Source organism: Syzygium oleosum, unplaced genomic scaffold (assembly GCF_021117445.2).
Source record: "Syzygium oleosum isolate NSW1041296 unplaced genomic scaffold, Sole_v2.1 Sole_v2.33, whole genome shotgun sequence".
NCBI lineage: Eukaryota > Viridiplantae > Streptophyta > Magnoliopsida > Myrtales > Myrtaceae > Syzygium > Syzygium oleosum.
In genome coordinates, this window is record NW_026607517.1 from 2289097 (window position 1) to 2346047 (window position 56951).

At 41.7% G+C, this 56951-nt stretch overlaps 9 protein-coding genes across 22 annotated transcripts; 5 read left to right on the forward strand and 4 right to left on the reverse strand.

The window, feature by feature from the left end:
• Positions 1 to 389: 389 nt before the first annotated feature.
• LOC115672670 (bZIP transcription factor 11-like) lies at positions 390 to 1884 on the forward strand. The gene has a single exon (XM_030594550.2). The coding sequence runs from the start codon at positions 1139 to 1141 to the stop codon at positions 1658 to 1660; it is 522 nt and encodes a 173-aa protein (XP_030450410.1). The 5' UTR covers positions 390 to 1138; the 3' UTR covers positions 1661 to 1884.
• A 5189-nt stretch (positions 1885 to 7073) lies between these two features.
• LOC115672451 (pentatricopeptide repeat-containing protein At4g21065-like) lies at positions 7074 to 9279 on the reverse strand. The gene has a single exon (XM_030594259.2). It carries the CDS (start codon positions 9188 to 9190, stop codon positions 7460 to 7462), a length of 1731 nt encoding a protein of 576 aa, XP_030450119.1. The 5' UTR covers positions 9191 to 9279; the 3' UTR covers positions 7074 to 7459.
• A 1880-nt stretch (positions 9280 to 11159) lies between these two features.
• On the forward strand, positions 11160 to 12223 carry LOC115672857 (protein CASPARIAN STRIP INTEGRITY FACTOR 1-like). 2 transcript variants are annotated; one of them, XM_030594824.2, is made up of 3 exons: positions 11160 to 11266; positions 11534 to 11598; positions 11932 to 12223. In XM_030594824.2, exons 1-3 carry the CDS (start codon positions 11188 to 11190, stop codon positions 12061 to 12063), a joined length of 276 nt encoding a protein of 91 aa, XP_030450684.1. In that variant the 5' UTR covers positions 11160 to 11187; the 3' UTR covers positions 12064 to 12223. The 2 variants fall into 2 exon arrangements, with proteins under 2 accessions (XP_030450684.1, XP_030450685.1); XM_030594825.2 differs by having other exon boundaries at positions 11944 to 12223.
• Positions 12224 to 15703: 3480 nt separating this feature from the next.
• On the forward strand, positions 15704 to 16722 carry LOC115672615 (late embryogenesis abundant protein). The gene is made up of 2 exons (XM_030594468.2): positions 15704 to 16019; positions 16361 to 16722. The coding sequence occupies exons 1-2, from the start codon at positions 15780 to 15782 to the stop codon at positions 16586 to 16588; spliced, it is 468 nt and encodes a 155-aa protein (XP_030450328.1). The 5' UTR covers positions 15704 to 15779; the 3' UTR covers positions 16589 to 16722.
• Positions 16723 to 16974: 252 nt separating this feature from the next.
• On the reverse strand, positions 16975 to 22573 carry LOC115672614 (BEL1-like homeodomain protein 6). 6 transcript variants are annotated; one of them, XM_030594465.2, is made up of 6 exons: positions 22122 to 22572; positions 21819 to 21962; positions 20091 to 21022; positions 18667 to 19046; positions 18497 to 18557; positions 16975 to 17934 (listed from the first exon to the last, which is right to left on the reverse strand). In XM_030594465.2, the coding sequence occupies exons 3-6, from the start codon at positions 20970 to 20972 to the stop codon at positions 17242 to 17244; spliced, it is 2016 nt and encodes a 671-aa protein (XP_030450325.1). In that variant the 5' UTR covers positions 20973 to 21022; positions 21819 to 21962; positions 22122 to 22572; the 3' UTR covers positions 16975 to 17241. The 6 variants fall into 6 exon arrangements, with proteins under 6 accessions (XP_030450325.1, XP_056160782.1, XP_056160784.1 ...); XM_056304807.1 differs by having other exon boundaries at positions 20091 to 21043; XM_056304809.1 differs by lacking the exon at positions 21819 to 21962 and having other exon boundaries at positions 22122 to 22573.
• A 9736-nt stretch (positions 22574 to 32309) lies between these two features.
• Positions 32310 to 34709, reverse strand: LOC115672443 (uncharacterized). Its single transcript, XM_030594252.2, has 4 exons — positions 34319 to 34709; positions 33610 to 33792; positions 33243 to 33484; positions 32310 to 32746 (listed from the first exon to the last, which is right to left on the reverse strand). Exons 1-4 carry the CDS (start codon positions 34598 to 34600, stop codon positions 32497 to 32499), a joined length of 957 nt encoding a protein of 318 aa, XP_030450112.1. The 5' UTR covers positions 34601 to 34709; the 3' UTR covers positions 32310 to 32496.
• A 2075-nt stretch (positions 34710 to 36784) lies between these two features.
• On the forward strand, positions 36785 to 45142 carry LOC115672693 (uncharacterized). 2 transcript variants are annotated; one of them, XM_030594591.2, is made up of 18 exons: positions 36785 to 36924; positions 37036 to 37096; positions 37222 to 37258; positions 38521 to 38651; positions 38730 to 38810; positions 38903 to 38981; positions 39717 to 39850; positions 40769 to 40908; positions 41133 to 41183; positions 41272 to 41354; positions 41429 to 41483; positions 41558 to 41672; positions 41938 to 42457; positions 42532 to 42745; positions 42879 to 42949; positions 43622 to 43790; positions 43930 to 44059; positions 44239 to 45142. In XM_030594591.2, the coding sequence occupies exons 1-18, from the start codon at positions 36826 to 36828 to the stop codon at positions 44955 to 44957; spliced, it is 2889 nt and encodes a 962-aa protein (XP_030450451.2). In that variant the 5' UTR covers positions 36785 to 36825; the 3' UTR covers positions 44958 to 45142. The 2 variants fall into 2 exon arrangements, with proteins under 2 accessions (XP_030450451.2, XP_056160834.1); XM_056304859.1 differs by lacking the exons at positions 36785 to 36924; positions 37036 to 37096; positions 37222 to 37258; positions 38521 to 38651; positions 38730 to 38810 and having other exon boundaries at positions 38904 to 38981; positions 39686 to 39850.
• A 2987-nt stretch (positions 45143 to 48129) lies between these two features.
• LOC115672696 (chromatin remodeling protein SHL-like) lies at positions 48130 to 52785 on the forward strand. Of its 3 annotated transcripts, XM_030594596.2 has the most exons (5): positions 48130 to 48271; positions 48387 to 48732; positions 49081 to 49149; positions 52027 to 52162; positions 52425 to 52785. In XM_030594596.2, the coding sequence occupies exons 1-5, from the start codon at positions 48199 to 48201 to the stop codon at positions 52449 to 52451; spliced, it is 651 nt and encodes a 216-aa protein (XP_030450456.1). In that variant the 5' UTR covers positions 48130 to 48198; the 3' UTR covers positions 52452 to 52785. The 3 variants fall into 3 exon arrangements, with proteins under 3 accessions (XP_030450456.1, XP_056160822.1, XP_056160821.1); XM_056304847.1 differs by lacking the exon at positions 52425 to 52785 and having other exon boundaries at positions 52047 to 52116; XM_056304846.1 differs by lacking the exons at positions 52027 to 52162; positions 52425 to 52785 and having other exon boundaries at positions 49081 to 49153.
• A 232-nt stretch (positions 52786 to 53017) lies between these two features.
• On the reverse strand, positions 53018 to 56331 carry LOC115672695 (purple acid phosphatase-like). 5 transcript variants are annotated; one of them, XM_056304845.1, is made up of 9 exons: positions 56097 to 56331; positions 55787 to 55990; positions 55546 to 55657; positions 55058 to 55287; positions 54784 to 54922; positions 54482 to 54702; positions 54275 to 54396; positions 53979 to 54177; positions 53018 to 53295 (listed from the first exon to the last, which is right to left on the reverse strand). In XM_056304845.1, the coding sequence occupies exons 1-8, from the start codon at positions 56292 to 56294 to the stop codon at positions 53991 to 53993; spliced, it is 1413 nt and encodes a 470-aa protein (XP_056160820.1). In that variant the 5' UTR covers positions 56295 to 56331; the 3' UTR covers positions 53018 to 53295; positions 53979 to 53990. The 5 variants fall into 5 exon arrangements, with proteins under 5 accessions (XP_056160820.1, XP_056160817.1, XP_056160818.1 ...); XM_056304842.1 differs by having other exon boundaries at positions 53018 to 53301; XM_056304843.1 differs by lacking the exon at positions 53018 to 53295 and adding an exon at positions 53360 to 53596.
• Between the last annotated feature and the right edge of the window lie 620 nt (positions 56332 to 56951).

Genomic DNA, 56951 nt, shown 5'->3' on the forward strand with positions numbered 1-56951 from the left:
GCGATGGAGCTCTCAGAACTTTTTTACGATGGCTCCAGGCTATTGACAGTTGACAGTTACTGTTGCGCGGAGGTTTATTCATGTTTTAACCCGGCTGCGAACGGGTGATCTGATAGAGAGGGCGTCGTTGTTGTTGGTGACCAGCTGGATCTGGACGGCCGTGGAGCCTTCTCGGCCCCCCAACCTCACATGTCCCATCAACTTTAGCCAGCAACTTTTCCTTACAAGAGATTCCAAACTTCTTTTTCTCCCATCATTTTCTCATTTTCACAAATTTTTTTTGGCCCTCCTCTCTCTCTCTCTCTCTCTTCTTTTTTCCTCCCTCAATAATTTCAACGGAATTGGCTTGTTGGACTTGACTTCCTATAAAATCCACACTCCAACCGTATGAGCCCTCCCCCTCTTTTCCCATTTCCCATAGTGATAGCCTGCCCTGCAGCATCGCCCTTCTGTTTCTCTCTGCTACTCCCACTCTGCCTAAAAGGGCCCATCTTCTCCTTCTTCTTCTTCTTCTTCATTGATCTCTCTGGTTCAGGGTCTCGATTCTGGTTTTCTTGAATCAGATATCGGACTACCCTTTTGCTCCGCTAAGCTATTTAGCCATTCTTGGTTTCTGGGCAGTTCCGAATTCCTGGCGAAATATCGTTCTCGACTCACAAAAGTTGAATCTTGAACTGATTCTCCAGGCTGGGTTGGAGATTCCGAGCCCAGTCCGTACGCCTACCCCGACCTTTCTATTCCTTGGAAAAGTTGCGGTTCTTCTTCTTCTTCCGTCTTCATGCTTAACCTCTTGTTCTTGATGTTTGAGATCCATGTCTCCAATTCTCTGTGAAATCCTCCTCTCAGAGTGTATGATAAGTTCCTCATTCAGGCGCAGGACCCACCTAGTTCAATCCTTCTCCGTCGTCTTCCTCTACTGGTTGTACTACGTTTCATAACCTCTGCTGCAAATCCCCGTTAATTAGCCGCTATATCTATCTCTCTATTATATCACCATATCTATTTCCCGAAATAATCCGAAACATTTGCAAAACTACTAGCTGGGTCCTGCTATAAGCCTTATAATTAATCTACTATTTGCTGTATATTGGGTCTCAAGCAATTTGCACGAAGCCACAAACTATTGGCAGTCAATCTCATGGGTTCCTCGAGCGGGACATCTTCAGGGTCAACCCTGATCCAGAACTCGGGATCGGAGGAGAATTTGCAAGCCTTGATGGATCAGAGGAAGAGGAAGAGGATGATCTCCAACCGCGAATCGGCGAGGCGGTCTCGGATGAGGAAGCAGAAGCTCCTGGACGATCTGATGATTCAGGCGGCTCAGCTCAGGAAAGACAACCACCAACTGGGGAACAACGTGAACATCGTGAGCCAGCATTGCATGAGCCTGGAGACCGAGAACTCCATCTTGAGAGTCCAGATGAACGAGCTCACCCACAGGTTGGAGTCTCTGAACGAGATCCTCGGTTTCCTGAATGCAGGAAGTGGCGGCGGATTCTACGGTGGCGGATCAGGACATGGTGGGTTCGGATCACCTGAAGAAGTTGGTGGTGGCGGCGGCGTGACGGATCAGCCTATCGAGTGCTTCTTCAACCCAATGAGTTGTGCTTATGTTGGGAACCAGCCTATCTTGGCATCTGCAGACATGTTCCAGTATTAATCTCAGACGAGAGAGAGAGAGAGAGAGAGAGAACTTGAGATCTGATCTATGTCATGAAGCAGCAGCAGCAGCTAGGCAGTGATTTTTAGTTTGTGTTTGGTAAGAGTGTGAGGGGATAAATGGGTTTTGGGCTGTAAATGGGGAAGGGTTGCTTGCCATTGATTGAAGAACTGTGTCTGTAATTGTCCAGTTTAGTAATGATACCTACTAGATGTTAATTCTAATCTCTCGTTTTCCTTCCTAATCCAACCCATTTTAGTCCTTTTTCTTCTTGACCATATTTCACTGTATTTTGATCACCTTCCATTGCACGAGCTATTGATCTGAGCTTTACCTTAATCCAAATCCTTTACCTAAGAAGAAGAAGAAGAAGAAGAAGAAGACCGATTTGTTTTCCTTATTGAATCTTAAAACAGTACCATGGTTTTTGAGTAGTCCTGAATCTTGCACTATAACCCTGGTTATCATGCTATTTTTAGTTAATGACAGAAAATATTTTCCTAATTACCGAAGGGTGTGATATGACGATTAGATCGATGATTTGGAAAAAAATTATGCAAGGTTAACTGCATCTTGAGAATCGTGATCTAAAGAAAATTCTAAGTGGATGCATCGCTCTCCTCAGTCTGCTCACCCTTCATCGGGGTCGGTGTTCAACCAAATCAATACTGAAGTAAAAGCCAAAAGTCAAAGGTCAATAATCAACTCCATCCCAACAGCTGAAATCATATGATAGTTATTTCTGAAATAAAATATAGGAGCAACTTAAAGTAATAACCCTAGCTATAAAAAGGAATAATTGCGTGCATCCAATGAATCTTTGTCCATATGAAACGTGTAACAATCGAGTTATTCTAGTGGTATTATCTGTCAAGTTGGAGCTATTCTCCTCCGATTTTGTAACAGGGAATTGATTTTGCCCTGCCGAACTTTGGTACTGAGCCAGTGAACTTAACTTACCGTGCTGTTAGGAACCGGAAGGGATGATCATCCATAGGAAGCGTGCATCTTAGCTTATGTTCTGGTTTTGTCCGATATTTCGCTAATTAAGGCGAAAAGCAACGATCCGATGGGGACAATCTTTTGTTATCGAGCTCATCTCAAGATAAACATTGCTTAATTAATGTCTAAACATGAAAGGAAAGCACACCAAATTCATGTCAATCTCTTCCTCTCCTTCTCTCCTTTCTCTTCCCCGCACTCAGTCTCTGTCAATTCAATTCAACTTTGCTATGAGCAAAGAAAGGCCTCATCGCCTATCCGGAAGGGGAAATAAAGCAAAAGGGTATCGTAAGATCGAAAGTTAATTTCTTCGATAATCTACAAATCCATGCACGAAAGCTCCACTTGGTACAAGATTAAAAAGTAAGAAAGGTGTATGAAACTGTAAATCGAGATAGATGAGATGTCACTTTCTTGATATAATGTTGTACAGATGGCCTTGCATGGTGGGACCCAGTTGTCAATTCAAGTGGCCCGTCCTATCATTGCAACTATTTACCCCAATGAAAACACCTATTTACCCCAACATTAGAACTTGATCATAATTACCTTTTGGATCGGACGTTCCGACAAAATCAAAGTTTCAGAGACTTCTCGTTTCTTCAAAGTAAAGAGAAATTAGTAAGATTAAGCTTATTCATGACAAGCCACGCTCAGATCACGCGATAAGCATTGGTATTTCAATGCATTAGCAGGTGAATTTTTCCCGTTCCATCACCGGTCGAAAGCCAACGACGATCTTAACGTTTCGAAACACATCGAGACGAGGCACGTTTTATAATTATCAAGTGAATGTTACGATGCATCCTCAGGAGAACGTTTCTTTCTCACATGTTGGGTCAATCGCGATGCAGACAAATTGCAAGATTATTCATACATAAACATGCGAACACAAGAAAGGCAGATCAATCATGGGATGGACCAAAGGAAGTCGCCGCAAACACACACACACACACATGCAACGCAAGTAGCAGACCAAGCACTGACCCCAGCCTAATCAGGCGACCAGATCCTTAAAGCAATAAAGGACAGAGACAGAGCGCAACGCTTTGGTGCGGGAGTGACGAAAAAAGCCAGAAAGAGGGACATCGCAAATGGGCTCCAACTAGATATTATACAGACATTGGTGGCTCTTGCCTTCCTAAGATTCCCTCTAGCTTTTCGTACTTCCCCCCACCTCATACGACCAAACGAAGGCAAAAATGACCACATGCTCCCGTTGTTTTCTCAACATATTAAATCAATATCGAACGTATTAAATTTATAATCAAAGTGGTTTCTGAGAATCAAAAACCTCACATGGGTCAAGACCCATCTTTTATTTTAGATTTCTTTTGGGATGAGAAATAAATGTTCCCGATAATTAAGAGGAAAATACCAAAAAAGTCATAAAATTACAAACAAACAAAAAAAATCAACGTTGGCGCTAATCGTGTCTATGTGAGCAATTTCCGACCTAAGTTGGCTAGATGGACTCGATTGGTATCAAAATGAAAATGTATATAATTAAATTGATCCAATAAAATGATTTAGTATTGAATTTATACCAATGTAGTAGGTAGAACGCTTTTTTGGTACTTTTCCCTAATTATTATAGACTTCTTTCTAAAGTTCAAATCACTCCATCTGTCCTTTATCGGCACCGTCTTTCTCGCGCTAAATGTCCTTTTTCTCATAAAAAGGCGATAGCAACCGTCGCCGGCGGATAGCGGGATGTCATGTTTAGTCGCCATCGAGGAAAACCACTTGAATCATAGTTTCATAAGCATTTAAAATATGCAACTGCTTCCTCACTTTCTTCCTCCCCCTTGTCTCGAGAGTCAAGAGTTCCGATCCAAACTCTATTAGTCAATCAAGTGGATGGATGGTGGCATAAAAGCAAAGTTGTGCCATCATTCAATGACAAATTTGCCCCTCATCGCTTTGATTTTTTCTCCACCGTATGAAATTACTGATATCATAGGAACTCTCGAAAATCCTCAAACATATGTATTCTTCTAGTACACGCGACCAATATTTTGAAAATTGAAATATTTAACGATCTAAACATTTATGGAGGAGACTCTAATACAAAGAAGAAACCTAATGTGATCCTCCCTCTCTCTTTCTCGTTCAATCAATATGGACAAATCTTCCAAACTAAAGTTCAATGAATGGACTAATGAGTCCCCACTTGAAGACAGATGAAGAAGTGGCGAGCCATGAATGGACCGAAAGGGACTTAATCAAAGCCATAAGCATCGTCACGAGAACAACATCCATCCCTAATCACACGCGTGCCCGCATTGTAAAATGGTGTAAACCCTAGGTGGCCCTAGGGTTTGACTTCATTGGCATTAACTTCCCTTTTTAATTTCAAGAAAAGACGACTCAGTTCCGATACAAATTAGGCCGGTGTCGAGGCTCAAGAACCAATCGAGAATGTGGGCATTTTGTTAATCATAATGTACATGTTAGTGAAACGTTGCTAGGTAGGTATGATGGCTTGATTTGCGCAGAACGATACGTATCGGAATCATTTCGAGATTTCGACATCATATCTCGATAGGGACTTGATTGGTGTACCGATGATTAGTCACGATCCAACTTGCTTGATACTTGTGATGTAAGATCGATGCTGACACGACCAGGAACTTACGGCGTTAAACAAGTTAGAAGGGAATTGCAACTTTGATGTCGTTCATTTCTTCCCCCCTTTGATGACTAATTAAACTTTTCTGCTCTATTTTGACGGGTCATTCATATATGTAGGGGCGACCCAACTATGCGAATAGAATTATAAGAATGGAAGGATCTCGTGAGTGCAACAAGGGAAATCAGTTTAGGCATGTAAATTTGGCCTATTGCACAAGATTACACAGGCTCAATCGCCCATGGTAAATTCGATGATTTAACTAGTTGTACTCGGTTGATGCAAGTGGACAGGAGTTCTGACAATAAAATGTTATTCAGTGTGGGATTTTTCATGATTCCAAAGGATCTCATAAAAAACAAAATAAATAATAAAAATGTGCCGCTATATGCTAAATGTGCCCCAGCACAAAAGCACAAAGAAGACAGGTACTAACACTCTTTGTAAAGTAAAAGGGGTCGGTGCAATTAGGCATATGGTGGCTTCAAATCCAATTATTTGAAAAGCATACAAAAGTAATTTTTATAATGTTTCTTAAAAATTAAAAAAATTAAAATTAAAAAGGCCATTCTACTCATTTAATAAAGGACGAATCGCACAAAAGAGTAACCTTGGTGACGAAATCACCCATCATACCTTTCTCTCTTTTTTCTTTCTGCTTTTTCTCTCTCTCTCTCTCTCTCTCTCTTTTGCCCTTTTTGGATCCGATTGCATGCTGGAAAAGAACTCCTTGTGTTTTTTTTTTTCAGAGAAAATATATATAATTCAAGAGATGGCGAGATCATGTGGCCAGACATGCTGGATTCTGTTCTGCGAAAATATACATAATTTAATTAATAAATAAGTTTTCTCCGAACTCTATAATACAAAATTGAAATCTAAATTATTCAGTGAAAGTATGCGCTGAAGGCATATGTCCTTATCACCGCCCACCACCTTTTGCCATTTATGGAGCGTTAATGGCGTAATGACTTGCAGCTCCTAAAGCACATTTGGGGGCTTCTTCGTGCTATGTCTAAAACTAAATTTAAAATTAAGGAAAACATAGAAAGCGAAAGAATTTCATTCGCTATTTTCCCACTTCCTCGAAACGATTAGATAAGGAAAAGAGCGGTATTATATTATATATAAGTAAACATCAACTCCATTCACTCCTTCAATAACTACGAATGTTTTTCTTGATACGATTCTAGGATGGACATAGCGCATGCCTTGATGGAACGAGTCTGTGACGTAAGGGGTGTCGTGGCCAGCTTGGACGAGGGCTCCCTCTAATTTAAAGGGAAAGGGGGAGGGGGGCTGGACAATTAGAAAATGAAAAGAGTGGCATCATTTTATATTTAACCATCAACTTCACCCACTTCCTTCAATAACTACAAATATTTTTCTCGATACGAATCGATGGCAGTTCGAGTATGGACACAGCACGTGCCTCAATCAAACGAGCTCGGGACATAAAAGAGCGTCGTGATCAGCTCGGACGAGGGCTCCCTCTCGTTTAGGAGGGTGGGAACAATGTGTCCTCATGAATCCCCACATGACAACGCTCCTACGTCACTTAGAAATGACTGGACTATATCAAAGGTTGGATGATAATTGTATCATTTGGTTTAGGAGCACTGTCGCGTTAAATGGGCTAGAAATTGGCCTACATCCTTCTGCTGTTAGGCAGTGAATAGTTCCACAGAGTTAGGGCTACCCCGGTCCGGCCGGACCCGGGAATTGATGTCAAGTTGTCAGCTTTTCTTGGGCCAAGTAAGGTGGCCCAGTTCAAGATCATTGAAATAACAAAGGGATGTTGCTCGCTTTTGACTTGCTTAAAACTTGAGAGAATGTCATCCAGCAATGAAAAGTTCATCCTAATTCCTATGTCGCTTATGAAGTGTTGGTGATTGTGTGTGCTCTGAGGCTGCGCTGCAATGCAGCACATCTCTTCAAAGCCAGAAATCAATGAAGAAATTGGTGAAGAGGGGACTTCATGAGCCGTCATCTATATGGGCAGCCCAACCTTTCTTTCCCCCAAGTTCTGGCGTAAAACCTGTCCACATTCTCAGCTGCAAAATATTTCCCAAGTCTCGTCCATCTCTCGTCAGTAGTCAAAAGGACTGCTAAGAAGGGTTCTTTGATCCCTTTCCACTTTCCTAAGAAACTGGAATGATCCGGCATTACCAGCAGTCGCCGCAAGAGCATTCCCCATGCCTGAAATAGTGGAAGCGTATGCGATCCCTCATTATTATCTCCGTCCGGTATATCTTGGACAGCAATTTCATCACCGCGTGGCAGTCCTCACAAGACCGCAAGTTCTTCACTATCCGTATTTCGGAGTCCGGATTGGTCTTAATCAACCCGAATGCAACGGCAAGCTTTTCGCTGTGATGGCGCAACTGAAATGCTTTATCCTCATCGTCTATCTCGAGCAGTACCCGCGAAAGTTTGGGACTATACCTTTCTTCGATCAATTTCTCTTCAATCTCATCCAATTTCTCGTATATCTTCTCCGCTTCAGGGTGACTTGAATCTCCCGCCACAAATTCATGAATTAACCCATCAATCTCAATCCTACTGGATCCTGGCGGTTTCCTGAGTCCCTTCTTATCCATCAATTCACTAACCCTCGCCTTATCACACCATTTTCCGGCTGACGCGTGGACGTTGCTGATTAGCACATAGCTCCCACAATCATCAGCATTCGTCTCCGAGAGTTGGAGATGCTTCATTAAGCGTTCGCCTCTTTCTATGTCTCCATGAACATCACAAGCCCAAATCAAAGTTCTCCACATGACCGCATCTGGTTCAATTGGCATCTTTCTTATGAACTCTTCAGCTTCTTCCAATTGCCCTGCTCTTGCGAGAATGTCCACTATACATCCATAGTGATGAATTGTTGGTCTTACCCCATATTTCCTTCTCATGTTCTTGAAGTACCGCAGACCTTCATTACCCAAGCCCTCATTTCGACACGCCGATAAAACTGCGGTCATCGTCCTCTCATCTGGTTTTATGCCCATTTTCCTCATCTCGAGGAATAAATCGATGGCATCCGTGCACTTCCCATGACTGGCCAGGCCGGATATCATCGCTGTCCAAGCAAAAGCATCCTTTTCTGCAATGTCATCAAACACTCGCCTCGCGCTGTTTAAATCCCCGCACTTTGCGTACATATCGATGAGTCCGGTGCTGACATTAGCCTTCGAATCAATCTCTATCTCCTTAGCAATCTCATGTACCTTCTTCCCCATTTCCAACGCCCCGGTGTCGGCACATGCCCTCAAAACCGAGACAACAGTCGCACCATTAACCCCGACTCCTTCCTTCCTCATCCTCTCAAACAACCTGATCGCCTCCACAGGACTGTCATCGTCAACCATCCCATCGATCATGCAAGTCCACGAGACCACATCTCTCCGCGACATTCTATCGAACACCTTACACGCACAAGCCGACCGGCCGCAAGCAGAGTACATATGGATCAGGGCATGCTCTATATACTGATCCGAAGCGAGACCCGACTTGACGACCAACCCGTGCGCCTGCTTTCCCAGGCGGGTCGACCTCGAGCGAGCGCAGCACTTGAATACGAAAGGGTAGGTGAACTTGTCGGGTCCGGGGGCGAGGCGGGCCGGGTCGTGGAGCATGGAGAGGAAGAGGGAGAGAGCACGGGGAGGGTGGTCGGGGTCGGGGCTCTGGGAGTAGGCGCGGATCATGGTGTTGAAGTAGTAGGAGTTCGGGGCGGCGAGCGAGTCGAGGATGAGGCGAGCGTAGCTGAGGTCGCCGTGGGGGGAGAGAGCCGAGAAGGTGAAGAGCTTGGAGAGGTTGAGGTCGGGGCCGGTGGTAGTGGGCGATTTGACGATCTGCGCATGGAGCTGCATGGCCTGCGGCATCGTGGTGATCTCCATCGCGCATCTGTGGACGAATTCACTTCGCCGCCGTCTGCTTCTCCTCCTCCTTCTTCCCTGTCTTCTTCTTGCGGGATCCGCTGAAACATGTTCAGACAAGGAAAGCATGGATGTCTGCTAGCGGTAGCCCAGCCCATTAGTGTTGGTACTGTCGGGCTGGGCCATGGCCATGGTGGTCTGAAATTCTGAATTGCACTTGAACAGTGATTATAGGGGGAATTTTGTTCAATCTAGAACCAAGTCTAGATTTTTACAAAGAGAGATGAACATCTTCGTCCACAAAAATCAGACGACCCAAGGTCGTGGTGTGCATGTGTGAATGAATCTATTTCAAACTTCTCATTTCCCTCTCCATTTCTGATATTTGATGTGATTTTTTATGCCAAGTTTGAACAGGTGCATCGAGACATAACATAAGAGTTAGTAAATTCGAAACTTTAGTAAGTCAATTCAAATGCAAGTTAGCAAGTTAGTGCAAAAGTTGATAATTTGCAAGCTTTCTAGAAAAAGTTGATAATTTTGTAAAAACATTGATAAGTACCATCAAGTTATCTCGAAAAGAAGTCACGGTGTCATTTTTTTATCAATAGTTTTTGTACGCTTATCAACGTTTTCTTAAACTTACCGACTTGAACAAAAAAAAATTTTATATTTTTCGAACACGAGAACAGTAGAATGCTGCTACGAAGAATGGTGGGAGTGCCAGTTCTCTTTCGCGTTTCAAGAGCAAATCTCAAAGAATGTCCCCATATGCAATTTTTGTGCTTCAGCCTATGTATGCAAATAGTTCAGATGGGTTGATGATTCTTGGGGTTTGCGATAGGTCCATCGTGCATGACCTATCTGTTCTCCACTCATTTCCTACTTGTGTCAAGCAATTCATTGCAAAGAAGACCTTGACTGTTCATCTCATGGACATGCGAATTTGCCAACCACGTTCCATTGAAGAATGCTATAGGCAGAGAAATAATAGAGGCTTCCTTTTTCTTTTTAAATCTTGTCTGCAAAAGGTGCCCGTGTCTATAAACTAACGCCACCCCACGCCGCTTGATCTTTCTCTGAGTAAAAGAGATGCTGGCACGAATAGTTTAAGTTTCGAGTTTCGTCGAAGTGCTTCTCTTTATTTCCCACCAATGTCCTTTCAGCGACGTTTGGTGCGTTGTCCTTGTCGTGGAGGGATTATTGGAAGCACCCAGGTCGCCCACATTGGTCTCAGGACAACCTAATCATCTCCTTTAACCTGCACGACTAACGATGATTAATACTATCTTAATGCTGATACATTCTTCTTGGAAATCTCTATCCTTCCCCGTTTATCTTACAGTTTAATATATGTATCTGCACTCCACAATCCAAATCTCTCTCTCTCTCTCTCCCTCTCTCTCTCTCTCTCCCTCTCTCTCTCTGTTTGTGTTGAACATGCTACTTCTCCTTGCCATGCATTTGGGTCATTGCAAAGCTGGTGCAAAAACTTGAACAAATTTCATGACACTTCCATTCTTAGGTTAGTTCTTGAATAATCACCATAAGAGTCTCCCTAGGGTTCCGAATAGAATACCAATCTTTGAACCATAATCGGGAATTATGGGGTGTGTTTAAACCAAACTAATGGCCCACTTTGGATATTATTAGATTTGAGTGGACATCACGCTCAAGCTAGCTTCATTATAAATTAATCGATTAAATCAATCCACTAACTTCTTAGACTTATAGTGCTGGTTTCCAAGAGAAAAGTGGTCTCTTTTCACCTTTTCTCTTTAGGTTTCATAATCCAAAGCACAGACGACGACATTTGTAAAGGTAAATAAACTATTAATTTCCCGTTATCTCCATCCACTTCCACTAAGAGTTGTTGTAATGTTTCAAAGATATAGAGGAAAAGAAACATTATTCTGTTGCCTCCCCCCCACACCCCAAACCCACCCCCCCCCCCCCCTCTCTCTCTCTCTCTCTGTTTATACACGCTTGGAAATTTCAGAAGAAAGGAAACATCAAACATGGGTCTCATGCTCCTGAAGAAGATTAGTCTTCTGTTTCTCCTCCTCTCAGCTTCTCTTTTGTCGACTTCTCTGGCAGGTTCGTCTTTTTAACTCTCTTTTTCGTGGCATTCTTTAGCCACAAACTACTTACAGTCTCATTAATCTTTCATTCGTCGACCTTAGTTATCAAATAATAGGTGACCAACCACCATGAAAGGTTAAGAGTTGGAAATTCTGCTAATATTCTGATAACTAGAGATGTTAATGTTCTACGTGTATGCAAGCACGGGAAGCGAAAATTTTGAAGCTCGTCTTCACAAACTGTCTGCTTAGTGATCATTTTTTCTTTTTGTGAACTTTTCAGGCCGACGGTACAAGATCATGAGTAGGTTGGCCGAGGAAGTGAATCCAAATGCTGTTACTTATGAGGTTATTATGTCTTACCTTTCGGTTCGTTCTTAAGTGCCGCGAAAATGATCTTCACGCACGTTGTCTAGGTTTTCCTACCTTCTTCCAGCTCGTTTTCACATCGCCATTGGAGATGGCATTGCCAATCTTATTTCTTTTTCTTTCTTCTCACCGAACTCCAGTTCGAAACTGCTAAGTGAAACCCTTCACTCCAAATGCTCAAAATGTTAGATGAAGGTGTAGTTTCATATTATACTTTTAACATACCGAGAGAAACGGCGAATAATATCTTGCGAGTTATATTTCTTCTCGCTGAGTTTTAGTTGATGGTTTAGTGGGTGATGTCATTGTTAGGAGGGATCACAGGATGAAGATGAGGCAACTGCTGTTCATGAAAGGATTCTGAAAGTGAACACCGACGACTATGGCAAGTACGACCCTTCGCCAGCTCTTGTGCGGCCTCCTTTCAAGCTCATTCCCAACTGAGAGCCGGCGACTGTTTTGTGGAAAATCAATAAGCTGTGATGTGTAAGAACTCACCTAAGTATGTATAATATAAGCCTCGATATCAATATATATACGTGTAATATAGAATCTTGTACTAGTGTATAATATGGTCTTCATAATGAGCGCACGTTAAATTTTGAATCTTGATGATTTAGTTGCCTTTGAAGATGTACGCATCTATCTTACTGATTTGTCAAAGTTGAAAGTGCAGCCAATTATGCTAAAAAAGAGCACACAAGTTGCGTGTCGAGAGAATAAGTGAGAGAAAAACTAAATTGATAGAGAATAAAATAGCATGTAAAGACTTTATTCCATTTCTTCGATATAATTTCAATTATCATAAGACAAAAAATGAAATTTTTGAATTCAAATTTTGAAGATAATAATCTCCATCGATCATTAGCCAACCAACTTGTCGAAAATTATGATTTTATTCGTGTTTCAGTGAAAAGACATGATCGTTTACTCTCTCTTTACTTTTTATTCAAATGATATTTGATGAAATGTATGGAAATGAATTGGAATTTAAGACTCCATTTATTTCGCGAAAAAAAATTTCCTCATTTTTTTACGTTTGGTTCGCTTAGGAAAATGAGTCAACAGAAAACCTATGCTTAAATAAGGGAAAATGATTTTCTTTTTAAAAAATCGAAAATCATTTTCCAAAATATGATTGGGTATCGGCGCTTGGACCCAAAATTCTACGCTTGGGCACACAAACCCCAAAGCTGGATCCTAGGTCTCCAGTGTCCAGGACCAGGTCTCCGGCACCTATGCCCAAGTTGATCGAAGCCAAGATTGAGAACCCATTGCTCATGCTCGGGCCCATGGCACCCGCGCCCAAGTCCATCAAGGTCTGGCCCAAAGCCTCGATGCCCATGCTCGATGCCCCAGCACCCAGGCTTGTGTCCACAAAGGCCGATCGCGCGATCCTAATACCCAAGCCCGTTTCCCCAACACTCAGGCATGTATCCACAAAGGCCATGGTTGAGTCCATCAAGACTAAGCCCGGGACATCGATGCCCGCGCTTAGGTCCATCGAGGTCAAGCCCAGGACCCAGGTGCCTGTGCGCTGATCCACGGTGTCCGGGTTGGGGTCCATCGAGATCAGACCCAGGACTCTAGTGCCCACACCCGGTTCCTCGGCTGCCCATGCGCAAGTTACTAGCGCCCAACTAATTTACGTCTATTTAGGAAAATCAAATCAGATTTTCTACACCAAACGACTGATAATATTTTCCACTCCATTTTTAGATTTCGGCCAAATACCGGAAAATATTGTCATTTTATTGAAAAATGTCTTCTTGGAAAATATTTTCTAGAAACGTCACATTTTTTTGCGAAACAAACGAAGCTTTAATGTTGTTATTTGAGCGTCAAGCTTCATTGGGCCTGAAATCACAGACTTCGGGCTGGACTACAATACCAAAAGCCCAAAGTCAATTCTACACTCGACCAGTAATAATCTCGGGCCTTCGGCCCATTTAGAATAGTAATAGCTACACTAATTTCCGACCATCTCATTTTGAAGACTAAAAGATGTATCGTGGTGAACAATAATACATCTAGAAAGGAGGAAACTTGAGGCGGGCAATGAATTCCTATTTTCGCCAATTCTGTCAAAAAAAATGTTCGGTTTGAAACAACTAAATACTAAAATGCACTTCTTTGTCACTGTAAGCGAGATCATAGTCTTTTTCTATGATCTTTTGAACGAAGCTTTTTTAATATGTGAGACGTTTTTATGGGATAATAATACAAATAGTCCCTGAACTTTGACCCAATATGTAATGTGATTTTTGAATTCTAGTTCATGGACTAGATTAAATATGCATCAAAAGTTTAGGGATCGCATTGAACAAATTAAAAGTTCAGGGACGATATTGTACATAAAAGTTCATGGACCATACTGAACAAATTTAAAGTTCATGGACCACATTTCACATTTGGCCAAAGTTCAAGGACCGTTCATGTTATTTTCCCTGAAAAATTTCTAGAACACCACTTATTATTTAGTAATACATTGTAGTTAAGCCAATCTCCAATGTCAAAATATTCTCACATATTCACGGTTGGACGAGTGATGTACATGTCTCAAGTTAGTTTTGTAGCTGAATTCTCCGAATGCTAACCATCTAACGGTGATACGGTTACAATGAAACACATTTTTTTGATTTCATGTTAAGAATTAACATCACATGCACATCGGATATAAGTTAAATTATAAATGCATAGTAATACGAACCCAGAATTTTCTTAATTTTTGTCAAGATCTAGTTGTGTGTCTCAATTGGTGCAATCTAGCGAACGTTTTTTCTTATGCCCAATAATTGTCTAAGTAAATAAAAAGACGTACATTTTCGGAATGAAAAATTAGGGAAAATCACTAAAAGAATGAAAGAGGGAGTAGAAAGTAAGGTGAATTCTACTCTCCCTTACCTACCCACCCATCTTCAAGAATTTTGATTATTCTTTCTTCTGTTGGGAGAAGTTGAGGTCCGCTTTATAAAGTAACTATCTGACATAATTACTCGTTACATGTCCTATTCTAAAACTCATAGTTGGCATGAGAGTGAAACGGGAGAATTATCGAAAAAGTCATAAATCTATTATAATTATGCTAATTCAGTTTTTTTACCAATTGAATTTTAAACCTTTTGCATTTATGCCAATTCAGAAATTGATCGGAAATTGCTAACATGGACCCGGCCGTCCTACATGGCGCGACCGATTTTAACGTGGACATTTTGTAACTTTTTTTATTTTTAATTTATTTTATTTTCTTTCTCTTGACTTTTTCTTTTGGGGGGGCTGAGGGCCGTGGTGCCCTTGCCCAGTGTTGGTGAGGGTCGGTCGGCGACCTTTGCTGACCCTTAGCTGAAAAAAAATAATAAAGATGGGAAAAAGAAAATAGAAAATAAAAAAATAAAAGCAAAAAAATTATTAGAAAAAGTCCACTGCGCCACATGGTTGGTGTTCATGTCAGCGATTTCCGATTAATTTTGGTCAGATAGACTTAATTAACATAAATGCAAAAGATTTAGGACTCGATTTACAAAAAAAAAAGAAAGGTTTAGGATTTTTTTTTTTTTAATTGACATAATTGCAGTAAGTTTTGGACTTTTTTGGTAATTTTTTCGGAATAGAACTGTATGTACTTTTGTCGCACGTTATGTTCTAAGATGAATTTTCTAAGACATGTTTAGACGAGAGAGAGAGAGAGAGAGAGTTGTGAAGAAGGGAGTGAATGAGAAAATAACTAAAGTGAGTTACCAGATACAGTTCAATGTCCATGACATCCCTTCCGATCGGATGACTCTGAAACTTCTGCCATTATCTCATCATCGTGATATGTTGTCAGCTTTGGCACCTCAGACAGAGCTGGAAGAAGAAGAAAAGAAGAAACAAATCGAACCAGGCCGGTTCTGAGAAACTCGTGACCCGCGAGTCGGACGGACACAGGAAATGCGCCACGTAACCCGCGGAGCCGGCACGTGGCGGGACGTCAGTTTGTCGCTTCCATCCCCCTCGACAACACGCGTGTAGTTTTTGCATGTTCCACCGTCATTGCATCTTCCTATTAAACACTTGAATTTGTGGTAGGGCGTTTGATAGAGAGCTTCTTGTGGGAGCTGGCTTTCGAAGCTTCTTGTTTGTGGGTGGAGTGAAGAAAGAGAGATAGAGAAGAAAGGGTAATGGCTGAATTGAGAGACGAGCATGGGAATCCAATACAGCTCACCGACCAGCATGGCAACCCCGTCCAGCTGACCGACGAGTTCGGCAACCCCATGCACCTGTCCGGTGTCGCCGCCACCACCGCCTCCAGCGGTTCTGTCACCGGCGTCGGGGGTCAGCACCGCCCGCAGGAGCAGCAGGAGCGCCGCGAGGGCGAGGCTGGGGAGCACCGCCGCTCTAGCAGTTCTAGCTCTAGCTCGGTGAGTGTTGGGGTTTGGTAAAATCCCTGGGAAAAAGAAAGCTCACCCTTTTCTCACCCTTTGATTTGAGGGCGATCGATCATAACTCACTCTTCATTAACCATCAAACGTCCTCATGAGCAGCAGCCCTTCCTTCGCTCTCGATTTTTGGGAAAATTTATGTGCTTTTCATGATCCTTTCTCCGCTAGACCCTGAAAGTGAGGGGTGCATGCGTGTCAGTGCTTATAACTTAGGAGTAAATAACTGCGCATTCGATTTCGAGTTCTATGTTTTGGATCAAATCAATTATAAGGGCTCGCGTATCGCGTTGAACCGACATTAATGTTTTCGATGCTTGTAGTCGGAGGAGGACGATGGACAAGGCGGGAGGAGGAAGAAGAAAGGTATGAAAGACAAGCTCAAGGAGAAGATCACCGGATGGAAGCACAAGGACGAGCACTCGGAGGGCGCCACGGCCACCACGGGGGCCACCACCACCGTCAAGGTCGAGCATCACGAGCAGCAGCACGAGAAGAAAAGCATGATGGAGAAGATCAAAGAGAAGCTGCCTGGCCACCATAGCCATTGAAAGAGTTGCCTTCGTCGTGGAATATGTACATAAACATGTGCATATGCTTTGCTTGTGTCACGTCGTAGTGTTTGATTTGTCGCTTTGTTGCCGTAGCGATGGACTTGGATTTCATGTAAAAGTCTCTGTCGGTCGTCGAACGAACGTCCGCACGCTCTGCCTAGAGTTTCCGACTATGTCTGCACACTCTGCCTAGAGTTTCCCTGTATATTTATCTTCCTATACATCTTCCTTAGGAAGAGGAAATACCTTCTAAAGAATCAAAATGGAGCCTTTTAAAGACCTGAGCCATATGGTTGTTGATGTTGTGATGTGTGAAAAGTTGAGGTCTTATCAGTATTCATTCATGCCCATGATAAGGAGAAGAATCTTTTGCCCATTCAAAGTTCCAATTCCACACATCCCTTCCATTATTTCTGTACTAAGCTGGGCTTGGCCCTAATTATACAATTCCCAGTTCACATATTCAACAAATAGTGTGTGAATCTTTAATCTTTACAGATTTCACTAACCCTTCCAAAAAAAACAATATCATACAGACTTGTGTGCTGGTGCCACAATACAATGTCATTTCCTAACTTTCTTGCCGCCGCAAGCTTTAATAAAGCGGGTCTCGGAGGCTTTCTCGTCGCAAGGATAGTCCGTGAAGGTTTTCATGCCACGAAATCATGTAACAGATGCGCGGAACCGAACCTCTGCTGTTGGTTCCCAATGTTGATGCTCTCGAATTCTGTTGTCTCGGGGCCTATAGACGAAGCCGCCTGGTTGTACAGGTCATCCCCTCTCATGGCCAGGAAGCCGCTGTGGGCTCCGGCGGAGACGGGCAAGGCGCCTCCCTCGCAATGTTGCAGCCCCAGAGTAAGGGACACCCCGCTTCCTCCACCGAACCTCCCCAGCTCGGCCATTTGGTAGGCAGCAGCGGCTGCCATGAACCTGTCATTGCTGCTGCCGGACTGAACCATGGAATTCTGGAAGAGACCACAATCGTCAACACTGGGCGCTTGCTCTCCATTTAGCTTGATCTGGCCATACTCAGCTTCGACGTCTCCGTGTCTCCCGTTTAGGTAGTTGAATCCCATGGGGTGGCCCGCTATTTCGACATCTGGAGTCCGGTCGAACGTCGAGTCCATGAGCTGGCCTGAGCTGCATCTCTGTGCAGCTGTTGAACTCTGTTGCACTTCTTCCACCCGGTCCTCCATGGAGGACTTGACATCGCCTGTTTTCGGCTTGGCTGTGTCGGAGGATGAGTTGGAGTCCAGTTCCGGATCCCCAATCTCTTCTTTGTACATTTCTTCGACCATGGGTTTCCAGAGACGCACTCTTGCATTGATGAACCAATTCGAGACCTGTGGCACACAGCAAAACCTGGTTGATCAGTTAAATACACGACATGTCAACACTAAGGAGCTACCGTATCTGGTACAGTGTATCTTACACTATGCAAAGGAACTAATGTCATTCAGGCGTTGTAAATTTTAGAATATATTTGTTTGTCAATGCATAGGAGAAACTAAATGACGGGCTATGATACAGTCAACAAAGCAAGCACCGCCATGGTTAATGAATAATGATAACAACTGGCAGTGGCAGGGCAGGGTGAAGATGACTGTTCTCCTATATAAAACTGCCTCATCCATTTGCTACGCTCTTAGCCTTTCGTTCAAGCCTTTCCTTGTGAACAAGTGGTTTCATAACTGTTGCTCCTTGAGTCCAATTTTTTTTAATGTTAAACCACCCTCTCATCCCAACCTAATCATTATTGAACTGTAATAACATAATCGATGATATCAGACTGCTGGTTTGCCTCCAGCAATGTTTTTGAATAGAGCTCCAGGAATTAGGATGGCTCCATTAGCTCATGCTTCATTGGTTCATGTTCGTCTAATTAAGCTTGAGTTCATTTCTCACCTGACTTCTTGTCAACCCTGTCTGCCTTGCGAGCAGGATTTTGTCAGAGTCCTTTGGGTAACTACAAAAGGCCAAGACTTAAATAAGATATATACGGCATGGAAAATATTCAATGACAATTTATGGAAAAAAAGAAACGACATATAACGGCATAATGGCAGTCGCCTTACGGATGAAGAAAATGCTCAAACAGCCAGGCCCGAAGAATAGAAACAGAACTCTCAGGGAGTCCTCTTTGCGGCCTCCATGCGTGCTGTTGCATCATACCAAGCTGCTGTAGGGCCCGTTGCTGCCTGAGCTGCTGATCCAAATAACGAAGCCGAGGTATTCCCACTCCTTTACTGCTTCCAGAAGCATCTTGTTCCCCAAGACTCTTACGGGTTGCTTGAATTTGGGTGGTGATCGCATCCCGTAAGCACCGAAAGTGGCGCGATATCGTCTGAAGGGCGAGGGCCGTGTATGGTTTAGCAGCACCAGGACCCGCTATCATGTCGAAAGATGACACTACAATCTGCATCTGATAGTAATACTGTTTGTACCTTCTATCAACCTGCATCCATGAACGGTTCATCGATTCCAAGATTGACAAAAGAACAGTAGCTCATTGCACTAGAACATAAGATACAGATCAACAAGACAATGCTATTAATCACCAAAGATGTACAAAAGAAAGTATCAGAGTTACAGTACGATTGTGCTTTGTGTAATTATTTTTCAGTTCCTTATTTCTTCATTTTAAGTAGAGAAGGAATTCTACAAAAAGAAAGAAAACAGATCCTGTCCGGAAAGAAAACAACCATCTGCAGCACATTAATCAAAGAAGACAGCAGGATATGGCACACTGACCACCAGTCCCCACACGATCCCTATGAATAGCTGCCAGTCGTAAACTAGGCATGGAAGCTCAACATGCATACAACATGCGTTTTACTTGTTACACAGGGGGCGCATAAGCATCCCAATCAAAACAATTCAGGTTAAATCGATACTAGATGACAAACTTTAAAGTCAAGTATTGGCGAAATTCCTCTCACATTAGAAAACAGCGGGCATTAGATCTGCTCGCCCAAGTTTTTCTGTTACCGCAAGGAACTTCTACCCGTGCATGAGAGGAAGATCATCACCTCAGCATCTTGACTAGAAAGAGGGATCGTTAATAGAAATCAGCAGGATTTTCATTCATCTCACTAAATTTACTGAGTGAGCTTCCATCTCGAATCAGCAAGCGGACCAAGGTCCCGTGTTCCATTAACCACAAATTTCACTCTTGGCTACCTTTGTATTTTACCTTTTAAGTTGATTGAGTAGCAGAGTCTAATTTGCAATGCTAGATATCTCTTATGATCCAACATTGTTCATTTGGCTGTAATCTGGCCTATTCTTAATTCAAGATGACACCTCCATCTAATAGTATAGTAACATAATAAAGAGAAAGAAAGCAACAATCACACACAAAGTGAATTGAAAGTTTTTCAGAGCAAAACCAGAATTCAAGAGACATGGAATGAGTAAACAGCTTTAATAATAATAAAAAAATTAGATTAACTAAGAATGAGAGTATACACCAAACTCTAAGCACTATCAACAAACATACCTCATCCAACATTGACGAAAGTTTGGCCAACTTGCTCTGCAATTCTTGTCTTTCAGCCTGTGAAAGGTCGCCAGCGGAATTACCATCTGACTCTTGAGGATTTGAAGCCGCATCTTTCTTGGAATCCTCATCTCCCTCTTCAGACCTCTTAATCTTCTCACTATCAGATTGCTTCAAAGCTTTCCGAACATTAACAACTTCATCAAGCAGCTGCTGAGCTGCCCTTAGGTATCTAGAATTCGGAATCATTCTTGACATGCTTGACATTCCATTTACAGAAAAGTTCCCTGCGTTCGATTCTTGATTGGCTCCCACTAGACTCTGAGGGAAGAACTCGGCACTTCTTGGTTGTTCATCTACAGTGGAGCCATTCCTGCTATTGCTTTCAGCCGATTTCGACGAATTAGGACTCAAGAACGCAGTTAAACCCAAGTTCTGACTCCGATATTGACTGGAAGGTATGTGGATGCCTGAGGGAATATGCGTCCCAAGACTTAGTGAAAGTCCCTGTCCCTGCAAGTTCTGACCATCTTGAAGGACTGCTGAGTGGCTGGCCATTGACTGCATAAAGAGCATCTCATTCCTCCCATCTCTCCACCCAGTCAAACCATGATCGCTCATTTGGGACCCACCAAGGCCAGAAAACAGGGCTTGGTGCTGTGGCATAGAATCCAGACCTCCAACAGATGACATATCCATGCCGTTACTTTGCTGCTGAGGATTCCCAGTCAATGCACTCGAGAAGGTTCCGGAACTTACATACATCATATTATTGCCAGGAAGAAGAGATTCCTCAGCATGCGATGTGGGGGCGTGTTCTCGTAAGTATATAACAGGTGCAGCATCTCTTTGATCGCTGGAACTGGTATAGTAAGTCGACATGCTACTTGCACCTGGTTATTGAAGTAAGCCTTTCATAATCACCGAGAGAGCTGAAAAATGAGGAAAAAAGCCTTTCATAATCACCAAGATTCAATTCCTAAATTTTTGGTATCACTATGGACCATGTAGCTAATTGACAAGATAACTACTCTAGACGAGTGATCAACCCGGCCATGTCTGATTGCATATGACTACTGCAGCAATTTACCATATGCTAACTACGTTTAGCTGTGGATGATTTGATGGAGATGCCATCGCAAGAGTAGCTTAAAGTCAATGGGAAAATTGAAGGTCATGCCTTACAAAGCAAACAGGTAGTCTAGCATAGAAACTCAACAATCAAACAATTACCTCCAGGCACGAGATGCAAACAGGAATTTCGGAAAAAAATCAAATACTTAAGGACGATCCTTTGATAAATTGTAGACAAGTCCCGTTTCTTTGATTAAACGAAGTAAGAAAAGAAGTCAAATCCAGTAAATAAACACGCCAAAACACCAACCAAATAAATCAGATGAAATAATCCAATCAAGTACGAGAAAACGTGCTATGTTGGGCAAAACAATCTCGAGGACAAGCTTGGTAGCAACTGGCAAGTAAGAGGTCTGCTTAGTTAGCCTCATAGGATAAAGTAGCTCGATAAGGACTTGCTAGAATGGAAGGATAATTCCAAGAGAAGTATAACAAGTTGTTAGCTTCATCATCTCCATTCCAGAGCTGGAGAAGCGTATGCAAAGATAAATAAATAAAAAAAAAAGGCAAGAAAACTCCCCTCATCCACGGAAAAGGATGGAGAAAAATTGGTGAAGAAAAAGAAAAGTCAAGATCATTGGAAACAAAGAGAACCTCTGAAGCCTGTATCAGTTGAGGGTATGCAACAGAACGGGCTAAAAACTCTTCCAACAGACCAAACTCCCTCCGATCCGAAGAATTCAGCAGAAAGAAAGGCTCCAATTTGCATTGAACTATTAAAGAGACCAGTTCACAGACCTACAAGAACCCAAAACCCAGATGAATTAAGAGCTGGAAAAAACAAGAAGAAGAGAGAAATAACTTTTTCCATAGTTCAGAGGAACAACAAAGCTTGCACTTTTGTTGCCTGTTGAAATCATATACTAGCATGCAACCATCATATCTAGCAACCCCCACCTGAGAACCACACAAGACCCTCTTTCTCTCTCTCTCTCTCCCCGCAAAAGTTGCTTCTTCTTTCTTTTCTTTTTTATGAACCACACAAACACACTCTCTCTTTTCTGAAACAGTCACTACTGCTTTTAAAGCTCCGTGGGTTGCTTAGCTTTGGGTTCTTGCTTGAAACAGAGCTAGCGACTAGCAGTAGTAGTTGGTGTTTAACCAGCAATGTTGCTTCTCCTCCTCCTTCCTCCCTCTAATTCCTTGGCTGGTGTTTGGTTAAGGTGCTCAATCTCTAACCACCAGTTGGTAGACCTAAACCCTCTCTTAAACCCCCTCCTTCCCTCCTTCTCTCACACCATCTCTCTGTCTCTCTCCCTCTACCCGTGGCTGTCTCTCTCATCCATGAGCATGGAAGTTCTGCACTCTCTCTCTCTCTCTCTCTCTCTCTGTGGTTGCTTCAATATCCACCATATAAACCCATGGGCATATTCTATTCCCTTTTATCTTATTGGTTTTATTTGTTTGTTGTGGTTAGTAGCCCCCATTATTTAATTCCCATTTGAAGAAAAAATATTTTTGTTAATGGAGGAAGGCCCAACAGTAGGTGTCCATTTGGCTCCATAATTTGTCATTTCTTGCTCTCTTTTTTGCACCCTCCCTTCTTATTTCTGCAATTTGCACTTTGATTTACCAAATTGACCCACTTACTAAAATGAGGGTATAAATTTGTTCATCTAGATTTTACTCTGTCATATCGCTTAGACACAAGGATTTCGTACGTCAAATGTTGATGGGCCTTAAAGTTGCTGTAAATATTATTGCTCATGCGTCAGCATCAAGCATCGAGCTCTTCTTTCTTTTTTTTTGCCCTTTTGGCAACCCATGGGGTCAGCGTCATGCTCATACTCCTCACAAGTACGCATTTTACTGCCGTCGTACCGGATGGTTGGAAGCTGCTAGCTCTAGCTCCTCGGGACAACCTTGTGGATAAAGATTAGGATCCGACATCTATTAGCTGTGTAGGGCAAAAGAGATAAAGGAAGAAAATGACATATATATATATATATAGTCCTTAAATTTTGGCCCGATATGTAATATGATCCGTGAACTTTTAATTTGTTCGATGTGATCCATAAATTTTAACCCGATATTTAATGTTGTTCGTGAACTTTCAATTGATTCATGAACTTTTGATACCTATTCAATCGAATCCCTAAACTATATGAAAATGTTCGATATTATCTCTGAACTTGAATTAACAAAATGATGACATCGGACATTTTCATATAGTTCATGGACTAACTTGAACACGTACCAAAAGTCTGAAAACCACATTACATGTTGAGTTAAAGTTCATGGACTAATTGTCGTCATTGTCCCCCAAAAAAAAATCAAGAAAGAAATCCACATTCTCCTTAGCCTTAGATACATGACATTGTTTGACAATTTAATTCAAATCCCTTTTCCGGCTTTTGATGAAACGCGGGGGTCGGTGAACTAGCATATTTTAAAATCCTGTCTTCGGTATCGATTATATACTAAAGTTGATTTAATGGCGAGGGATGTCCTGAGAATCAACCCCTCCGCAATAAAACGAGAACAATTACCGCCAAACTAACGTCCCGCTTTAATGGTATTCTTTTCTCATTTGCGAGAGAAAGAAGCTCTGCCGACGATTTTCATCGACACGAAGCGTGAACATACGCGGGTTGCAAACACCCGCGTATTTGCTGTGATCTTTTACTGCTTCTAATGTTCAACCAAACCATGTTGAGAACTGGGAACAACAATCATTTTTCATGTTTATGAAAGTGAAATTTCCATGGGTGCTCTGATGATTGCTGAGCAGAATCTATGAGCATCATGAAGAAGAACACCCCAATCCTCAGTTGGTATACGACCAACATGATGTTAAAGTCCTTTTCTTTGCTTTTTATACCTTCCGTTCTAAAGTGAAAAAAAAGGGGCAAATTTCCCCTCCCAAAAAGAAAAATTACTTACCCCTTTTGGGGTGCAATCAAATTGGGGTTCGAGAAGATGGAGTAAAAAATTGGGTTGGCACGTGCGGATATGTACTTTTTTTTATGGGGCACGTGCCGAGTTTAGTAGGTAACAAAGGCTTTTTAATTAACGGAGGAAACCTAGATTTGTTTGATTTGGTAGCCATCTTTAGCCAAAAAAAAAAAAATGCGTACATTAACCCTAGCTAGATTTCGCGGTTTCATCACTGTAATCAACAGTATTCTACCATTAAATCGCGGAATTGAAAAAAGTAGATCATATTAGTCGCCGAAGTAGCGACGATTTTACCTAACTTGAAGCCGTTCGAAATAAAAATTAACTCGGAAGTCACGACGAGCATGCCCCCAACATTAGGTTTATCAGATAAGCATGATGTATTATAAAGAATACGAAATTAATTGAATTTAAGGCTCAATCAATCTTATGAAAAGCATACCGTCTCCTCATTTGAAAAATGAAAAAGATCTCATTCCACCACATCACCATCTGCTGCTTCCTAGGTATAATGAAAGGGGCAGCACAATGTTCTTTCTTCCCAAACGACATATATTTTTGTATCCGTGATTGTGAAGTGTCCATACAAGATGGATCTTTTCAGATACATGGACCCAATTCGAAAAAGACGATGCCGGGCATATTTGGGACGACGACGACGACCGGTCCCGTGATTTTGTACGGCGACGTTCATGCCGAGCCATGCGTGCAGCTTCAAGAAGCGCAGACAGACGAACAAAACGCCTCTCTCGTCGTCGTCGGAAGATTATAAAAAACCTAAGTAAACCCATGAAGATTCGAGGAAAAAGAAAGTTCCGAGAACAGATGCAAATACTAGTAGTTGTCGATGATGTTTACTAGGCACGATGATGTCCCACGTTTTGTCATTCTTTTTTTGCTCGAAGAAGATCGTGCATGATTACTTCGATAGGGACATCTGTGATTTTGCTGTTCCTACCACTTCTTGTTGAGTTGCTTTCCGGTGGTTAGTCCTTTTTGGTTTCTAAATCAAATTGGTTAGTACAGTGTTTCTACTTACTCTCGAGATGATTAGTTTTTACGAAAGGTATAGTCAATTCGATCAAGTAATAAATAAGATCGATGCATATAGTTTGAACATGTCGAATATAGTAGTGCGATGACGCGTTAATTACGCGGAATTCCAACCTTTTAACCATTTGCAGAGTATTTTCATAGGGATTTGTCGAGATATTTAAGTCAAAAAGATATACCGATAAGGTTTATTACAAGGGATAATGACACAATTGTCCTTGAACTTTTACCTAATGTGCAATGTGGTCCCTGAACTTTCAATTTGTTCAATGTGTTCCCTAAACTTTAGCCCAATGTGGAATGTGATATATGAACTTTTAATTTGATCAATGTGGTCCCCAAACTTGTAGTACATGTTCAAGTTAGTCCACGAACTATGTGAAAATGTTCAATATTGTCCTTAAACAGATTGAAAGTTTAGAGATCACATAGTATATTGGGTTTAGTTTAGAGACCACATTGCATATTTGATCAAAATTTAGGATCAAGCGTATCGTTTTCCCTTATTACAACTTTTATAAAGAGGATTAGGCATCTTCCTTTTTCTTTTCTTTTTTTTACTTTGTACCTCGTGTTATGGATGCCTTCAATTTACTTTTCAAAAAGATATTGTAGGTGAAGATGACCATCAGTTATGTGGTTATAGCCACCCTTAATCACATGATAATGATACCAAGCAGCTAAACTAATATTTTACGAAAGCCAATTTCCTAAATATAATTCGGCGTCCATGATAACCATAAAACTCAAGAGGAGACACGAAGAACATATATCTCGCTCGAGCACACTTACACCGTACGATCATCGAAACTTTCCTTATATCTTCGCAAATTATCGTCGTTTTCCGGTTGTTCGATCCATCGATTTTATTCTTCTTTGTTTTTTTCTCGAGATAACATAATGTTTTTTTTTTCCTTTCCAATTCACCAGAATAGCAAGAGCCGCATTTTCCACGAAGTTGTTTGAAAAAATGAAATTAGGTGGGCACCTAATACATGATTCATTTATCTTCATTGAGTTGCTTAAAAGACAAACCAAAAGGTTCAATAATTGCAACTTAAGCAGCCCCCTTCTAACAAAATCTGCTCCTCCTAAGGATCCCTTTTGTTTTTTTTCTGTCGCTCCTGAGGTTTCGTTTGTTCCGCGAAACCTAAGGATCTATTTATTTAGTGAAAAATAAAAAATTTTGAAAATTTTTCGTAAAAATAATTGGTTATATCACTCATAATAATTAATCAATAAAAAATATTATTATTATCGATAATAATTTATGCTTAAAATATTTTCGTGAACGATAAAAATATTTTTCATCGAGCGAGACAGGCAAAATACTTTAGACACCATAACTGGTTTCAGCCTGCCATGGCCTCATTAGGAGAGCGGCATCAGCTCTTTACCAATTTGTGCATGGACGGCCAGTCCTGCCTTCATAACTCCGTAGAGATATAATCATTCTATCCTAGAACTCCTAGCATCAATCGTGCCGACACCACTCTGACGAATCAGTTGTATTCATCTCTTTTGCATCACTCATTCTTTACTCGATAACCATAAGTTCAATTCATAAGGGTATGTGAATACGGGAGAATCGTCTCTGTGACACTAGTATCATAGATGTGGAGTTGCAAGAGGTGGAGCAAAAATCATAGAGATGGGAGTTAGAGATAAGACAGACAAAAAAAAAGGGATAATGACACAAACAGTTCCTGAACTTTTGTTCAATGTGAAACGTGATCTATAAACTTTTAATTTGTTCAATACAGTTCTTGAACTTTAACCTAATTTTCAATGTGGTCCGTGAACTTTTAATTTGTTCAACGTGGTCTATGGACTTTTGGTACATGTTCAATGTAGTTCCTGAACTCTATAAAAATGTTCAATATCATCCTTCAAATAATTCAAGTTCAAGGACCGCAACGAAGATTTTCATATAGTTCAGGAATTAGATTAAATAGGGAAAATTCCAATTAAGGACCCCAAGTGGGGTCCTTTTCTCAAAAGAGGACCCAAAGTGAACATGGTGTCAAATAAGGACCTGAAGTACTCAATCAGTCTCAAATAGGGGCCCGAAATACTCAATTTGTCTCAGGTAAGGGCCTGAGTTCACCGGCCGGTTAAATCTCGCCGAAGGCTAGCAGCTGATCTGCTCCGAACCGAAGAAGTACATTTCATCTCTGTTTTTTTCTTTTTCTTTTTTTTTCTCTCTTCCTTCGCGGCCATGCGCCGGGGTGGAGGTCGCCGGCCTCAGCGGAGGCGCCTCGCGGACGCCGTGCGAACGCCGCCTCGGCCCGGGCGGGCGAGGCGACTCGCCGGCGGAGGCGAGGCGAGGCTCGAGCTCGCGGCCATCTCGGGCGCGGCGAGCTCGCCCGAGATCCGGGCGAGCTCGAGCTCGAGCTCGCCGGCCATGGCGAGCTCCGCCCGGATCCGGGCGAGTTCGAGCTCATGCCGGCCGCCATGGCCGTGCGGGCCGGCGAGGGCGGAGCTCGCCCAAACCGGGCAGAGCTCGCCGCCGAGCTCTCGAGCTCCGTCGCCGGTCTCGGCCGAGCTCGGAGCTCGCCGGCCATGGCACCCTCCCCTCCCCTTCCCGCTCCAAGTTCTCCCCACGGAAGCCCCCGCCGGAGTCCCCGGGCCCTTAATTGATACACTGTCCACTTGAGGTCCTCTTTTGAAAAAAAGGCACCCACTTTGGGTCCTTATTTGATAATTTCCCGATTAAATATGTATCAAAATTTTATGGATTACCTTAAACGAATTGAAAGTTCGTGGACAACATCATGTGTCAAGTCAAAGTTCATGGATTATTTATGTCATTTATAAAATAAAAAAAACGGATCCTAAATCGAAATTCGGGACAGACGAGGGAGGAGCAGGGGCGATATCGGTAAATAGGGGCGGAAGCGAAGGGCCCCAAGAGAAACGCCAAAAGAGCTGCCTCGGATCAGAGGAACAGAACCCCGCAGCAGGAAGCGGAAATCTAATTACGCCTGCAGGCGACACTTGGGGATTCGCGAAAGGTGACCATTTCCCCCCCACAACCTTAAATTAATCGGGGAGGAGCCGTGTCGCCATTGGTTGGATTAGGCGTGGGAAAGCAAAAGAATGAAACCGATTCTTTAAAGGGGCGAGGGGGGGAAAAATCTGTTTTCCTGACACGACAGAGCTCCGAAACCTGCCTGACGAGGCTGCTACTGGCTGCCTGGCTGCTGCTGTCTTCATTAGCAGCATATCCAGCAGCAGCAATTATTATTGTCTATCCTGGGGATCAGGCGGGTCGTTTTCGGCTCGTAATGACGGATGGTTAATGCGATAATCTTGTTTATTTTATGTTTCGTCCACGACTTTCACAAGTTAAACTTCTTGTCATCCTCACCCTCCCTCGGCCCCGGCCCCTTCTTCCTTCGTTCCGTAGGCAAGAGTGTTTTTTGGACGCGCTCTGTTGGAGAGAAAATTTCCGTTTCCTTTTTTTTTTTCTGGACCGGGCGAACGACCGTAAGGGTCGAGTCGGATGTGGATGGGTTTTTTTTGTTGTTTTGTTTTGTTTTGTTTTTTTTTTACCTTTTGCTTGATCCGGATTTCCGGATTTCGCGAGGAACGTGCGTCGACTTCTTCTTGACTTGTAATATTTGAAGCTTTCGCAACATGTAAGTTTGACAAGTGAATATATACACGGTGTTTTTTAAGATTCGGACAAATTTTTTTTTTTTTTGTAATTTGACGAGAAAGCAAAAAGTCATTTTCATGCCCTCAATATTTCTTTTTTTCTATTTTGAATTTGACGGGTTTTCTTTAAAGAATATTTCAATATTCGCTCGTTCTCGTAAGTCATTGTAATTTTTTCTTTTTCTTTTTTTTTTTGCTTTGATGAAGGGCTTTCCATAAAAACCAACCATCGTAGTAGGTACCCAAAAAAAGAGGTTAATAAGCATCCAATCCACGAGCAATATCAAGGTAATTTCGTCAACTTTGGACAATGTTGGAGTTGAAAAAGTGAGAGAACTTGGTTTTGCAATTTCGCATCATCTTCCTTGGCTACTCCTAAAATTTGTCTTTGAACACGATTTAGGTAAAGTCAATGCACATTACAGATCCAAAGGGGCTGTCCACAAGCTAGATGCACGTTGCAAAAGACACTAAAATACCCTTTTACTTTGCCGGATCATCTCGAAAAATCCTTTCCATATCGCTGATCGTTTGAAGGATGCCTCTTTCTCGTCATATTGCTATCGAGCCGCTTCCAATTCCGTATCACTCTCGATTTCTTCGGCTATCGAAATAGCAGGAGATTCAATTTTATACATGCAAGTATCACGACAAACAGCGCGTATGTGTAGGAAAGATAAGGAAATACTGAGAAAAGAAGATGTAGGACAAGAAGCGGCGTTAAATAAAAAGACAAGAGTTATCCTTAAATTGTTGCCATTAACGGTAGAAAACGGTATTGATAATGCTATTCTAAGGTTAAACATTTTGTGAATTCTCAGGTACCGGGAATTCCGTGCTTATACTCTTGAATTGTAAAAAAAAAAAAAATCGACAAAAAGAAAAGTTTCATCTATTCTTTTATAACGAGAGGAAGAAATAAACGTAACAGCGGGATCATAAATGATATTCAAACCCTTCTGGAAAGTCATGATGCCCCGCAAAAGAGAACAGATTGAGAAGTCCAGGGAAGCAACGTCGTCTACATATTATACACCACACATCGATATCGAACCATTTTTCAAAGTTTGAAAAAATATGTTAGTTGATCCTTTTACTCCAAACTCCTCATACATTAATTGCCGTGGGGGGCCGGCCAATTAGGTGCGCTTGGGGCCGGCCCTTAGAATTAAGACAAAGCGATTGATATCCCCGAAAAATACCCATTCATATAGCGCGACACGCACCCTCAATTTGGTTCCTTTTTAAGTCATATTTTTCGGCTAAAAATAATTTGAGCGTACAACAAATTAGGGCGAAAACATAATTGTATAATGCGATGAGGTTGCCAGCTGGGAGTTTGATACGCGTAGGTAGTCGGTAACGAGCAGATTAATAATTGATTAGGGATCGATGATGCAGTTTCTTTAATCCAATCCAATCGATGAGCAACGCATGACGTGGGGGGGGGGGCCCGGGGGGACACGTGGCGGGATTCGATTGGTGGGATGGCGAAGGTTGGGGGTGTTCCCGGACCAAACAAAAAAAAAATAGCGGTTTTTTTAATTTTTAATTTTTAATTTCTTTTCGTGCGATTAATTAATCGAACTCGGCGGGACCCACGGGCAGCGCTGAGGAAAAAAAATTTCAGGGACAAGACGATGACGAGAAAAAGCTGATCCCGAGGTGGAGGGGAAGGATCCTCTGGGATCGGATCCACCGGTGGGGATCGCGTCATCGTGACGTGGGCCAGGTGGGCCCCCGCAAGGTGGGCCATCGTGCGGGGGTTCGTGACGCGCGATTGCTTGTGCAGAAACACTCCTCCCGGGGAGACGAGGGGAAAGATTATTCATTGGAAAATGTCGGGTAAACGCTTTGATATTAATTTGAAAACGTTTTTGAACTGGAAATTATAGTATTCTTTCGTTTAATTAATCGAATGTGTTCCGAAAACAACCGTTAACAAATTATTTTCAATAACGTGAAAAATTACGAATAATTTTTTTTTAATGGACGAGTCGTACTCAACTGTTAATAAGGTTTTTGTTTTATTACTTTATGCTTCGAATACGTAATCCGGCTTTAATACTCCACATCTTCTAAAGTTTTTTTTTTTTTTGCACTCCAAAATGCAAGTTTGACTTCAGTCTTAATAAAGGTGGTTTTCTTAAGACCATCATCATTAATCAATCGTGTCGGGATTATGCTCCATTCGATCCTTTACACATTCTAATCGGATTCCCAGTTAACGTTATGAATTCCTTGTTTTTCTACTCACGGAAGGAATATGTCGGGGGCAGAACTGAGATCAAATCTAAAACCGAGTTTTTTCGAGAGAATTGGCCTAAATTCTTACATAGACTTGGATGGATCTCAACCGTCAATCAATCGAGCCCAGCCGATCTCGCCGATCGAAACGATCGGACGGTTCAGATCAAAACAGGCCATCCAAGTTTTGGTCCAGGAAATCCCTCTTTTTTTTCCCCAGGAGGGTTTCCACGAGACACTCGTGCTCTCCGTTGCTTGCTAGTTACTATTTGAAAAAACACTTTTGTCTCATTTTGGGCTCTGCAGCCATGTTGCCGTAAGGCTCAGGCTTTTTCATCTCTGGGACACAATAGAAAAGGACACACTCAGACAAGGCTGCTTTGGCCTACGCCTTACGTTCCTGTCCTTTTCACTGCCCCCCCTGTCGTGCGCTACCAAAGCCTGGATTCCCTCGCAGACGATTCAGGGAAACAAAGGGGGCGACATCATCGAGCAGTGCCATTGTAGATTTCATTTCACGTACGGGAGATCGCGGCAGAAACCCGATATCAGTCGTCGAGGGGAGATCGCCAAGAAAGGGTTTTACTCTCCGAGCCTGTTAACAAATTCAGTCGAACCCGATTTCAATCTATTGGTTTAGGCCTTCGTAAGGAAATTGAAGCAGATTAGCCGCCCAACATTACAAAACAGACCCAATGCGAGATTTCTTTCGTATGACACCCTTACATGTCCACCCACCTTAACCCACGTAATATTGCTAATGATCGTTTTCAGTGTCGCGAGTTCGCCGCATCATTCTCCTAAGCCAATTCTCTACTTTTAGAAAAGGAAAATGACCGAAACGGTCATCGTACTTTGACCAAATATGTAATACAGTCCTTAAACTTTTAATATGTTCAATATGGTCCATGAGCTTTTGGTACATGTTCAATTTAGTTTATAGATTATATGAACATTTTCAATGTTGTCCATGATTTTGAATTAATGGAATGATAATATTAGATATTTTCGTAAAGTCTAGGACTAGATTGAATAATTTGCCAATAGTTTAAAGACTACATTGAACAAATTAAAAGTCCAGAGATCACATTGCATATTGAGCTAAAGTTCATGGACCACATTGAACAAATAAAAAATTCAGGGATCACATTGCACATTGGCCCAAAATTCAGAGTCTATTTATGTAATTATCTCTTTAGAAAATTACTCATCCCAGAATCCAACATATGATGCGGGACCCGTGTTTAAACCATTAAATGAACACCGTCCCACGAAGTGAAAATCATGCAAAGGGTGGGTTACATGATCCCAACATCCAACGGAAATCATCAAACCGTCCGAAGACTACCTCATACATAAACGTAAATCGAATCCGTCTAATCGAATCCCACCGGACCCAATTGGCCGGCAGCACTCAATTCCCAGATCTCTCGCCGAAGAAGGACAGGATCTCGGCAGTGACTAGCTCCGCCCTCTCCTCCTGGATAAAATGGTGGCCGTCAATGACCAGAACCTGGAGACCAGGCACGAGCCCCTTGAGGATTTCGCTCTCGATGTAACTTTTGGTCCCGAATGATTGGAACCCGACATTCTTATCCCCGATGATGAATTTCGCGGGGACGCTTATTCTCGCGCCTTGCCATGGCCCGAGCAGCTCCCAGTTCCTGCATTCAATGGACATGTCAGTCTCTGCCACTCTGAGAAATTAAGGTACGACTAGCAAATGGCGAATTCAATGAAGAAATTGGAAGAGAGACTCCGGGCAACCTAGGCTGTCACAAAATGTGCCTGCCAGTTCTTGCTGAAATTGATTGTGTCTGTATTTTGAGTCCGTGGGGCAGCTTCGATCGTTGTCAAAGCAGATGAATGCATTTACTTGGCAATGGAATTTTCATAAATGAGACAAACAACTAGTTTCTGGCACAGCGGACACATGTTGTGAAGGACCATATTGAGGCGTGAATGCGAAAAAGTTATCCTAGACATCACTTTTCATGACCTCTTCCGATCTTTGCTTAGATTGTATTGCTGTAAATACAAACTCTGGTTAAAGGCAAATCTTGGGTCCTTTTTGGTCCCTCTATTAGCTGACTGGACTGAATCTCTATGCTTTTGGGTTTTCAATAGGGTGGAATTGAACGCGGTTTTGATCCGACTTACCTGTCCATGGCGCGGTAGTAGTTCAATGCCCCGGTGAAACCGGAGCTCCGGAACTTCTCTGCCTTGTACTGAAGCTCCTCTTCGGTGGTCCACGGCGGCAATGAATCTGGGGTTTCGAGGAAATCGATGAACTCGACACCCGGTGGAGCAGCCAGGAGATCGGGACCGTTCACCAGTAAAAACTTCTTCAATACCGTCAAACAGTCATACTTGGCAAACGACTTCTCAGCTCTTCCTGGTTCCTGAATTAGCCACAAAAAAGAGAAACAGAGTACTGCACCACTTGCCAAAACTATGCTTTAATAATCGGTGCCTCCTTAATTCAGAGACCATACCGAAGCTCAAATTTTCGGCAATTTTTTCTTACCTGAAACTGAGTAATGTAGAGCCCGTCACCAAACTTTTCGGTCATGTATTCGACCGGCTTCAATTGCGGGGACCGTGGTCGATAAGGTACGCTCAAGTTAACGAGCGCCTTTACTCTATCCGGCCTGAGGAGGCAAAGGTGCCATGCTACTTCCGCGCCCCAGTCATGACCCACCACATACGCCTATCCGCCAAACCCATTCTCATTTCATCAGCTTTCTTACAGAAGCATCAATGTACCATAGAAGAATCAACGTATAGGCTACTCAGTATTCACGCTTGGTACATGTTCAGAACCAAAAGATTTAGGTTATGCCCACATTTGCTGTCAAAAAAACATGTACTTATACACTGTTTTCTGAGTTGAATGCTGCCACTGACTTTAACATGAGAATTAAATTGGAGCAGGAAAGTCTGTCTCGCTTCTGTTCTTGCACGTAATCATTTTCCAGTTCTCGGGTGTGGTGATGGTTTTTACTCAATTGTGCTGACTTTGAGCAATTCGCTGCTCCTCCAATCACAAGTTTTTGATCTCCAAGCACGAAATTGGAAGGCATAAATTTCTCTCTGGCCTTTATTCGGCCGATTATACGCTGCAAACTTATAATCACCTCACGTTCTATCAAACCACGCGAATGTTACAGATACTAATCCTCACGGAAAAATACCCTGCAAGTACTTAATCATTCCAAGCGACAGATGTGACGCACCTGATCATGACCGAGCGCGTCGATAAGGCCGACCAAGTCGCCAACCAGGTGGAGGATAGTGTACGATGCCGGATCGGCAGGGCAGTCCGAGTCCCCGTAGCCCCTCATGTCTGGGGCGACGACGTGGTACCCGTGCTCGGCCAAGTGATGGATCTGGTGCTTCCATGTGGACCAGATTTCGGGGAAGCCATGGATGAGCAGAGCCAGAGGCCCATCTCCTTTCTCTGCTATGTGCATCCATATCCCATTCGTTCGGACTCTCCTGTGAGCTATGTCAGCCATGTCTGTGGCTTTGTGCTTCTGTCTGATCAGTCTTTCCTGCGACTGGTTTCTCGCTATATGTACGTCGTGTGAAGTGGTCAATTCTGGTGTTCAAATGTTTTGTTCACCGGTTCGTATTATTCAACGCACAAATTCAAGAAGAGAAATTGGACTTTTCTTTCGGATACGGAGACGTTATCCGCTGAGGCAGAATCTATCTTACTGAACAATGGTTGACGGGGGGAAATAAAACATTGTAAATCCTTGGTGCATCCATGCTTGAACAGGGTGTTTGTTTCGTTTCGTTCCGTTTCGTTTTTTCAAAGCAGGACACTACTAATTTGATCTTCTCGCTAAGATAACAACACAAATGATCCATGAATTTTGATCCAATATGTAATGTAGTCCATGAATTTTTAATTTGTTCAATGTGATCCTTGAATTTTAGCTTAATGTTTTCATATAGTCTAATGACTAATTTGAACATGTACCTAAAGTGCAAATTAAATGTTCAGGGACCACATGGTACATTGGGCTAAAGTTCGAGGACCACATTGAACAAATTAAAAGTTTATGGAGCATATTGTATATCGAGTCAAAGTTCAGGGACTATTTGTGTCATTTTCTCAAAAGAAAAAAAATATCCTTTTGAATTTAGATTAATCATGAAAAATTTATGTGGGTCCTTCATAGTTTTACCTTTTAAAATATCTCGTTGCTTATCGTTAAATAAAGTCTAACTTGAAAAATAAGAACCCTCAAATAGACTCGATGCACGTTGAATTTTAGAACTATCTTTTGTTCATATCCATCGAGAAGAGGACAATAGTTTCGGAAAAGCACGCAATGGAATGTCGAGGATGTTGGTTGTTTGTTTGTAAAACAAACAAAATAGTGCTTTTTCCTTTGTCCCACATAGGAAAGTTTTAAGAAGGTGGACCACTTTATATGTGTGACTGTCTTCTTCCTTGTTAAAGTGAAGACAATGGGATGTGGACTAGACTTCTCAAAACACGCGTGCGGGTGCGCGATTATTAGGCGCACTTAGCACTTAGCGCTTGCGGATGATAATTAGCACTAATCCTCATTTATTATTTTTATTTATTAAATTTCGAATTTATTATTATAAAATAACAATTTTATCTATTGAAATAGTGTGACTGTTCGCAATAGAGTTGCGGTTATTTTTTTATTAATTAATTTCGAAATTTATTATTTAGCCTAATGGTTACTAGGCGTTCTTACAACCTTTAGAAGAATTGTGTTCCTTTGAACATAACTACTTCACCTTTGGAAATTTATGCTTTTTCAGACGGAACTCCTTCAACGTTGAAAAGTTGTGTTTATTTAAAGATTATTTTTCAGAATTTATAAAATTCGGATTAATAAAAATGATTAAAAAATATTATTCTTTTATTTTATTATTATTTTATTTCGAATTTTCGTATATCCTTTTTCAACGTGACTTTTGATTTCGTACCAATTCACTACATATTTTTTCGATGAAGGGATGCCTTTATTCGAAAGGCTGCGATTAGTGAATCAGTTTTTACATGGTTGAATATCAAGTCTCTTCATTCGGATTTTTAGACACTTTTTCATTTCGAAAAACTATAACCATTCTTTCTAATTGTTTTCATAGAGAGACCCTGAAAATATGACGAAATTACTATTCGGTATTCTCAATTGAGAGTTTGTTGTATTATGGAGAAAATTTGCCGTTGACCATTAGCAACTTCGTGGGACAAATAATTCCTTAAAAAAAGTGATATCAAGTCTCAAAGTCTGACTTCGTTGTTCATCCCGTTTGAAGTTGAAGTTGAAGTTTCTTTTCTTCTACAATTCGAAGGAGCATATTTTTTCCAACAGAGGAATGTATTATACTGCTCGAAAAATAAATGGAAAATCGACTACAGAAATTTTGGAATCCTCCCGGCAAAAGGAAATATGTAGAAAATGAATTTTCCGGCCCAACTAGATATTTGTCACTCAACGTAATATTACAGATTGCTTATGGAAAAAACGTCGTATTTCATATTCCTCCATGATGGGCCTAAAAAAGATCCTTCACACGTCCAATGGGGTCAAGCCCAGCCCACTCTATCTCTATCCGGGTCGAATCGGCCCAAATCCAAAAAAAATCCACGAACCCGATAACCCGACTGACGTTAAACCCTGGCACCCTGCCACACTTCGGTGCTGGTCTCTCTGTTTCTGCAACGAAGGAGGAGGACGAGGAGGAGGAGATGGGGAAGAACAAGCGAACCAAAGACGGAGCGCCCGGCGCCCACTCTCCGTCCACCGTCTTCATCTCCAACCTGCCTTACTCCTTCACCAACTCCCAGGTACTCCCTCCCTCCCTCCCTCCCTCCCTCTAGGAAGGAAGATGTTTGCCGTGTCGGCGCACGCGTGCGTTGTCGGATTGAGGAGCGTTTGTCTCTGTTTCGATCTTTCAGCTCGAGGAGGCGTTCGGCGATGTCGGCCCGATCAGGCGTTGTTTCATGGTCACCAAGAAAGGTGAGGGAGTGTGATGTTTGTGCTCTGGGGGGTCATGCGCGCTTGCGTGGGGCTTTCGTTTTTTTGCGTGCTGAGCATATATGCTAGGGGGAGGATTTGGTGACTTTTTTCTCATCTCGTTGCAGGTTCCAATGAGCATCGAGGTTTCGGCTTTGTTCAATTGTAAGTCTCCAGGGAAATATTTGATTTTCGGCTGTTAAATTGTGACGCAGTATGATGTAGCTGAGACTTCATTGCCCTGGAATTTGTTGTGCTTCTTCGATTTATTCGCGAGCTTTGTCGGCGACTTGTCATTTCCTTTTATTTTCTCCTGGATGTGGAAGAATGCGGAGGAGCGTGATTTAGCAAGCTAACATGGCCTGGTCGAGGAATTTAAGATCCATTCTAACGCAACTACTGCACTCTTTTCTGTAATTCTGTATATTCGCATAGTTCTCGTGATTCTAGATGCTGCTGATGAGCTCTCTTTCCAATTTAGTTACTTTTCCAGTCAGGGTTGCAAATTTTTACCACTAACTTCCCTATTAGGTACAGTTCACAGATATGATATATTAATATCGGCTGACCTAAAGTTAAAACTTTTGAGAGAACCATTGGAAGTTGTCCACGATTTCCTTGGACTCTAAATTGGTTAGTAATTTATGCTTAAAGATTTTCGTATGATTTTGGCTGTCATACTATGAATGACAACATGAATTGGGAACAAGAGAGAGAGTTATGTTAAGGTTCAAATAAGAATCATGACATGTAGATCAACTTTGTAAAGCCCAAACATAAGAAAGAGATGAGACTTGGCTGCTTTTATAATTGAAGGAAGGAAATACATGTTGATATGTTCATGTTTGAATACAAACTGAACAAAACCTGCATGCTGCGTCAAGACCAGACACTTTGCAGTTTTCTTTTATGCATGTCGAGATACTACTGATTTGAGTACAAACTGAACATGCCTTAAATAATGCGTGCGACAAGACATTGCAGTTTTTAGTGCTCTTTGATGCACTTTGCTAGTTTCTGATGCAGATTTGAAAATCTAAATAATAAAAATGTTAATGCGAAATTACAAAAATCCTGCTTTACCATTTGCCAAATTGCCAATGCCATGTCGTTGCTATGAACACATCTGTCGCAATATAGCAGTAGTTATTGTGCCTTGCTCTCTATTCTAGGTGGGAATTTTCGTTGAAAGACCATATTCTGGTAATTTTTGAACGATCTGTTAATTTCACATGGGCTGTTTAGGGCCCGTTTGGTAACGTGCCAAATAGTGAGATTTCATGTTTATATGCTGGAATCATTACCTCCTTGTTTTAACTTTTGTAATGTACATAAATCAATCAATTATTGCTCTAATTTCTGTGCTGACTATTTCCTGAAGGCCCACATTCTCTATATGTATTGTAATGATTATCACTTCCTTATAGCGCTGTTGCCGAAGACGCAAACCGTGCTATTGAGAGTAAGAATGGTTCGTTGGTTGGGGGTCGTAAAATCGGAGTAAAACATGCTATGCATCGGGCTCCCCTTGAACAGCGTCGAGCGCAAGTGAATCAAGGTTGATGTGCTGCTGCCCTTATTGTAATACAAGCGCCCTGCACTTGATATGCTCACTCCTATTCGTTGGTTTTCTCAGATGATGCTGTGGAATCAAAAAAAGCCAAGGACAATAAATCTCACAGGACAATCGAGCCTACTTTGGAGTTAAAGGAAAAAGGTTGCATTCTTTGATTATTCATTGTTTACTGTATGTCATGTATCACACATTATTATATTTTCGATTAATCGTATATTTTCCCTTGAACTCAGATAGACCTGTCGTATCTCAAAAAGCAGCTACATTGTGCCGTAATTTATCTGATGGTGAGAAAGGCTCAGAAAAGCAAAGGTACTGAATCTTATATTAAGCTTCTTGACCTTCTGTTGAATAAGATGGTTTGTCTGTATAGCTTTTCAGATCATTGATCATGTTGGAGAGGAATAAATATGACTCGTTTCATTTGGGTCAATCTCATGAATATTCCTTCCCTGTAATTTTTGTGCGAGAGATACTGTTATGATTATCAAGTTGCTAGATTTTTTTTTCCGGACAAATCCCGATGGATGCTACTTGTCCCAAAGGCAATTATCAGTGTCCCTCGCATAAGTACACTGGCACATTTTTCTGGGGCGAGTCACAGTTGTGAGTGCTTTCTGATACTAGTGAAAAGGTAGTGAGCTGGGTTGACCTTTGTTGTGATAACATCTCCCAGAAGTTCAAGATGGAGATCAGCCGTTGATTACGGGTACAAAACTTGAATATAGGTAGATCTTAAGTTTGAATTAGGGCGTGACGCATTCATTTGTACTGGGGAAGATTTGGTTGTTTTTTACTCGATTGTGCTGGTGCATTGGTTTTATACATCTTCTATCAGATGATTGGTACATACGATCTTGCTGATAGTTTCTTTAGAGGAAATGTTATTCAATTGTGTGAGGAACACAAATTTTCTACCCGTAAACTTCCCTTTGAAATATACTTTTAGAGCTCTTTCATTATCTATAATTACTGATCCAGAGAATTATAAATGTTTTGTGTTAACGTGAATGCAGTGACATCAATTTGTATGTTGGTGTTCTGAAGGGTTGCAAGGACTGTTATATTTGGTGGTCTTGAAAGTGCTGAAATGGCGGACCAGGTTCATAGTAAGGCAAAGGAGATCGGGACAGTGTGTTCTGTCTCTTATCCACTTCCTGAAAAGGATCTTGAACAACATGGTAAGTGCACCTTTGCCGTCACACTCTCTTTCTTGTCATCGTGGTCTTACTCTTCATTTCTCTTGATGATTGGTTTCCTCTCACCTTCTGGCCTTTTCCTTCCCCGTATTTCAGTTAAATATGCTGAATAGTAATATTTTAATGGGCCTGATGAGATCTCAAACCCTATGTGTACCGCTTCAACGGAATGTCATCAATCAATGTGTCAGCAACTTAGAGGTGCGAAATAACTTGACAACTGAGTGCGCATATTATTTAAGAACATATTTGCCTCCTACTCTTCTTCTGCCTTCTGTACGCCTAGCATTGTAGGTGGACGCTATTCTTTCGTCATTGCAATTATTATCAGAACCCTCCCTGCGAGCCCTCTGTTGTGAGCACTTCTCGCACCAGCAAGAACATCTCCTGCTTTGCCACAACCTTGCTGGCAGTACCCCACTAGTGCTGGCACTGTAGCCACAACTTAACAATGAACTGCAGTGCCACGGAGACCAGTTAGTACAATCCTCTTGATGTCATGTGAATATCTACTATGGTAGAGGACAAAATGATAGATATGTGCCTTCAAGTCTGATGAAGCGAATGAACTTTGTTGGGGAAGAGGGGAATTGTGAATAATACCTCTGGGCTCTGTTATTTGCACATTCAATATGATGTAAAGTGCATTCAGCAAGGAAATGCAGGATTTACATTAGCTATTCTAGACTTAGTGAAAATAAATATTACAAATTTTATATTTCCTGTCAGAAGATGTCTCGAAAGGGCTTGCTTCTGAGAAGTATGGGCTATGTTGCTGGTGGGATTGACAATGTTTCTTGTCAAAAGTCCTAACTAATTGAAGTTGTGTTTTGCTGTAATTTGAAAATAAAACTTTCTTGAGTTGGGATTCTAAACCGGTTGTTATTTGTGACATACCAGGCCTTGCACAAGATGGGTGTAGAATGGATGCTTCTGCCGTTCTTTTTACAAGTGTTAAATCGGCTCGAAGTGCTGTTGCAATGTTACATCAAAAAGAGATAAATGGAGTGGCTGTATGGGCACGGCAGCTGGGTGGGGAGGTAAAGGCATAACCTTATATTATTCTATCGTTTGTAGTTTGCCCAATGTACACTCTGGAGATAAATTTGTGTATACTGCTTATTGATACTGCAGCAATATATCAGTTTTTATGTTGCAAATAAATTTTTTTTGGTCAGAATGTTGTAAATAATTGGCCTAAAGCTGTTCCAGTCCCTACCTTTTTCATGAAGAAATGTGAGTCATTGTCTAATTTGTTTGGCAGGGCTCAAAAACTCAGAAATGGAAGCTCATTATTAGAAATCTCCCATTCAAGGTGATATTATATACATTATCCTAGCCCTGCTGCTGCTTTTCATTGGGCGGAGCTTGTCTTCTGAGCAAATCTTTATTGGTGAGTGCAGGTCAAAGATAAAGACCTAAAAGAGATGTTTTCTGCGGCTGGGTTTGTTTGGGATGTCTTTATTCCTCAAAATTCTGAGACAGGGTAAATTCTCATCACTTGTTATCAAATATGAGTACGACAATGCTCTTTTGCTTGACTATGATTGACTTTTGCAGGTTGTCTAAGGGTTTTGCTTTTGTGAAATTCACGTGCAAAAGTGATGCAGAAAATGTATGGCTTCATCTTATCACTTCTAGAATTTTTTAGGTTGGCATTATAAATTTGATATCTATTCTTTTTGGCAGGCCATCCTAAAGTTCAACGGGAGTATGTTTGGTAAAAGAACTATAGCGGTTGATTGGGCTGTTCCAAAGAAGGTATATCATGGTGTCAGCGCTGTTATCGCTGCCCCTACAGATGGTAAGTCAGCATTTACTTATGTAAAATTTGGTTATCAGATCTTTCGTGTAATGTAGTCTTTGTTAAGGAAACTGGCAATAATTTTTGAATTTGACTGATGAACATTTTTCCTTTAATTTTATCCAAGTTATTCTTTGAGAAAACAAATTCAGAAAACTGGAACTTAAGAAATCTTTTCCTTAATACGTCATCTCAATGGCTCGTTCCCATGGGATCTTATGTTCTAAACGCAAATTCAGTGTAATGTGGTTGCTGGATTTTGCAGGACAGGAAAGAGAAACAGAAGAGGAAGGTGGTAGTAGTAGTGAAGATCTGGAGGATGATGTTGCTGATGAAGGAAAAGGGACCCTGCTATCTGATGAGGATGATGTTGTAGCAGAGAATTCAGATGCAACTGGAAAAGACAATACTCAGGCAGAGTTAAATTTTGATGACGAAGCTGATATTGCGAGGAAAGTTCTAAAGAACTTGATCTCATCTTCTGGTAGAGGAAGTCACCCTAACAGCGAGAGTTTGGAACAGCTTAAAAGAGAGGAAAATGGAAGCTCTAATGAAACCAATGATGCTGCGATTGAGGGTGTCAATTGTTCATCTGTTAGTGAAGCTGAAAGTTCTGGTAAAAATAAAATGAAAGATGTGGAGCAAACAGACACGGATGATGATTTGCTGAGAACAATTTTTATAAACAACCTGCCTTTTGATGTTGACACTGAAGAAGTGAAGCAACGTTTTTCTGGATTCGGGGATGTGCAATCATTCGTTCCGGTTCTTCACAAAATTACCCAGTATGGACTATAATTTTCTTCAATTTGCTTCTATTTATTGTTTGTCTGTGGTTTCACCTAATTCTTTGCGGCAGGCGGCCAAAAGGCACGGGTTTTCTCAAATTTAAAACAGTGGATGCAGCTAATGCTGCAATATCAGTAGCCAGTGTAACATCTGGAGTGGGGATATTTCTGAGGGGTAGACAATTAACTATTTTGAGGGCCTTGGATAAGAAGTCAGCCCATCAAAAGGAGTTGGACAAGGCCAAAACTGAGGATCATGACCACCGCAACCTTTACCTGGCAAAGGTAGACAGCTCAAACAGTTGTCCAAGCCCCCAGTTTTGGTTTGGTCATGTGTTAACATGCTCGTGTGTTAACATGCTCATGCACCCTATTTTCAAAAAGCTTGGCTAACAGATTGTTGTCAATTTGTAAACAGGAAGGACTTGTTGTTGAAGGAACGACTGCAGCTGAAGGTGTTTCAGAGAGTGATATGGCCAAACGTAAAGGGTAAGCGTCTTCCCTTCTGAATCAGGACTGCAGCTTTATTCTTTCTTTTGCTTGTCACATGTTCTGTTGTGGAGATGCTTGGCTGTATTTTGGACCTTCACCTCCAACTTGTCTCTATATCCAGCCTTCTTAGTCCTCGTTTGCTTCTTCTTTCTTGAGTATATGGTTGATTACCAATTTGTGCAAACAATTATTTGTTAGAAGCGTCTCATAACTATCATAGCGACAACTTGAATTATTTTCTTCAGCAAAGTCACTCCTTAATCATTTGATTCGATTGGAACATCTTTTATCACAGGTACTCAAAGATGTCTAAAAGTTAAGCTCTGAGTTTATTCTCATTGAAACTTGGATCTTCATTTGCATCATTTTGCTAGAGGATGTTCCACTATGTTTATAACAACTGTTTGTGATTTTAATTATTGGTTGCAAGAATAGATATTACCGATTCGAACGCACCCATTTTACACCTTTCTGGTGTTAGTTGAATCTGTCACATGCAACATCCATTTTATATCCCCTATGTTGTTTTATATAATTCTTTCCCGAAGTATGTGTAAAAGAGGATGCATGATAGTGAAACAATGGCACTTCTTAGTATATGCTAATGATGGTGACTCTTGTAGTATGTGTCTTCCGCAATTGTGTTAGTGATATTCTGGTCCTTTACAGGTTGGAAAGGGAGAAGATGACTAAGCTGCAATCTCCAAATTTTCACGTTTCAAGGACCAGACTTGTTATTTATAATTTACCAAAGTCAATGACTGAAAAAGAACTTAAAAAGCTGTGCTTTGAAGCAGTTACCTCACGAGCTACAAAGCAAAAGCCAGACATTAGACAGGTCAGTAAGCCTTGTTTATTTAAGCGTTTCCCTTTGTCTTTTGGCAAAACAACCATTAAATTATCAAATAAGGACACTTAGTCTGTTGTTGACATTTCTCATCTACTAAATGGAGTTTGTATTTATATATCTCATGCAGATAAAGTTCCTGAAGAACATCAAGAAAGGTAAAGTTGTCACAAAGGATCACTCACGTGGAGTCGCTTTCATTGAATTTACAGAACACCAACACGCACTTGTGGCCCTGAGAGTATTGAATAATAATCCAGGTAAGGTCATCCTAAAGTCCAATTTCGTTTGCACGTTTCTGGATGTGTGTCTGTGTGTGTGGGTGAGAGAGAGCGAGAGAGAGAGGAGGTTGTCCTTTGACAGACTACTATAATATTCCTCCACTTATTTCTTGTGCTCTAGACTGATGTTATTACCTAATGTGATGTGTTTCCTCCAGAAACTTTTGGACCCCAACATCGGCCAATTGTTGCATTCGCCCTTGACAATGTGCAAACACTAAAGCAAAGGAAAGCTAAACTGCAAGGTTTCCAACATAACTCCCCAAATGATCCTCAAGGCATGGGGCCAGAGGATAATGATAATGTCCCTCCACCCAAGAAGTCTAGGAAACGGAAGTTGAGGGGTGAAGATAGATCACGGAAAGATTCGCAAGGGGCTTATCGGGGTGAAAGTTTGCAACCTAGTGAACCTGCTGCTAAAGCGCATACCGCTAGTAAGAAGCGGAATCGTAATCTGGCAAATAAGATGGAAAAGGCAATCCCATCTGAAGAAAAATTGGAGAATTCAAATGAGAAGCGTGGGCAAGGATCAAACAGGAAACTGAAGGGTAAACTGGAACTGAAGCGAGCTGATGGCAGACGATTGTTCAAAGGTGAGGTCACACCTGAAAGGAACAGCAAACAGGAATCGCTTGAATCAAAGGCAGTACCAAGAAAGAGAAAGCTGCAAGACCAAATGGACGAACAACGTGGCAATGCAAATTTGAAGAAAGGTAGAAGGCCGAAGAAAATCAAGGAACCGCCTGGGAGAGAGGCGGTAGACAAACTTGATCGGTTAATTGAGCAATATAGGGCCAAGTTTTCGCAGCAAAGATCTGGTAAAGGCGACGGTCTGAAGGATGCTTCTAAGAAGCGAAGCAGGTGGTTCGAATCTTAATTTCGTTCTGAGGCTTTGTAGCATTTTATGTATTCTTTTGGTGTATCAGCATTTTCCTTTTTGCACGAAACTTTGTGCGGTAGAGTTGATCTATTCGTAAATTTTTGGTCTGTAATAGCTCAGAGTCCCTGGAAGTATCAATCCTGTTATTTCACTTTTATGAAAACCTCACTTGTCCGTTCTCAGACCGCCATGTCGACTCCCTAGAAACAGAGGCCGCAGCAGCTTGAGATCAGCGGCCAGATTCATCACAGGGACATTCTTGACCTAATCGAGGACGAATTAATCAATCAACAGATACTTTCTGGAATTGGCTGAATTCCTTTAAGCCATCTCAAATGCATTCTGAATCCCTTTTAGACTCTATTTCCCATATTTGGTTTTGGATTTTCTTTCCTCTACAGGTCATTTTCTTCTTTGCTAAATTGGCGTGATAAGACGGAATTCGATAGAGGGTATGTCATCAAAGGACTCCGAGGGTGTTACTTCCCCGTGACTCGTCCATGCAAAGGATGTCAAGTCAAGAAGGTCGTTTTTAGTTAGATGGCGTTTCTGAAAACCTTTGGTGCATGGATCCTCAATCCCTCTAGAACCGTCGGAAAAATTAAAGTGAAAAAGAAGTAAATCTCGCCTGTTGGTAAAAATCTTTTAAGTTCTCGTGTGTTAGGACATTTTGTATAGGAGTTAAAATGAAAAGAACCGTCTCGTGGTGGATCCTAGAATTGCCGACGATCCTCCTATACATTTTCCATGTTTAGGCGAAAGGACACCGACCCTCTTCTCGGAAGAAACGGTTATCAATGCTTTTGAATTATAATGGTCCTGGAATTGCAGGCTCAGCCTCCCTTCAAAAAATTGGAAGGAGAAGAAGCCAAGAAGGTGTGTCCTACCACGGGCAGAAAAAGAGACTGCTCATTTCTGTACGTTACAATGATCATTTGCAGCCGCGCAGGACCAAGGAGGCACTCCTTCTTCAAATGTTTCATGTGAACTCGATGCTTCCCATGAAATTAGGCTCAAACCCACTTTGTATGAATGATTTTTCTAAAAATAGCATATGTCTAGTTAAAAAATCCCTCACGGCTATATTAAAAAAAAATGTTAATGGATGACGGCATTGTGTCGATAAGACTGAGTTAGTTTTGCATAAAACTCGATCTTTCTGCTCTACTACCTCCGCTGTTGCCGTCACGGAGCCACCGCTTCACTCCGATTCTCGTCGGCGGGGGGATTCAACCTCCCGGCTTCACTCCTAATGTCGACAACCGTCGTAAGCGACTCATGAAAGCCTGAATGAGGATGTTGTTGAGCAAGTGCCGTGGAAGGATTTCGTGGAGACTACACAAGAGCAGCTGATCATATGGGAGTGGTGATAGGTATATTTGGTTAATTGAAAAAAAAAATTGGTAAGAAAAAGGGGCAAAGCCCGAATATTAGACGTTACTCTCCTACTAAAATTTGGTCTACTTTGATCTCCCATCAATAAAGGAAGTAAACCTCTCGGACATATCAAATGCTAGAGTGTCATTTACATCATCGCAAAATTGAGGTCCCTAATTTGCTATTTAATCCCCACGTGAGTTTCCTTTTCTAAAGGTATGTATAGTTTTGACTCATTGAAATTCCTCCAACATCAGGGAAAGCGAATATAACTAAAATCGGGAGAGGGAGTTGATTTACGAAGAAAAGAAAGTGATTGCTTGCGAGTCCACCTCCGCAATAAGTTCCCAAATGCTCGGACAATCGATTGGAGGATGCCTAAATCTTGTCATTTAGATTTTCTGTTCTTTGGGGGTACTCCCTGCCTACCCTCTCGGCACGAGATTCGGAAAAGAGCCCAACAAAAAGGTGAATGTCAACAGTTCACTCTTCTTTCGACCAAAAAACATAAAACAATTCACTCTTCTTGGTTAAACTCCATGATGGTCCCCGACCACTAAAACTCGCTACTTTCTAGACGTTTGGCAGATAAAAGAAAAGAGATTCCACTCTCCATGGTCGATCTCACCTAAATTACAACGGTCCGACATATAGTTCCGTACAATCACTTTCCATGTTTTTGCCCTTCTCCCTTCGTTTCTTCTTGGGTCGCGGACCGGCATGAAGGCTTCCGCGTCTTATTTATAATAACTTGTTTCACACGACCTCAAAACAAATCGATAAATATTATGAATTTCATGTGACATCGCACGATTTGAGGTTGAGATTCACCCTTGTTGGCTATGAATTGAATTAGGCAAGAATTTGCCATCTTCTCGGAGAAGGGACTCGCTCGATCTGATGTAACCCCCACGCCGATTATTTCTTCTTTTGTATTTTTTGTTCTTTTTTAAGTTTAGCCGTGTTCCATGCTGCACCTTTGTCAAAAGCCAATTTGTCAACTGCAAAATGACCAAGACTTGCCAAGTTTTTAGCGAATTTATGGAGGAATCTCCTTCTTCCGTTCTCCACCCTCAATGTTTCCTCGTGTGGCCATCTCTTTTGACATTACAAAACGGTATAAATTGCCTGAAACCTTTGTTGTTTTCGTGTCCCAATCCAATTAATGTCTCGTCCATAAGATCCACGCTCTCGTTTTTTAGCTCTAAAGAGAGAATCTTTATGAATCTCTTTAATAAATTTTCATAACGAAGAATTTTTGTACGCGCGCACGTGTAAAGGGATTTTAAGATCGATAAAAATAAATAAAATTCCATAATAATGACGAATTTCTTTCTATGGTTTTAATTGAAAGGTCACATCAAATTTAAAAATTAAAGCTCTAATGAAGAGAGAGAGAGAGAGCATGAGAAAAAAATTCAGACATTATCAAAGAAAAATGAAGACATAAATCTACGACGGGAGGGAGGGAGGGAGCAGACTTGCTTACGTGGACTCTCATCCCCCTCTCTCTCCTCATTCGCACAGCCCAGGCTGCAGCTGCAGCCTCGCGGCGTCATCCCATCCAATCACCTCCTTCCACCTAATCAGAAAGCCGCCGATCTCAAAACGCCGTCGCCAGGAACGTCGATCGCGTCGGTACCACCTCACCCGGACCGCGCGCGTCGCACCGGATCGCGCCCCCAATCGTTAACATGAGACCAACTATTTCCTTAAAAAAAAAAAAAGAGAAAGAGAAAGAGAAAATTGTTGGGGGGAAAAAAAAAAAAAACAGGAAACATTTTTTTTTGCCCCTCGGTCGCCCTTTCTCTCTCCCTCTCCCTCTCTCTCTCTCCTTGTCCTGTACCGTTGTTGTAAATCCATGGCCAAGGCCAAAGCTCCGAGGCGCCCCCTCGACTCCTACACAGTCAAATCCATCAACAAAACCATCCGAGGTAAGCTCCCTTTCCCTCCCTTTCCCGAGAAAGTTTCGAGCTTTCCCGAGAAAGTTTCGAGCTTCCCCTGCTTTCTCCCCTCTTCCTCATTGGTTTCCCCCCGTTCGCCGATCAGCCGGCGACTGCGTCCTGATGCGGCCGTCGGACCCCTCGAAGCCCTCCTACGTCGCTAGGATCGAGCGGATCGAGTCGGACGGCCGGGGGGCCAACGTGAAGGTGCACGTGCGGTGGTACTACCGGCCGGAGGAGTCGATCGGGGGGCGGCGGCAGTTCCATGGCTCCAAGGAGGTGTTCCTCTCCGATCACTTCGACATACAGAGCGCCGACACGATCGAGGGCAAGTGCACGGTGCACTCCTTCAAGAGCTACACCAAGCTCGACGCCGTCGGGAACGAGGACTTCTTTTGCCGTTTCGAGTATAATTCATCTACCGGGTCGTTTAATCCCGACAGAGTAGCCGTGTAAGTTGCTACAAATGGTTTTTTTTTCTAAGTAAAATTTTTGGTTTTTGAGCTTATGCCTCGTTTATTCTTTTATCTGGTCGAATGAGTTTAGGTTTGTGTTTTTTTCTTTGAATTTGTTTGGTTTTACCGTGGAAAGCAGAAATGTGCCGTCTTTTTGGTTTTTTCTTTGTGACCATTTTCATTACGACTTGGTGAACGAGTTTCCCTTATTGGCTTATGCCGAAATGTTTAAGCCTTGGTGCAGATTACAGAAATGCTTGGTTTTTGTGGTTTTATTATCTTCAGTGAAGAATGCCTTTTCCTGGGATATATATATGCTTGATTTGGTTCGTGTCGACTTGGCAGGTATTGCAAGTGCGAAATGCCTTATAATCCCGATGATCTAATGGTTCAGTGTGAGGGCTGTACTGATTGGTAAGCTGGAAGCCTTTGGACATGTCTCTTGATCCATTGTAGATAGAACCTTACTTGTTGATGAGGCTACTTGAAACATAGGGTTCATTTGGTTTTTCTCAATGGCTCAAGTTGTTGGCACTATTTACTCAGTCAATGACGGCAGAGTTAAATTAACACTGAGACGGATGGCCCATAAAAAGAAAAAAGGAAAAAAAAAAAAAGCACTGGGTGCTTGTATGTATGATGGTATTGGCCTTTTGTCCTCGACAACTTTGCTTGAAAGTCTAAGTTGGGAATACTTCTTCTCATTTTCTACTTCCTGTATCTGGAAACTTTCATCAGCTAGTATTAGCTTAGCAAAGAAGGATTTGGAATTTCGTCACGTGAACAAATTTGTCCACGATCTAACTGTGGCGGGGATTGGAAAGTGGACTTCATATAAAGAACGATAAATCTACTTTTCTTTTGTTTTTGGTGAGTCTGGAATGGAATGTTGCTGAAAGGTCTTGCATATCCTTGGGCAGGTTATGTTGGAACCAGGCAAGTATCAGTTCATTGGAAATATATTCCTCTTTGGTGAAAAAGCCAATTGTTAGAAATTTTTTTTATGCTATAACAAATGCAAAAGACTTTAGGAGTAGGAGAGTATCATAATGATTGGGTATTACAGGTGCCACCTGACCTGGTTATAAGTTTTTGTTAATGCCGTTTTTCAATCATCTAGATCGATAACCTAATACAGCACACCTCCCAAGGCATAAAAGGGAAGTAACATTTTGGTGGGATATATATGGGCTACATGTCGGAGGCATTTCCATGAAGCTTTAGGGTGTATCATGGATCGTATCACTTCGATTTTTTTTTTGGGTGAAAAAGGGTGCAAGGCGAGATTACAAAAACCAGCTTTTACTAAGAGAAATTCCTTCTTTATCTCCTAATAAAGCATAAGACAATTTTTGCGGCAGTCAAGGAACTGTGACTACTTTTTTGTCAGTTTCAGCAGTTACTCATAGCATGGGTTGATTAAGGTGAACTTTCAGCCGTTAATAATATATTTAGCCCACCTTGATGCTCTCGTGCACAATATCCGGTTACATCTATGAATGCTTACGATTGCCACAAAAAAGAAAGAAAGAAAGAAAAAGAGCATGCGAACTAGATTTCTGCTTTCACTTACTTTTGTACATAACAGTGAGCTTCTCCACTGGGTATTAATTGTACATTTTATTGACATTATCCCCACAAGCCCATGTTCGCCTTTTATCTTGCACGACATTATATGCACTTGGGGTAGATGCCACAAGCTGGCAATATGCATCTTTTGGCATATGCATGTGTCGCATTATCCAAGCAAGAGGGGGAGGAAGGATTAGTTGGAGGAATCTAAGGACAGTAAATGCAAGTTTTAGTGGTTGTTCTAGTTACTACTAAACTTTTAAGTCATACTCACTGCATGTTTTAAAGTTTGTCATGATGTCAGTGCTAATCCTGACTGAGCTGCTCTAAGTGGTCTCTAGTTATTGTTGGGTAAGTATTAATTTTTACTGGTGCATATGCGACGCACATTTTGAAAGGTTGAATGGGTTTACAATGTTTCCGTTACCAAGGATTATGTTAACGTCTTGGATAAGACTATTTATGCAAAGAAACTGTTTATGAACGGAAAAATGGTTATTAAGCATGCTATTTCTAGTTTTTAGCGTAGCGTCCTACTCTTCTGTGGGCCAATACTTGTCATTTTCTATGTTTTGCCTAAACAGGCATTCTTTTGGTTTATGGTATTGCCCTCAGTTGCTATTTCAAAAAGTTAATTAGATAGATAAGTTCGGAACATCCATATATCTCTGTGGTCGTTGGAATGTGTGGATTCTTTTTATTATATAGGAGAAACTCATGTCGGGGTAATCAGGGTCAATATTGGCATGATGAGTGATTAAGTGTTTTGAATATTGTATCTCTTGTGAAGGGTCAATGGAAGGAGGAAAAAGGTATAGTTTTCTTGAGCAAGTTATAAGAGTGATTTGTATGGAAATTGAATATATCGCTGGTCATTCTACTATTAGAAATCAACTTTTTTATTTGGTCACTTTTTGCAATTTATAGCTAAGTAATTCAGCACCCATGTTGAAATTACTGACCTCCCAATATTGTTGGAACTGGAATTCGTGTATGAACTCTTGATTTTTGTCTTCGGCCAGTGCCAGAGTGGACACTGTGATCATCTACTTGCATTCATTAAAGTTCCATGGATATGAGTGGTTATTATCTTTGAGTGCTACCGTTATTCAATTATAACAAGCAGTCAATAGATAGACCACTTCCCTATTAAGTGTGCTGATTAAGAGCCTTTAGTGGCGTTACCATTTATAGTGAAAAATGTCGTACGATCCGATCCAGGTAGGGCGTCCATCATAGTAACCGTCTTGGAAGGATTCATATGTAAATTAAGATTGAGCAAGTTCTCCAAAAACTGTCGGCTCCTTGTTTTCCGACTGGTCCATCAGATATTCATGTAAGCAGTTATAGTCTCTCGATATAGTTCAAAAGATAATACTGATAGTCGGTTTGGTAGCTGGAGCCAAGTCAAATAGACAAAATATGGAGTAGTGAGAGAAGTGAGTTCTCTTGTGTATTAGCTTTAGTAGCCTGCTGCATGTCTGTCTCTCCCTCTCTTTTTCCCGGATTGGATCTGGGTTCTCGTTCTTGAACACCCTTCCACTGCTGCACCACAAAAGTAAGCAAAGAAAGAAAGCCAAGTGGCTGCATAACTATTTTCATACGAAGTACTCACGGTGAATTAGCAATTTCACAAAAAGAACATGTAAAGATGAAGTATGCATGTGACTTTAAGAAAATGATCGGTGCAAACTTTAGCATGGTCTTCTTTTGATTCAGGTTTCATCCTACTTGTATAGACATGTCGGTAGACGAAGCCAAAAGACTTGACCACTTCTACTGTGAAAGCTGCTCAGCAGAAGGAAAGAAGCTGCAAAATTCTCACTCTGCTTCCAGGCTTGTGGCAGATACAAAGGTTAGCTGAGTTGTTTCAGCAATGGTCTGTTTACTTCTTTGGTTCATCATTGCGCGAACTGGTTGACTTCAGTGCCCTCCTGAACAAGTGATATACCCTAAGATAGATTGATACTTGAGATCGGTTTTCTCCTATCATTTATACTATCCTTGCGTGTCTATTATGAAGTTCTAATATTGCTTGGTGTTCAATGCATCCAAGCTAAAGTCCATTTTATTCCCCTAATTGACATCATAATTATATTCCTGTTGCTGATTTTCAGGTGGATACGAAACGTCGGCGGAGGTGACGACTGTATAAAATGGGTAGATGTCTGCTAAATTTGGATTCTAAAGTACCTCATGACAGAATCTGCCGTTTTAGTTTGGAGCCTGTAGGAGGATAAACTGGTGTGAAAATCTGTGGTCTGTCCTTTGGTTTGATTGGGAGTCAACCCTGTTTTGCTTAGGTCGAGAAAACGTGTTAATCATCTGTGATTATGTAGATACCCTTTCTTCTGGTTTTCTTGTTTATATCTCACCTCGTAGCTCATGTATTATTCTGACAAGTAAACTTATCTCCGTGTAAGAGCGATAGATACATCTGGGTTATAGAGGTAATTGATCCCTCCAAAGTTTGAGTCACTCTTGGACTGAGGAATTCATGATATTGTTATTTAATTAGGTAAGAGTGCTAAGTTATAAAAATTATGCGGTGTATCATTACTGAAAAATTGCTGTAGTAGTTCGTTTTGTCCCTTTCTAGTTTTCTGATCAGGAAACATGGTATGGTGAATGTTATGATTTTCATTCAAGTAACGGGAAGATTGATGTTTGTCCCGTGAAATGGGTAGGAATTAATAAATATCTAGTTCGGAAAGGAATATGTGCAGCATAGACATGAAATAGCTGACGGTTCGGTCTCATTGAAGGAGAAAAATATGTTAAATCACCTGCTCACGAAAGATCTAACGGGGAAATCTAGGTTTGTTCTTCCCAAGGGCTTTGGTGGGTCAATAGATCCGGAATTGCTCGTTTCTCTTACTCTCCTTAAGCCAACATCTTTGTTCACCAACTGCAACCTTGGGCTTCAGATTGAGTATTAGTTTTAACTGGTCTGCGAAGCAATTCTTGGGTTGTCACTTGTACCGTGAACTTCACCTATCAAATATGAGATCAGGGTATACAACCGAGAACTGTAAATCCAAAGCTTAATCTGAGCAAAAGAAAAGGCAACAGTTTTCACTGCGTGTGGATTTGGTTCAGTACAAAGGCAACAGACTGAGTCGACCACAAGATAATATTAAGCTCACACGTTTCTTTTTCCCCCTCCATTTGTTATCGAACACACTCTCGTGGAGCAAATGCATAGATGGGTGCCGATCTCTTGAATTTAAATTTTGTTGTAGGCACGCGTTCATGGAGCAAAGCGTGTAAAGACATTCCATCTCGCAAACTGTAGACAAGTAGATTTGTGAATATCGCCATGGTTGAGGCACGAGATGGTCTTGTGCTCACACTCAGAGAGAAGCTTGTATCTTGGGCAAAGTAGAAAACTGAACGATTAGAGAAAAAAAGTAGTCTTTATTCTTAGCAAAAGGGGCCCTGAAAGAGATGATGATTCACATATGAGAAGAGCCAACGAATAATAGAGGGATCGACGCCAGAGAGGAACTGGTACTGGCAAAAAAGAAACCTGAACGACTAGAGGAAAAAGTACCGATTACCCTAACAAAAGCTACTCTGGAAGAGATGATGATTCACATATGAGAGAGCTCAACAAATGATAGAAGAATTGACGCCATGTAACTCCAATCGTAGTGAGAAGTCAATGCAACCCGGAGCAGAGATCAGCTCGATTCGTTGACTGGGTACCAATATCGGTTGTGGAACCATAAAGAATCGGCCTCTGCAGCAACTCCATCATCGTTGCGGTTCCAACTGTAGTATGCATGTGTTCGGTTCTTGATGTCGAAAATGGCGTGCCCGAAACTTGCTTCACGGTAAGCAGAGTAATCTGGCTGTGGCTCTGTCATGCTGCTCCACAAAAAATCATACATTCACTTTTCTAGAGCACAAAATGCAGGCAAATAAACTTTGGATTGGGAAAGAATGGAGTGTTTCATTCTATTACTTCTTTGCTAAGCCTTCTATGTTCCCTCCGTCGCCTATGGTTATATAGACAGGTGCCTTTGGATCAGACACGGGAGTAGCCAGACCATTTGTAATGTTGTATGCTACGTTTGATATGCGTTCCTGTAGACAGACGATGCATCATATTTCAAGAAAACACGATGGTAAAATCATTACTTTACACAGAGATAGAAAAAGTGAAGCTTACGGTTCTTTCATAAGCATGCACATGACCGGCAAACACGACGTCAACCTTGTGCTCAACAAACCACGGCTCAAAAACTACTCTCATGGATTCTCCTTCCATGTAGTGGTAATTGTAGCTATTATACCATGGAGTGTGCATGAGAACGATCAGCCACGGCGTCTCGCTCCTGTTCACTTTTGGCAGCTCTTCTTTAAGCCATTGGTACTGAGGAGTGTATATAGCTGAAAGGACGAGGCACGGAGCATTAAAGCGATAAGCAAAAATATTCCGATATCACTAATACGACCTGTAAAGATCCTTACAATATGCCGAATAAGAAGACAATACTATGATATAAGCAGAAGCTCTCTTTATGGAGTACCACAAAGGGCTGGTACTGTTTGAATCCCTGTATGGGACTTCGTACCGGTGCAAATACGGTTTAAATGGCGTATATTCACCCTGAAACACAAGTAACCCTCCTCAGTGATGAGTCAGAATCCAACTGGTTACGATGTTAAAAGGCTGGGAGAATCAGAAACAGCAAAGATGTCTGCTTTTCGATTGAGGTCCAGAGACTTTTATGAAAAATCTTACAATTTCAGGGCAATAATCAATCTCATGATTTCCCGCAACCCAGATCCAATGCTGATAAGCCACGCTTCTCTCGACGAACCTCCCCCAACTATCCCACCTCAAATTGTTGTGCAGTGGATGATCATCTGCGTAAGAGAGGTCCCCGACGAACAACACTGACTTCGGATTATATGGGTTTTGCTCATAATGAGTTAGCGTCACATTGGAATCATGTGTCTGACCCAGATCCCCTGCAAGAAAATGAATAGATAAACAAGATTGACAGAAGTTAAAGAGTTGATATCGAATTTCCAAAGAGAATCTTGGGAATTGGGCATAGAGCATTGTGTCATGTTCAAAGCTATTACAGATCAAGTTATGTAATTTAGTCAGACCGAAATTTTCTTTTCACTACCAAAATCATCTGGTCTTGCTTTGAAACCAAATATTGACATTCGACACCAGAACCAACTCTTTAACGCATCACCATATTCTACAGAGAAACTTACCGATTAGACCGAAAGTGTATGGGACGTCAGGGCCAACTTCAGGAGGGGTCACAAACCAGAATTGTCGCCGGACGTGTCCCGACCCGACTATGTAGTGATACTTCGTGTCAGGCTGCAATCAATGTAGATGGATTAAAAAGAAGCCACCAAAGCTGGGATCGCTTCACTACATGCTTCAAACAAAAGTAGCGGAAGAGCGAAAAGGTCTAATTAAGCAAACCCAAAAGAAGCTATTATTCACCTCTAAATCTTTGATAGTGCAATGGTGAATGTAACCCGAAGTGTAGTTGTAGTACTTGTAAGTAGTGACAACGGTGTTCTCCGAGTGCTTCTTCTTCTGGTTCTTTTCGCTCCAGTAATGCACTCTATTGGAGCCGGGTTCATCAGGAGTCACCCACGACACAATCGCTGCCTTGCCGACATGATCTCCTTGTGTTATGTGAACCTGAAACACATTGCTCGAGGCGCGAGTTAAACGTAATCACCGGTCCTGCAGAACATGAACCTGTTTTCTTTTGTCAAGAGTAGAAGCTAAAAAATCGAAATCGCACCTGTTGTGGGGCATTATATCCAGTAGGCGCAGCAAAGACATCACTGTCGAAGGGCATATCCACAGACGGCCAAACTTTCCTAACAAAAGGACTTGTCGTTCCTCCATCGCAGAACACAGCAACTATCAGGACACATGCAAGGACCGCCAAGCAATACGTCAAGGCGGATGAGCCAATTGCAAAGGAGTGCGAACCCATCACTTCTCAGCCTGTGAATCTTCGTTAACTTTTCGTCAGGGCTCGAGTGCTCTTATATACGTGATGAGTTCACCTGAATATGTGGGGAATATTCTTACCTTCCCAGGAATTTCAGGGATATTTAGTTCACCTGAATTTGATCACTTAGAAACCGGATCGTATTCAAACAGTGAACTCAACAGAAAAGTTCTTTTTGATTGGGTCTATCCAGATTTTTCATGCGTTCAAAAAATCTGCACTTGGATATTGGTGAAGTAGAAGTTATTCGTGAATCTCTCTCTCCTTGAGAGACAGGAAGCTAGTCGATATCAACTCCAAGTATCTTTAACCTTATAACTACAAGTTAATGAAATTTCTTAGGCTATGGTTACCTTTTGTGGTGACGTATTAATCTACAATCCCATATTGATAAACACGACAACTATCACGCACACATCGTATCACATGCTCTCTAGGATAAATGAAACACTCTTATTCTTACCCTAGCGCTCAACCTAATTCTGTCTTCTAACTTTAGTTTTCTTAAACCAAAGTTCTCAATTTGATCTGACACTATACTCTCCTGCTCAGGACTACCTAACATGTTTTTGGTTTAGTGAATTGACGGATATCTGTTTACGGGGTCTGGTAAAGTATATCTTTGTCCATTTGAAGGAA

What these genes read in the sequence shown, in the direction of transcription:
- LOC115672693 (XM_030594591.2), top strand. Translation starts at nt 36,826, where the DNA reads ATGGGGAAGAACAAGCGAACCAAAGACGGAGCGCCCGGCGCCCACTCT. An exon ending in GCAAAAGTGATGCAGAAAAT is followed by an intron (nt 41,484 to 41,557) that starts GTATGGCTTCAT and finishes TCTTTTTGGCAG; the next exon opens with GCCATCCTAAAGTTCAACGG. An exon ending in AAAAGCCAGACATTAGACAG is followed by an intron (nt 43,791 to 43,929) that starts GTCAGTAAGCCT and finishes TATCTCATGCAG; the next exon opens with ATAAAGTTCCTGAAGAACAT.
- LOC115672451 (XM_030594259.2), bottom strand. Translation starts at nt 9,190, where the DNA reads ATGGAGATCACCACGATGCCGCAGGCCATGCAGCTCCATGCGCAGATC.
- LOC115672615 (XM_030594468.2), top strand. Translation starts at nt 15,780, where the DNA reads ATGGCTGAATTGAGAGACGAGCATGGGAATCCAATACAGCTCACCGAC. An exon ending in GCAGTTCTAGCTCTAGCTCG is followed by an intron (nt 16,020 to 16,360) that starts GTGAGTGTTGGG and finishes CGATGCTTGTAG; the next exon opens with TCGGAGGAGGACGATGGACA.
- LOC115672696 (XM_030594596.2), top strand. Translation starts at nt 48,199, where the DNA reads ATGGCCAAGGCCAAAGCTCCGAGGCGCCCCCTCGACTCCTACACAGTC. An exon ending in AATCCCGACAGAGTAGCCGT is followed by an intron (nt 48,733 to 49,080) that starts GTAAGTTGCTAC and finishes TCGACTTGGCAG; the next exon opens with GTATTGCAAGTGCGAAATGC. An exon ending in TGTGAGGGCTGTACTGATTG is followed by an intron (nt 49,150 to 52,026) that starts GTAAGCTGGAAG and finishes CTTTTGATTCAG; the next exon opens with GTTTCATCCTACTTGTATAG.
- LOC115672614 (XM_056304809.1), bottom strand. Translation starts at nt 20,972, where the DNA reads ATGTCGACTTACTATACCAGTTCCAGCGATCAAAGAGATGCTGCACCT. An exon ending in TTTGAGCATTTTCTTCATCC is followed by an intron (nt 18,558 to 18,666) that starts GTAAGGCGACTG and finishes GGCCTTTTGTAG; the next exon opens with TTACCCAAAGGACTCTGACA. An exon ending in CAGGGTTGACAAGAAGTCAG is followed by an intron (nt 17,935 to 18,496) that starts GTGAGAAATGAA and finishes TGTGTGCCACAG; the next exon opens with GTCTCGAATTGGTTCATCAA.
- LOC115672695 (XM_056304845.1), bottom strand. Translation starts at nt 56,294, where the DNA reads ATGGGTTCGCACTCCTTTGCAATTGGCTCATCCGCCTTGACGTATTGC. An exon ending in GCACTATCAAAGATTTAGAG is followed by an intron (nt 55,658 to 55,786) that starts GTGAATAATAGC and finishes CATTGATTGCAG; the next exon opens with CCTGACACGAAGTATCACTA. An exon ending in GTCTTCTTATTCGGCATATT is followed by an intron (nt 54,703 to 54,783) that starts GTAAGGATCTTT and finishes TCGTCCTTTCAG; the next exon opens with CTATATACACTCCTCAGTAC.
- LOC115672443 (XM_030594252.2), bottom strand. Translation starts at nt 34,600, where the DNA reads ATGGCTGACATAGCTCACAGGAGAGTCCGAACGAATGGGATATGGATG. An exon ending in TCTACATTACTCAGTTTCAG is followed by an intron (nt 33,485 to 33,609) that starts GTAAGAAAAAAT and finishes TGGCTAATTCAG; the next exon opens with GAACCAGGAAGAGCTGAGAA. An exon ending in TACTACCGCGCCATGGACAG is followed by an intron (nt 32,747 to 33,242) that starts GTAAGTCGGATC and finishes CATTGAATGCAG; the next exon opens with GAACTGGGAGCTGCTCGGGC.
- LOC115672670 (XM_030594550.2), top strand. Translation starts at nt 1,139, where the DNA reads ATGGGTTCCTCGAGCGGGACATCTTCAGGGTCAACCCTGATCCAGAAC.
- LOC115672857 (XM_030594824.2), top strand. Translation starts at nt 11,188, where the DNA reads ATGGGTCTCATGCTCCTGAAGAAGATTAGTCTTCTGTTTCTCCTCCTC. An exon ending in TTTGTCGACTTCTCTGGCAG is followed by an intron (nt 11,267 to 11,533) that starts GTTCGTCTTTTT and finishes TGAACTTTTCAG; the next exon opens with GCCGACGGTACAAGATCATG. An exon ending in CAAATGCTGTTACTTATGAG is followed by an intron (nt 11,599 to 11,931) that starts GTTATTATGTCT and finishes TGTCATTGTTAG; the next exon opens with GAGGGATCACAGGATGAAGA.